The sequence below is a fragment of the Camelina sativa genome, chromosome 15 (genome assembly GCF_030686135.1).
Source record: "Camelina sativa cultivar CO46 ecotype springtype chromosome 15, ASM3068613v1".
In the NCBI taxonomy this organism is placed as follows: Eukaryota; Viridiplantae; Streptophyta; class Magnoliopsida; order Brassicales; family Brassicaceae; genus Camelina; species Camelina sativa.
The window spans coordinates 32,009,191-32,075,667 of NC_141894.1; the positions used below are offsets into that span (position 1 = coordinate 32,009,191).

General features: G+C 39.8%; 14 protein-coding genes and 1 pseudogene across 21 annotated transcripts in view; 6 read left to right on the top strand and 9 right to left on the bottom strand.

Moving 5' to 3' along the window:
• Positions 1-20,974: 20,974 nt before the first annotated feature.
• LOC104747816 (uncharacterized) lies at positions 20,975-22,893 on the bottom strand. The gene is made up of 4 exons (XM_010469514.3): positions 22,742-22,893; positions 22,206-22,420; positions 21,748-22,068; positions 20,975-21,654 (listed from the first exon to the last, which is right to left on the bottom strand). The coding sequence occupies exons 2-4, from the start codon at positions 22,416-22,418 to the stop codon at positions 21,241-21,243; spliced, it is 948 nt and encodes a 315-aa protein (XP_010467816.1). The 5' UTR covers positions 22,419-22,420; positions 22,742-22,893; the 3' UTR covers positions 20,975-21,240.
• A 71-nt stretch (positions 22,894-22,964) lies between these two features.
• LOC104747815 (uncharacterized) lies at positions 22,965-27,088 on the bottom strand. Of its 3 annotated transcripts, none has more exons than XR_015582487.1 (14): positions 26,784-26,923; positions 26,318-26,646; positions 26,047-26,221; positions 25,890-25,973; positions 25,548-25,789; positions 25,249-25,462; positions 25,091-25,170; positions 24,568-24,652; positions 24,340-24,454; positions 24,024-24,137; positions 23,853-23,900; positions 23,656-23,740; positions 23,512-23,565; positions 22,965-23,400 (listed from the first exon to the last, which is right to left on the bottom strand). XR_015582487.1 is itself a non-coding variant. In XM_087488976.1 (14 exons), the coding sequence occupies exons 2-14, from the start codon at positions 26,551-26,553 to the stop codon at positions 23,240-23,242; spliced, it is 1,710 nt and encodes a 569-aa protein (XP_087345102.1). In that variant the 5' UTR covers positions 26,554-26,646; positions 26,784-26,993; the 3' UTR covers positions 22,965-23,239. The 3 variants fall into 3 exon arrangements, 1 of the variants encoding a protein (XP_087345102.1); XM_087488976.1 differs by having other exon boundaries at positions 24,323-24,454; positions 26,784-26,993; XR_015582486.1 differs by having other exon boundaries at positions 26,318-27,088.
• A 325-nt stretch (positions 27,089-27,413) lies between these two features.
• Positions 27,414-32,229, top strand: LOC147927435 (uncharacterized). The gene is made up of 6 exons (XM_087487807.1): positions 27,414-27,879; positions 27,976-28,130; positions 28,231-28,913; positions 29,344-30,952; positions 31,054-31,694; positions 31,828-32,229. Exons 3-6 carry the CDS (start codon positions 28,897-28,899, stop codon positions 32,207-32,209), a joined length of 2,649 nt encoding a protein of 882 aa, XP_087343933.1. The 5' UTR covers positions 27,414-27,879; positions 27,976-28,130; positions 28,231-28,896; the 3' UTR covers positions 32,210-32,229.
• Positions 32,230-45,300: 13,071 nt separating this feature from the next.
• Positions 45,301-46,271, bottom strand: LOC104747814 (uncharacterized). Its single transcript, XM_010469512.3, has 2 exons — positions 46,136-46,271; positions 45,301-45,556 (listed from the first exon to the last, which is right to left on the bottom strand). The coding sequence occupies exons 1-2, from the start codon at positions 46,232-46,234 to the stop codon at positions 45,473-45,475; spliced, it is 183 nt and encodes a 60-aa protein (XP_010467814.1). The 5' UTR covers positions 46,235-46,271; the 3' UTR covers positions 45,301-45,472.
• Positions 46,272-46,308: 37 nt separating this feature from the next.
• On the top strand, positions 46,309-47,558 carry LOC104747813 (H/ACA ribonucleoprotein complex subunit 3-like protein). The gene is made up of 4 exons (XM_010469510.3): positions 46,309-46,545; positions 46,645-46,715; positions 47,173-47,215; positions 47,318-47,558. The coding sequence occupies exons 2-4, from the start codon at positions 46,662-46,664 to the stop codon at positions 47,413-47,415; spliced, it is 195 nt and encodes a 64-aa protein (XP_010467812.1). The 5' UTR covers positions 46,309-46,545; positions 46,645-46,661; the 3' UTR covers positions 47,416-47,558.
• A 261-nt stretch (positions 47,559-47,819) lies between these two features.
• LOC104747810 (uncharacterized) lies at positions 47,820-50,530 on the top strand. Of its 4 annotated transcripts, none has more exons than XM_010469506.3 (9): positions 47,846-48,004; positions 48,105-48,178; positions 48,354-48,434; positions 48,741-48,833; positions 49,080-49,199; positions 49,286-49,357; positions 49,444-49,521; positions 49,606-49,842; positions 49,982-50,530. In XM_010469506.3, exons 1-8 carry the CDS (start codon positions 47,869-47,871, stop codon positions 49,795-49,797), a joined length of 846 nt encoding a protein of 281 aa, XP_010467808.1. In that variant the 5' UTR covers positions 47,846-47,868; the 3' UTR covers positions 49,798-49,842; positions 49,982-50,530. The 4 variants fall into 4 exon arrangements, with proteins under 4 accessions (XP_010467807.1, XP_087345667.1, XP_010467808.1 ...); XM_010469507.3 differs by having other exon boundaries at positions 49,987-50,530; XM_010469505.3 differs by having other exon boundaries at positions 47,820-48,004; positions 49,606-50,032.
• LOC104747812 (uncharacterized) lies at positions 49,900-50,451 on the bottom strand. The gene has a single exon (XM_010469509.3). It carries the CDS (start codon positions 50,449-50,451, stop codon positions 50,071-50,073), a length of 381 nt encoding a protein of 126 aa, XP_010467811.1. The 3' UTR covers positions 49,900-50,070.
• Positions 50,531-50,770: 240 nt separating the features above from the next.
• Positions 50,771-53,698, bottom strand: LOC104747809 (mitochondrial import inner membrane translocase subunit TIM44-1-like). Of its 3 annotated transcripts, none has more exons than XM_010469504.3 (14): positions 53,624-53,698; positions 53,411-53,517; positions 53,182-53,265; positions 53,010-53,085; positions 52,697-52,741; positions 52,211-52,597; positions 52,058-52,126; positions 51,886-51,950; positions 51,718-51,786; positions 51,563-51,635; positions 51,375-51,479; positions 51,213-51,284; positions 51,079-51,141; positions 50,771-50,987 (listed from the first exon to the last, which is right to left on the bottom strand). In XM_010469504.3, exons 1-14 carry the CDS (start codon positions 53,696-53,698, stop codon positions 50,856-50,858), a joined length of 1,422 nt encoding a protein of 473 aa, XP_010467806.1. In that variant the 3' UTR covers positions 50,771-50,855. The 3 variants fall into 3 exon arrangements, with proteins under 3 accessions (XP_010467806.1, XP_019092557.1, XP_087345666.1); XM_019237012.2 differs by having other exon boundaries at positions 53,618-53,698; XM_087489540.1 differs by lacking the exon at positions 52,697-52,741 and having other exon boundaries at positions 53,411-53,496.
• Positions 53,699-54,091: 393 nt separating this feature from the next.
• Positions 54,092-54,905, bottom strand: LOC104747808 (uncharacterized). The gene is made up of 2 exons (XM_010469503.3): positions 54,693-54,905; positions 54,092-54,581 (listed from the first exon to the last, which is right to left on the bottom strand). Exons 1-2 carry the CDS (start codon positions 54,821-54,823, stop codon positions 54,254-54,256), a joined length of 459 nt encoding a protein of 152 aa, XP_010467805.1. The 5' UTR covers positions 54,824-54,905; the 3' UTR covers positions 54,092-54,253.
• Positions 54,906-55,703: 798 nt separating this feature from the next.
• Positions 55,704-56,629, top strand: LOC104747807 (fasciclin-like arabinogalactan protein 6 pseudogene; annotated as a pseudogene).
• Positions 56,630-56,713: 84 nt separating this feature from the next.
• Positions 56,714-58,699, top strand: LOC104747806 (prohibitin-6, mitochondrial). The gene is made up of 6 exons (XM_010469501.2): positions 56,714-56,874; positions 57,063-57,242; positions 57,495-57,611; positions 57,715-57,885; positions 57,981-58,193; positions 58,277-58,699. Exons 2-6 carry the CDS (start codon positions 57,078-57,080, stop codon positions 58,469-58,471), a joined length of 861 nt encoding a protein of 286 aa, XP_010467803.1. The 5' UTR covers positions 56,714-56,874; positions 57,063-57,077; the 3' UTR covers positions 58,472-58,699.
• A 158-nt stretch (positions 58,700-58,857) lies between these two features.
• Positions 58,858-62,385, top strand: MEF21 (mitochondrial editing factor 21). Its single transcript, XM_010469498.3, has 2 exons — positions 58,858-61,547; positions 61,659-62,385. Exon 1 carries the CDS (start codon positions 59,167-59,169, stop codon positions 60,769-60,771), a length of 1,605 nt encoding a protein of 534 aa, XP_010467800.1. The 5' UTR covers positions 58,858-59,166; the 3' UTR covers positions 60,772-61,547; positions 61,659-62,385.
• LOC104747805 (uncharacterized) lies at positions 60,783-62,044 on the bottom strand. The gene is made up of 2 exons (XM_010469500.3): positions 61,686-62,044; positions 60,783-61,486 (listed from the first exon to the last, which is right to left on the bottom strand). Exons 1-2 carry the CDS (start codon positions 62,042-62,044, stop codon positions 61,054-61,056), a joined length of 792 nt encoding a protein of 263 aa, XP_010467802.1. The 3' UTR covers positions 60,783-61,053.
• A 1,948-nt stretch (positions 62,386-64,333) lies between the features above and the next one.
• LOC104747803 (uncharacterized) lies at positions 64,334-66,093 on the bottom strand. The gene is made up of 3 exons (XM_010469497.3): positions 65,657-66,093; positions 65,132-65,550; positions 64,334-64,946 (listed from the first exon to the last, which is right to left on the bottom strand). Exons 1-3 carry the CDS (start codon positions 65,819-65,821, stop codon positions 64,511-64,513), a joined length of 1,020 nt encoding a protein of 339 aa, XP_010467799.1. The 5' UTR covers positions 65,822-66,093; the 3' UTR covers positions 64,334-64,510.
• Positions 66,094-66,287: 194 nt separating this feature from the next.
• The window catches only part of LOC109129339 (taximin), a 723-nt gene continuing 533 nt past the window's right edge, over positions 66,288-66,477 (bottom strand). Inside the window, exon 2 of the mRNA XM_019237409.2 lies at positions 66,288-66,477. This exon is cut by the window's right edge and continues 119 nt beyond it. Within this exon, the coding sequence (XP_019092954.1) occupies positions 66,473-66,477 (5 nt within the window). The 3' untranslated portion in view covers positions 66,288-66,472.

The following is a 66,477-nucleotide window of genomic DNA, read 5'->3' on the forward strand; positions in this document are numbered from 1 at the left end:
CTCACAAATCTCTCTCAAAAACCGATTTCTCCTTCTTCTCCCTATTTTTCTGTCAAAAACGGCCAAAAGGGAAGAGAAAAGTCGAGTTCTCCTTTTAAACTCGAGTTTAGGATTTTCCCTAAACCAACCACACAAACCGAACGATTAAAAATTGAACCGACTGAACCAACTACAACCAGTGTCGATCGACACCTCCTGTGGTGTCGATCGACACCCTCACCAAATTACCAAAAAAATGGTTTGCGGGTATTACAATTCTCCCCCACCAATCTAGATTCGTCCTCGAATCTCGAACGACCATCAGCCAAGGACTCCTGTGCAACCGTCTCCACAGCCCGCACTCCTCTGACCGATCTATAGAAGGTCACCTCTAGGCGATAGACTCACGCTCCAGGCGTCATTTGCTCTCGACTTTTTGGACTTTCCTTTACTCATAGGCCTAAACCTTGAGTTTTTATTGGCTCCTCATCAGACCTAAGTCTGCATGCCATAATATTGGCTCCTCATCGGGCCTAAACCCGCATGCCATAATATATAAGGAAAAGTCCAAACTCGTCTCTTGGGTTGCCACCCTACAGCGCGCCCCCGGATCGTCATCCGAAGTCGATATACCAACCATACTCCCAAGCCACAAAGTCTCTGAATATGGTAGTACTAGGAGAACCTAAGTCCTCCAAGAGCCGTGAGCAAACAATTCTGAACAAGTCTGAGTCCTATCCCTATCTAGGTTTCCTACCCGTGGCTCGCGTAAAACATCTCAATGTCCTACCAACCACATATTCCCTCACTGGAATACCTCATGACCACACAAGGATCATATACAAGCCACAAGGGCCGCCACAAAGGCCAAACAATATGTCCTAAACAGGACCGCCACCAAGGCCAAACAAATGTCCTAAACAGGACCACCACCAAGGCCAAACAAATGTCCTAAACAGGACCGCCACCAAGGCCATCATTCCGAAGGACCGTCACAAAGACCATCTATCCCGAAGGACCGCCTAAACATGCACTCTGGCTAAACAGCCCGCCACAAAGGCCACACAATTGGCTAGACAGCCCCCCCCACAAAGGCCACACAATGGCTAAACAGCCCACCACAAAGGCCACACACGGCTAAACAGCCCGCCACAAAGGCCACACAATGTCTAAAAAGACCGCCACACACGGGCACACTGACTCGAAAGTCCGCCACTAAGGCCACACAAGCCCCTCCAAGGCTCTCCACCGCTAAAATGGACAAATTCTAACTCCCGTAAAACTTTCCATATTTAGCACTTTCCATTTTTGGAAACTTCTATTTCAGGAAACTTTCCTCCAAAACCCCGGCTCACAGAAACTTTGTACCCCGAGCACCACCTCATCTTGTTACTGAGCCTTACAACCAACCACCCCAAGCGACCGAGTAATAAGAGAGATGGGCTGGAATACTCCATTCTCACTCCAACCACGGATTACAGATGGGACCAAGCTAGACAAGTTCAAGTCGCGGCTTGCTTCTCATACCACTTCTTAAACCTTGCATTCATCTTCGCCTCAGGCTCCCAAGTCTGCTCCTCAACACCATCACAGTCCCATAGGACTCTCATCAAAGGAATTTTCTTCTTCTGAAGTTCCTTGATCCTCCTCTCGAGAACCCTCACTGGTCTCGCCTCCAAAGTCATGTTAGACTGAAGATCCTCAGGAATCTTAGCCAACACCTGCTCTCCCTCACGGAGACACTTCCGCAACATAGAAATGTGGAACCCCTTGTGGAATGCATGCATAACCTCAGGCAAGTCCAGCCTATATGCTACCGATCACACTCGCTCAATCACTCTGAACGGACCCATGTACCTCGGACTCAACTTAGTCTCTGACAATCCCAGATTGACTAATGAAAGGATGGAGACAAGTTCAAGAATCTCTCTTGAGAAAAATTTCTATTTCATAAAAGTCTGATTTTTACAATAAGGGTTGATGCCTTTATATAGGAAGGCTTACAAATGGAGACTCTAAAACCCTAGAGGCGTGGCCATGATCTAAACCATACACATGGCCTAAAAGCAAAAGTAAAAAATAAATCAAGGCAATGACCAAACAATGGTCATAGAAGAATCTAGACTAAATTTAAAACAAGGAAGAGGGATAGGATCGCCACGTCATTGGTTGAGGCGTGGTGATAGAATATTCACTTCCTTGGCTCCTAAGCATGTCAATAAGTGTTTCCAAGTCATGAGCGAAGTGGGAACAAAGTGGAGATGCACTAGAGCTTGCTGCCTCGTTAAAACCTCTTTGGTAAACCCATTGGGAAAAACCCAAAGTAGGAAAAAGAGTACAGCTCCTTCTAATGGCTTAGGGGTGTCTTCACACTAGCGTGGTGGTGAAGACTCGCGAATATGGCTTCCCAAAGCTGGTCGCGACTCGATGCCCCTTAGTGGTGATGTTAACCTTGGGCTCTTGGTGTGTAGGATGGGAGCTTGGTATTGAGATACCCAATAGGTGACTTGGTCTTGCTCTCGGGAGGATTACTGGAACGTTGGCCGAACGTTGTCTCGTGCATGGTGCAAAGCATCGGTCCTACTCGGTCATGCACCTCGGAGCCGTCCGGGGCGTCTCGGTCGTATCGGTCAGGAGTCGAACCCATGATCACATCATTCCCTCCCTCTTGTAGAAGTTTTGACCTCAAAACTTTTCTTTTCACCTGGATCAACATACGAAAGCCCAAATCAGTAGCATCACAAGTTCATTTGCAGTTTAATCTTACCAGGATCAAAGGGAAATAGTAAAGCCTTAAGAGAAAAGGATAGAACTCCCCTGGTAAGGCTAGTGACGTTCATTGTGCCGTTTCCTTCAATGGCCGCGGTAGGTTGTTGACGTTCTCCAGGATGCCACACGAAAGTCTGTTCCGCGGCAAGGCTGGATAAATATATCGCCATATGATCTTGCGCGTTAACGTCCTTGGCGTCAAGAGTGGAGAGTAATGGCGTGGTATAGACGTCTCCCATATGGAGTGCACTTCTTGACGTTGTTATGATCGAGATCGAGTGGCTAACCCCTTTAATGGCCGTAGTCAATGCCTCAACTTGTTTAAAACCTCCTTTTAACAAGCATTTGTCGGTCATGGCGTTGAACACATGGCTTGACTCCTCTTTGGTCTCACCCAGAGAATTGTCACGCATTCTGAAAGAAGACTCTTGCTCCACGTCTTGCTCCGAGGGTGGTGGTTGAGCGTCATGTCGGTCTTGGTCGAAATTGGTGTTGACTTGGTCTTGGTCTGCATGATGATCGATGCTAGCTCCTCCGAAGGTATGAGATTGGTGATTGGGAGGTTCGGCTGGCGTCTTTACGAGTCCGCCTGCTCCAAAGGCGTGCTACTTATCATCCGACTCATGCTCAGATTGCTTCGTCGGTGAGGCGTCCTCAGCTAGCTTAGTGCACGACCTGATATTCGTTCTTGGCGCTTCCGGTTTTGGCTCGTCCCCGGCTCGAACTCCTCCTTTGGCCGGTTCCTTGCACAGTGTGGGCAGCTCACGGTGCTGAACTGGCGGCGCATGACTCCTTGATACTCCTGGACTTGATATGGTCGTGGTGCTGACTACTTTCCGGGATGGTTCCTTGTACCGTGCTGGCGGCTCACGGTACTTAACTAGGGGCGCATAAGTCCTTGACCTCTCGGCATAGGCCGAGTTACGACTTGTTCGCGGAGCTGGCATAGGAACTGGTTCACGGTACTGAGCTGAGCACGCATACGTCCTGCTTGGTCGATCAACGCAGATCGATTGGTGCCGTGGTTGCGGAGCTGGTGTAGGCAGTGGCTCATGGTACTGGCGCCGTGAAGTCGGTTTCCGTGTGGGCATACTAGTAGACCAGGTAGGGATGCCTCGGTTGTGGCCTTGGTAATCACGCGAGCTCCTCTCGACCTTTTGACGAGTTGTTGTCGATTCAATCTGGTCGAGCCTATTATTGAGGTCTCAAAGCGTGTGTTGGAGCGAGATCAGTGTGTCTACTGTACTGGGTGGCTTGTGGATAGGCTCCTTTCTTCTTACGGTTTGGTGCCGTGGCTTCTTGTAGTTCGACACCCAGTCATCACTATTGGCGTCATCGTAGAGACTCACCCTTGGCTCATCAACGCGAATAACTCGTGACATAGACGGCCAATAACAGTCTGGCGATCCACGTTCGAGTTCCTCTTGATCTGACTCCTCACCGTAGCCTTCTTCGAACCAATGTTCATCTCCGGTGGCCTCTTGCTTCGGTTCCAGGCCAAGATCTTCATCATACCATGATCCCGTCTCGGATTCGTTCTCATCAAACTCCATGCTAGATCAGCGAGTGATCAAGTGTTGCATGTTGTTCGTGTCTAGGAAACGGCTTTGGAACGAGCTGCGTTCGATGGTACGGACGGCTGTCGGAAGTCGTCAGCATTACGGTGGGCTTGGTCGAACGGCGGACAGTAGCAAGGCAGAGGGTTGAACGGACGACGGTGGTCGTAGGTTGATTCGCTGAAGCGGCTACAAGACCAATGGTTGATTCTCGGTTGTTGATGTGGCTTGGTCCGTACGGTCGTTGGTGACGTGTGACTCCTTCACGCGGTTTGGTTTGAAATTAAACCTCGCAAACAAAGACAAAATCACAAAACGCGTGAGAACCAGCGTTCAATAGGACCACAAAGATATTTATCTCGTCACTCAACAAGTCGCTGACAGCTATATCAATTCAAATCTAAGACTAAACAAAAAGCAAAAGTAAAAGCACAAAAAGACAAGAACTGCTTTATGACTAAAGAGACTAACACGTTTATGCAATAAGGTCCTATCTTTAGCGATCTAAAAGCAATAACTTTTGAAGACGAAAGAACAGCAAGAACAAACTAAACGAACAAGAAACTAACAACCTAAGCGAACGAAAGCAAACGATCCTAATAGCAACACAACTCAACACCAATTTAAACAGAAAGAACAAACTACACAAACGAACAAGACTAAGCCAACAAAACTAACACAAAAGCTCAAGATCCAAACTTTGACAAAAAGAAATGAGTTTCTGGGTTAGAAAGACACAACCTTTAACTCAGGAGCTTTTAGAGCTCTGATACCAAGCTAATGTGACCCGCGGACGCGGTTACGGATCGAGGGAGACTTGGGGCTTCGGTCAAGTTCAGATCGGTGGAAGTTTCCTCGGCCAAGCTTCAAGGATTCAAATCCAGAGAGGATTAAAACAACAGAAACGAGGATTGGTGAGATTCCAACGAACAGTTTGCGAGAGCGGACGTGAAGCCTTGTCGGATCGTACGGATGTGGCTGACGGTAGGATTCGGTGGGAGCGAGGGTGGAAGCGTCGTGAAATGGAAAGATGGAAGACTCGAGGACTGATGGCAAAGAACTCGAGGTGGCGTAGGTGAATCGTTGATAACTCGAGAGCTTGTGGAAGAGAACTCGAGGTTGTGAAAGGTGGAACGAAAGAGGATGGACGATGGATAGAGGTGGATTGAATGACGACACAAGAGGGCTTGCTCTTCTCTTGATATGGTCACTAACAAACCATGAACCCGGTTCAAGGCTTGCTAGGGTTCTTTCCCTTAGACAATCCCAGATTGACTAATGAAAGGATGGAGACAAGTTCAAGAATCTCTCTTGAGGAAAATTTCTATTTCATACAAGTCTGATTTTTACAATGAGGGTTGATGCTTTTATATAGGATGGCTTACAAATGGAGACTCTAAAACCCTAGAGGCGTGGCCATGATCTAAACCATACACATGGCCTAAAAGCAAAAGTAAAAAATAAATCAAGGCAATGACCAAACAATGGTCATAGAAGAATCTAGACTAAATTTAAAAGAAGGAAGGGGGATAGGATCACCACGTCATTGGTTGAGGCGTGGTGATAGAATCTTCACTTCCTTGGCTCCTAAGCATGTCAATAAGTGTTTCCAAGTCATGAGCCAAGTGGGAACGAAGTGGAGATGCACTAGAGCTTGCTGCCTCGTTTAACCTCTTTGGTAAACCCATTGGGAAAACCCCAAAGTAGGAAAAAGAGTACAGCTCCTTCTAATGGCTTAGGGGTGTCTTCACACTAGCGTGGTGGTGAAGACTCGCAAATATGGCTTCCCAAAGCTGGTCGCGACTCGATGCTCCTTAGTGGTGATGTTAACCTTGGGCTCTTGGTGTGTAGGATGGGAGCTTGGTATTGAGATACCCAATAGGTGACTTGGTCTTGCTCTCGGGATGATTACTGGAACGTTGGCCGAACGTTGTCTCGTGCACGGTGCAAAGCCTCGGTCCTACTCGGCGTGTCTCGGTCATGCGCCTCGGAGCCGTCCGAGGCATCTCGGTCGTCTCGGTCAGGAGTCGAACCCGTGATCACATCATTCCCTCCCTCTTGTAGAAGTTTTGACCTCAAAACTTTGCTTTTCACCTGGATCAACATACGAAAGCCCAAATCAGTAGCATCACAAGTTCATTTGCGGATTAATCTTACCAGGATCAAAGGGAAATAGTAAAGCCTTAAGAGCAAATGATAGAACTCCCCTGGTAAGGCTAGTGACGTTCATTGTGCCGTTTCCTTCAATGGCCTTGGTAGGTTGTTGACGTTCTCCAGGATGCTACACGAAAGTCTGTTCTGCGGCAAGACTGGATAAATATATCGCCATATGATCTTGCGCGTTAACGTCCTTGGCGTCAAGAGTGGAGAGTAATGGCGTGGTATAGACGTCTCCCATATGGAGTGCACTTCTTGACGTTGTCATGATCGAGATCGAGTGGCTAACCCCTTTAATGGTCGTAGTCAATGCCTCAACTTGTTTAAAACCTCCTTTTAACAAGCATTTGTCAGTCATGGCGTTGAACACACGGCTTGACTCCTCTTTGGTCTCGCCCAGAGAATTGTCACGCATTTCGAAAGAAGACTCTTGCTCCACGTCTTGCTCCGAGGGTGGTGGTTGAGCGTCATGGCGGTCTTGGTCGAAATCGGTGTCGACTTGGCCTTGGTCTGTGTGATGATCAATGCTAGCTCCTCCGAAGCTATGAGATTGGTGATCGGGAGGTTCGGCTGGCATCTTTACGAGTCCGCCTGCTCCAAAGGCGTGCTACTTATCATCCGACTCATGCTCAGATTGCTTCGTCGGTGAGGCGTCCTCAGCTAGCTTGGTGCACGACCTTATATTCGTTCTTGGTGCTTCCGGTTTTGGCTCGTCCTCGGCTCGAACTCCTCCTTTGGCCGGTTCCTTGCACGGTGTGGGCAGCTCACGGTGCTGAACTGGCGGCACATAACTCCATGATACTCCTGGACTTGATATGGTCGCGGTGCTGACTACTTTCCGGGATGGTTCCATGTATCGTGCTGGCGGCTCGCGGTACTGAACTAGGGGCGCATAAGTCCTTGACCTCTCGGCATAGGCCGATTTACGACTTGTTCGCGGAGCTGGCATAGGAACTGGTTCACGGTACTGAGCTGAGCGCGCATACGTCCTGCTTGGTCAATCAACGCAGATCGATTGGTGCCGTGGTCGCGGAGCTGGTGTAGGCAGTGGCTCATGGTACTGGCGCCGTGAAGTTGGTTTCCGCGTGGGCATACTAGTAGACCAGGTAGGGATGCCTCGGTTGCGGCCTTGGTAATCACGCGAGCTCCTGTCGACCTTTTGACGAGTTGTTGTCGATTCAATCCGGTCAAGCCTATTATTGAGGTCTCGAAGCGTGTGTTGGAGCGAGATCAGTGCGTCCACTATACTGGGTGGCTTGTGGATAGGCTCCTTTCTTCTTACGGTTTGGTGCCTTGGCTTCTTGTATTTCGACACCCAGTCATCACTATCGGCATCGTCGTAGAGACTCACCCTTGGCTCATCAACGCGAATAACTCGTGACATAGACGGCCAATAACAGTTTGGCGATCCACGTTCGAGTTCCTCTTGATCTGACTCCTCGTCGTAGCCTTCTTCGAACCAATGTTCATCTCCGGTGGCCTCTTGCTTCGGTTCCAGGCCAAGATCTTAATCACACCACGATCTCGTCTCGGATTCGTTCTCATCAAACTCCATGCTAGATAGGTGAGTGATCAAGTGTTGTGTGTTGTTCGTGTCTAGGAAACGGCTTTGGAACGAGCTGCGGGCGATGGTACGGACGGCTGTCGGAAGTCGTCGGCATTACGGTTGGCTTGGTCGGACGGCTGACGGTAGCAAGGCAGAGGGTTAAACGGACAGCGGTGGTTGTAGGTTGATTCGCTGAAGCGGCTACACGACCAATGGTTGATTCTCGGTTGTTGACACGGCTTGGTCCGTACGGTCGTTGGTGACGTGTGACTCCTTCACGCGGTTTGGTTTGAAATTAAACCTCGCAAACAAAGACAAAATCACAAAACGCGTGAGAACCAGCGTTCAATAGGACCACAAAGATATTTATCTCGTCACTCAACAAGTCGCTGACAGCTATATCAATTCAAATCTAAGACTAAACAAAAAGTAAAAGTAAAAGCACAAAAAGACAAGAAATGCATTATGACTAAAGAGACTAACATGTTTATGCAATAAGGTCCTATCTTTAGCGATCTAAAAGCAATAACTCAAGAACACGAAAGAACAGCCAGAACAAACTAAACGAACAAGAAACTAACAACCTAAGCGAACTAAAGCAAACGATCCTAATAGCAACATAACTCAACACCAATTTAAACCAAAAGAACAAACTACACAAACGAACAAGACTAAGCTAACAAAACTAACACAAAAGCTCAAGATCCAAACTTTGACAAAAAGAAATGAGTTTATGGGTTAGAAAGACACAACATTTAAGTCAGGAGCTTTTAGAGCTCTGATACCAAGCTGATGTGACCCGCGGACGCGGTTACGGATCGAAGGAGACTTGGGGCTTCGGTCAAGTTCAGATCGGTGGAAGTTTCCTCGGCCAAGCTTCAAGGATTCGAATCCAGAGAGGATTCAAACGACAGAAACGAGGATTGGTGAGATTCCAACGAACAGTTTGCGAGAGCGGACGTGAAGCCTTGTCGGATCATACGGATGCGGCTGACGGTAGGACTCGGTGGGAGCAAGGGTGGAAGCGTCGTGAGATGGAAAGATGGAAGACTCGAGGACTGATGGCAAAGAACTCGAGGTGGCGTAGGTGAATCGTTGATAACTCGAGAGCTTGTGGAAGAGAACTCGAGGTTGTGAAACGTGGAACGAAAGAGGATGGACGATGGATAGAGGTGGATTGAACGACAACACAAGAGGGCTGGCTCTTCTCTTGATACGGTCACTAACAAACCATGAACCCGGTTCAATGCTTGCTAGGGTTCTTTCCCTTAGACAATCCCAGATTGACTAATGAAAGGATGGAGACAAGTTCAAGAATCTCTCTTGAGGAAAATTTCTATTTCATACAAGTCTGATTTTTACAATGAGGGTTGATGCCTTTTATAGGATGGCTTACAAATGGAGACTCTAAAACCCTAGAGGCGTGGCCATGATCTAAACCATACACATGGCCTAAAAGCAAAAGTAAAAAATAAATCAAGGCAATGACCAAACAACGGTCATAGAAGAATCTAGACTAAATTTAAAAGAAGGAAGGGGGATAGGATCACCATGTCATTGGTTGAGGCGTGGTGATAGAATCTTCACTTCCTTGGCTCCTAAGCATGTCAATAAGTGTTTCCAAGTCATGAGCCAAGTGGGAACGAAGTGGAGATGCACTAGAGCTTTGTGTCTCGTTAAAACCTCTTTGGTAAACCCATTGGGAAAAACCCAAAGTAGGAAAAAGAGTACAGCTCCTTCTAATGGCTTAGGGGTGTCTTCACACTAGCGTGGTGGTGAAGACTTGCGAATATGGCTTCCCAAAGCTGGTCGCGACTCGATGCTCCTTAGTGGTGATGTTAACCTTGGGCTCTTGGTGTGTAGGGTGGGAGCTTGGTCTTGAGATACCCAATAGGTGACTTGGTCTTGCTCTCGGGAGGATTACTGGAACGTTGGCCGAATGTTGTGTCGTGCACGGTGCAAAGCCTCGGTCCTACTCGGTGCGTCTCGGTCATGCGCCTCGGAGCCGTCTGGGGCGTCTCGGTAAGGAGTCGAACCCGTGATCACATCACTGATGCTCAGCCTTCACTAGCTGACACACATCGCACCTCGAGACCCAACTAGCTACATCCTTCTTCATCCCGACCCAGTGATAGTACCTCTTGAGATCACGGTACATCTTAGTCGCTCCTAGATGAATAGAAAACCTGCTCGCATGAGCCTCTCTCAGGATCTCCTCATCCTTGGGCACACAAACCCGACCGTGCACCAAGATAGTACCATTATCTGAGACCTGATACTCTGAATCAACATCCTTTGAGGCATTCACCAGCCCCAAATCCTTCTCCTGAGCCAACCGCACCCTACTCAGAAGATCTGCTCTATCAACTGCTTCCAAACCCTACGGTTCCTGTGAAACAGCACACAAGCTCAAAGCACTGATCTCTCCTACCAGAGACTCCATCTCCTGCTCCTGAGCCGAAGCTACCCTCTTCCCACTCAGAGCATCTGCAACCGTGTTAGCCTTACCAGGGTGATAGGCTATCTCCAAATCATAATCCGCCACAAGCTCCATCCACCGCCTCTGTCTCAAATTCAGCTCAGGCTGAGTGAATATATACTTCAGGCTCTTATGATCTGTAAACACCTGAACCTTTGCACCATAAAGATAAGATCTCCAAATCTTAAGGGCAAAAACTACAGCAGCCATCTCCAAATCATGAGTAGGATAGTTGCCCTCATGCTTCCGCAACTGCCGCGAAGCATAGGCAATCACCTTCCCATGCTGCATCAACACACACCCCAAACCAACTCTAGATGCATCAGTATAAACCACATAGGGTTCTCCCTGCTCAGGCAAAGCCAACACTGGCGTAGTAGTCAACATCTCCTTAAGGCTTTCAAAGCCCTCCTCCCACTCCTGTGACCAAACAAAAGGAACATTCTTCCCTGTCAACTTAGTCATAGGGCGTGCTCTACTTGCAAAACCCTGCACAAACCTCCTGTAGTAACCTGCCAACCCAAGGAAACTCCTGATCTCTGTGGCATTCTGCGGTCTAGGCCAATCCCTGATAGCCTGAATCTTCTCCGGATCCATTGAAATCCCCTCTGCAGAAACAATATGACCCAGAAAACTCATCTCATGCTGCCAAAAACTACACTTGCTCAACTTGGCAAACAACTTCTGCTCCCGCAGCTTCTCCAGAACTGCCCTCAAATGAACTGTATGCTCCTCAGGAACCTTAGAATAAACCAGGATATCGTCGATGAAAATGATGACAGACACATCCAGAAACTCCTGAAACACGCTGTTCATCAATCTCATAAACGCTGCTGGCGCGTTAGTCAACCCAAAAGGCATCACCACAAACTCATAATGCCCATACCTCGTCCTGAAAGCAGTCTTCCTCACATCTGCCTCATCTATCGGTATCTGATGATAACCCGACGCCAAATCTACCTTAGAGAACTAAGTAGCACCCCTCAACTGATCCAACAACTCATCAATCCTGGGAAGAGGGTACTTGTTCTTCAAAGTAACCCGGTTCAAACCCCGATAATCAATGCACAAGCAGAAACTCCCATCCTTCTTCTTGACAAACAACACCGGCGCTCCCCACTGTGATACACTAGGACGGATGAATCCCTTACTCAACAAATCTTTTAGTTGCTTCTTCAGCTCTGCCATCTCTGCTGGAGCCATTCTGTAAGGAGCCTTGGATAACGGCATCGTCCCCAGTTCCAGTTCAATGGTAAAAGGATCAAACCGAGATGGTGGTAATCCCTGCAAAGACTGAAACACATCCTCAAACTCCTCCACTACCGTAATACCGCTAACCGTAGACTTACCCACTGACTCTGGCATAGATATAGTAACCAAATAAGCGTCACGGTCCTTCTCGATCATCTTCCCAGCCTAAATGGCTGAGATCACGAGACTCCCCGAAGTCGGTCTAATACCCTGAAAAACCAACTTCTCCACTGGACGCTCAAACTCCACTCTACCCTGATGGCAATCCAAATGCACCATATGCCGATGCAACCAATCCATCCCGAGAATAACATCATATAACTCCACTGGACTGATAAGCAAATCAGCTGGCCATGTCTCCCCCGCGATCTGAATATCAACTCCTCTAGCTCGTCCAATAACTCTCAAGAACTTGCCTCCCACAACTCTGACAACTCCTGTATGCTCTCCGGGATCCCCTCTGATTCCCGCACTCTCTGCACACTCCAGAGTAATGAAGCTATGAGAAGCTCCATAATCAAACATAACATGGGACTTAAACCCGCCCACCAACAAGGTCCCTACACAAACCTCATGTGTTGAGAACCTAACACTTTATCACAGGAAAACATAAAATCTGAACCTACTAAAAATTCACAAAGCTTAAGTACCATAGATTATACATGTGATCGCCCCGGCATTGGTTCCACCAGTCTCCGCTGTCGTGTAAACCCGTGGCGCCTGCTTAATCCGTGCCACCTGTTGTCCACCAGGCTGCACCTGCTGCAACGCTACCACTGCTACCGGCTGCAACTTGGGACAGATGGGCCTGATATGCCCTGGCTCCCTGTAATGATAGCATACACGAGCCGCTGCCGTCGAGGCATTCCTCTTGGGACAACTAGCAACCTTGTGATCCTTGCTCCCACAACTGAAGCAACTCGCACCACTCGGCCTTTGCATAGCCTCCCACCTCCTCTTGGTTCCTTGTGCAGGCCTACCGCCCCTGCTAGAACCACCCTGTTGCTGAGCCTTACTAGGCTAAACTGCTGGACTAGCCGCCACTGTCTGTGCCCGGATATCCTCCTTAATCTCTGCTGCAGTCTCAACCAGCTCTGCACGCGTACCATAACTCCGCCCTCTACAGTGAACTCTCAAATCATCACGTAGAGCTCTCAAAAACCTCCTGATCTGAGCCTCCTCAGACACCATAGCCCGACCCCCATAACATAGAAGTCGACTGAGCTCCAAGTCCAGCTCCCACACTGACCGCGTCCCCTAAGATAACTGAAGGAACTACACCTCCAACCGGTCCAATGCCTCCCTAAGGAAATACTTGCGGTTGAACTCCAAGATGAAGTCAGCCCAAGTCATCTCCCGCTGCACTCTCCTAGCAGCCACTGATCTCCACCACAACTTAGCATCACCACTCAAATGGTAGACCCCTATGTCCACCCAAACTCCTCAGGACATCTCAGAGTATGGAAGTTACGTTCCACACTCGTCCTCCACGCATCCGCAACAGTAGGGTCTGTACCACCCGAAAACTTCTCAGTGAAAAGACCCCTCATCTCCTTGAGCATAGACAAATAATGTCCATGAACTCCTGCATCTGCAGCCACTGGCTGCCGCTCCTCCGCCACCACTGGTGGCACTACCTAAGCCTGAGCCGGTACCACTGGTGGTAACCGCTCCAACACCTGTGCTAGCATAGCTGCAAAGTCAACACCAGGGACTCCACCCACTGGGACTCCCACACCCAGGACCCTAGCATCACCGGACACTGGAGCATCAACACCGCCCCCTCCGGCCACACTCACTGAATCCCCCGGAACACCCTGCGAGTCATGGATAACCAATAATCTAATAACCAATCATCAGAAAACATGAAACCAGCAACCTAACAATGTTTCTAATGACACAACTCTAGCAACCTAACAATGCCAAATAACATCCAATCGAGTCCCTAGAACATCCTCCTCTTCATTGCCTTGATTCCACGATCACACTTTGCCTTTACCTGCACCACAAACACATATTGAGATGCATGAGTATTTGATAAACACTCAGTGAGGCAATCCTCCCATCTACTGGGCTATACACACAAGCAACAGTGATTCCAATGTTCCAAACAAACAACAAACAAAACAAACAAAACAAACAAACCAGGAAATCAAACATCGTCTCGCTGGAAGGGAGGTGTCGACCGACACCAGCCAAGTGTTGACCGACACTGGCCTTGGTGTCGACCGACACTACTCCACAGTGTCGATCGATGCCCAATTTTCTGGTGTCGACCGACACCAAGTGGTGTCGATCGACACTCCCTCTGCAATCGCAATCCGCTCGAAGCCGAGAGTCGAATCTCGCTCCCAACCTCCTCCAAATCGCCCAATACTCATAACCCCAGCCAAATACGTCCATAGGAACTTGTAGAAACCAATCCCAGCAAGAAAAACACACAAAACAACAACAAGCAAGAACAAGGAAATCAAAGGCTTAGATTAGCCATGGTCATGCACTCACCTCTTTGCAGGAAGATTCAGACCAATAGCAACGAATCCAACCCTCCTAGCAAACCTCTAGATCCTTCCTAGCTCCAAATCTCACAAGAACAGCTAAGAAAACTCACAAATCTCTCTCAAAAACCGATTTCTCCTTCTTCTCCCTATTTCTCTGTCAAAAATGGCCAAAAGGGAAGAGAAAAGTCGAGTTCTCCTTTTAAACTCGAGTTTAGGGTTTTCCCTAAACCAACCACACAAACCGAACGATTAAAAATCGAACCGACTGAACCAACTACAACCAGTGCCGATCGACACCTCCTGTGGTGTCGATCGACACCTCCTGTGGTGTCGATCGACACCCTCACCAAATTACCAAAAAAAATGGTTTGCGGGTATTACAATTCTCCCCCATCAATCTAGATTCGTCCTCGAATCTCGAACGACCATCAGCCAAGGACTCCTGTGCAACCGTCTCCACGGCCCGCACTCCTCCGACCAATCTATAGAAGGTCACCTCTAGGCGATAGACTCACGCTCCAGGCGTCATTTGCTCTCGACTTTTTGGACTTTCCTTTACTCATAGGCCTAAACCTTGAGTTTTTATTGGCTCCTCATCAGACCTAAGTCTACATGCCATAATATTGGCTCCTCATCGGGCCTAAACCCGCATGCCATAATATATAAGGAAAAGTCCAAACTCGTCTCTCGGGTTGCCACCCTACAGCGCGCCCCCGGATCGTCATCCGAAGTCGATATAACAACCATACTCCCAAGCCACAAAGTCTCTGAATATGGTAGTACTAGGAGAACCTAAGTCCTCCAAGAGCCGCGAGCAAACAATTCTGAACACGTCTGAGTCCTAATCCTATCTAGGTTTCCTACCCGTGGCTCGCGTAAAACATCTCAATGTCCTACCAACCACATATTCCCTCACTGGAATACCTCATGACCACACAAGGATCATATACATGCCACAAGGGCCACCACAAAGGCCAAACAAAATGTCCTAAACAGGACCGCCACCAAGGCCAAACAAATGTCCTAAACAAGACCGCCACCAAGGCCAAACAAATGTCCTAAACAGGACCGCCACCAAGGCCATCATCCCGAAGGACCATCACAAAGACCATCTATCCCGAAGGACCGCCTAAACAGGCACTCTGGGTAAACAGCCCGCCACAAAGGCCACACAATTGGCTAAACAGCCTGCCACAAAGGCCACACAATGGCTAAACAGCCCACCACAAAGGCCACACACGGCTAAACAGCCCGCCACAAAGGCCACACAATGTCTAAAAAGACCGCCACACACGGGCACACTGACTCGAAAGTCCGCCAGTAAGGCCACACAAGCCCCTCCAAGGCTCTCCACCGCTAAAATGGACAAATTCTAACTCCCGTAAAACTTTCCATATTTAGCATTTTCTATTTTTGGAAACTTCTATTTCAGGAAACTTTCCTCCAAAACCCCGCCTCACAGAAACTTTTGTACCCCGAGCACCACCTCATCTTGTTACTGAGCCTTACAACGAACCACCCCAAGCGACCGAGTAATAAGAGAGATGGGCTGGAATACTCCATTCTCGCTCCAACCATGGATTACAGATGGGACCAAGCTAGACAAGTTCAAGTCGCAGCTTGCTTCTCATACCACTTCTTAAACCTTGCAATCATCTTCGGCTCAGGCTCCCAAGTCTGCTCCTCAACACCATCACAGTCCCATAGGACTCTCATCAAAGGAATCTTCTTCTTCTGAAGTTCCTTGATCCTCCTCTCGAGAACCATCACTGGTCTCGCCTCCAAAGTCATGTTAGGCTGAAGATCCTCATGAATCTTAGCCAACACCTGCTCTCCCTCACGGAGACACTTCTGCAACATAGAAATGTGGAACACCTTGTGGAACGCATGCATAACCTCAGGCAAGTCCAGCCTATATGCTACTGATCCCACCCGCTCAATCACTCTGAACGGACCCATGTACCTCGGACTCAACTTAGTCTCTGACAATCCCAGATTGACTAATGAAAGGATGGAGACAAGTTCAAGAATCTCTCTTGAGGAAAATTTCTATTTCATACAAGTCTGATTTTTACAATGAGGGTTGATGCCTTTATATAGAAAGGCTTACAAATGGAGACTCTAAAACCCTAGAAGCGTGGCCATGATCTAAACCATACACATGGCCTAAAAGCAAAAGTAAAAAATAAAACAAGGCAATGACCAAACAACGGTCATAGAAGAATCTAGACTAAATTTAAAAGAAGGAAGAGGGATAGGATCGCCACGTCATTGGTTGAGGCGTGGTGATAGAATCTTCACTTCCTTGGCTCCTAAGCATGTCAATAAGTGTTTCCAAGTCATGAGCCAAGTGGGAACGAGTGGAGATGCACTAGAGCTTGCTGCCTCGTTAAAACCTCTTTGGTAAACCCATTGGGACAAACCCAAAGTAGGAAAAAGAGTACAGCTCCTTCTAATGGCTTAGGGGTGTCTTCACACTAGCGTGGTGGTGAAGACTCGCGAATATGGCTTCCCAAAGCTGGTCGCGACTCGATGCTCCTTAGTGGTGATGTTCTACATACTAGTATTGTTCATGGCTTCATAATCATACATCATCGTTAAGAAAGATAGATGAAGCATCTCATTAGACGCTTTTATATATTATGAGTTTAAGCTTTTATTGTTGCTCTCTGAAATGTATATTTTGTTAAGCTTTTTGCTGAAAAAATTATTCTTGAACTTTTTGTTATCAATTAGCAAACTAGCATATTCTACATACTAGTATTGTTCATTGCTTCATAATCATACATCATCGTTAAGAAAGATGGATGAAGCATCTCGTTAGATGCTTTTATATATTATGAGTTTACGCTTTTATTGTTGCTCTTTGAAATGTATATTTTATTAAGCTTTTTGCTGAAAGAATTATTCTTGTTTTTTTTGTTATCAATTAGCAAACTAGCATATTATACATACTAGTATTGTTCATGGCTTCATAATCATACATCATCGTTAAGAAAGATGGATGAAGCATCTCGTTAGACGCTTTTATATATTATGAGTTTAAGCTTTTATTGTTGCTCTCTGAAATGTATACTTTGTTAAGCTTTTTGCTGAAAGAATTATTCTTGAACTTTTTGTTATTGAAAGGACGGACTTTTTTTTTTAATAATAAATAGTAAAATATAATCTAGTAAATAAACTACAACTAGTGGTCCCATACCCACTAGCCACCTAACCACAATCACAATCATCAGCGGAATAACCAATCTCAATATCCAATAAATAACCAATAATATAACCAATAATTATAACATAAGCAATATCCAATAACAAAATAACCAATAATCCAATAACCAATCATCAGAAAACATGAAACCAGCAACCTAGCAATGTTTCTAATGACTCAACTCTAGCAACCTAACAATGCCAAACAACATCCAATCGAGTCCCTAGAACATCCTCCTCTTCATTGCCTTGATTCCACGATCACACTTTGCCTTTACCTGCACCACAAACACATATTGAGATGCATGAGTATTTGATAAACACTCAATGAGGCAATCCACCCATCTACTGGGCTATACACACAAGCAACAGTGATTCCAATGTTCCAAACAAACAACAAATAAAACAAACAAACCAGGAAATCAAACATCGTCTCGCTGGAAGGGAGGTGTCGACCGACACCAGCCAAGTGTTGACCGACACTACCCCACAGTGTCGATCGATGCCCAATTTTCTAGTGTCGACCGACACCAAGTGGTGTCGATCGACACTCCCTCTGCAATCGCAATCCGCTCGAAGCCGAGAGTCGAATCTCGCTCCCAACCTCCTCCAAATCGCCCAATACTCATAACCCAAGCCAAATACGTCCATAGGAACCTGTAGCAACCAATCCCACCAAGAAAAACACACAAAACAACAACAAACAAGCAAGAACAAGGAAATCAAAGGCTTAGATTAGCCATGGTCATGCACTCATCTCTTTGCAGGAAGATTCAGACCGATAGCAACGAATCCAACCCTCCTAGCAAACCTCTAGATCCTTCCTAGCTCCAAATCTCACAAGAAAAGCTAAGAAAACTCACAAATCTCTCTCAAAAACCGATTCCTCCTTCTTCTCTCTATTTCTCTGTCAAAAACGGCCAAAAGGGAGGAGAAAAGTCGAGTTCTCCTTTTAAACTCGAGTTTAGGGTTTTCCCTAAACCAACCACACAAACCGAACGATTAAAAATCGAACCGATCGAACCAACTACAACCAGTGTCGATCGACACCTCCTGTTGTGTCGATCGACACCCTCACCAAATTACCAAAAAAATGGTTTGCGGATGTTACAATTATCAATTAGCAAACTAGCATATTCTACATACTAGTATTGTTCATGGCTTCATAATCATACATCATCGTTAAGAAAGAACGAGATGCTTTTATATATTATGAGTTTAAGCTTTTATTGTTGCTCTCTGAAATGTATATTTTGTTAAGCTTTTTACTGAAAGAATTATTCTTGAACTTTTTGTTATCAATTACCAAACTAGCATATTCTACATACTTGTATTGTTCATGGCTTCATAATCATACATCATCGTTAAGAAAGATGGATGAAGCATCTCGTTAGATGCTTTTATATATTATGAGTTAAAGCTTTTATTGTTGCTCTCTGAAATGTATATTTTGTTAAGCTTTTTGCTGAAAGAATTATTCTTGAACTTTTATGTTATCAATTAGCAAACTAGCATATTCTACATACTAGTATTGTTCATGGCTTCATAATCATACATCATCGTTAAGAAAGATGGATGAAGCATCTCGTTAGATGCTTTTATATATTATGAGTTTAAGTTTTTATTGTTGCTCTCTCAAATGTATATTTTGTTAAGCTTTTTGCTGAAAGAATTATACTTGAACTTTTTGTTATCAATTAGCAAACTAGCATATTCTACATACTAGTATTGTTCATGGCTTCATAATCATACATCATCGTTAAGAAAGATGGATGAAGCATCTCGTTAGATGCTTTTATATATTATGAGTTTAAGCTTTTATTGTTGCTCTCTGAAATGTATATTTTATTAAGCTTTTTGCTGAAAGAATTATTCTTGAACTTTTTGTTATCAATTAGCAAACTAGCATATTCTACATACTAGTATTGTTCATGGCTTCATAATCATACATCATTGTTAAGAAAGACGGATGAAGCATCTCGTTAGATGCTTTTATATATTATGAGTTTAAGCTTTTATTGTTGCTCTCTGAAATGTATATTTTGTTAAGCTTTTTGCTGAAAGAATTATTCTTGAACTTTTTGTTATCAATTGGCAAACTAGCATATTCTACATACTAGTATTGTTCATGGCTTCATAATCACACATCATCGTTAAGAAAGATGAATGAAGCATCTCGTTAGATGTTTTTATATATTATGAGTTAAAGTTGTTATTGTTGCTCTCTGAAATGTATATTTTGTTAAGCTTTTTGCTGAAAGAATTATTCTTGAACTTTTATGTTATCAATTAGCAAACTAGCATATTCTACATACTAGTATTGTTCATGGCTTCATAATCATACATCATCGTTAAGAAAGATGGATGAAGCATCTCGTTAGATGCTTTTATATATTATGAGTTTAAGTTTTATTGTTGCTCTCTCAAATGTATATTTTGTTAAGCTTTTTGCTGAAAGAATTATACTTGAACTTTTTGTTATCAATTAGCAAACTAGCATATTCTACATACTAGTATTGTTCATGGCTTCATAATCATACATCATCGTTAAGAAAGATGGATGAAGCATCTCGTTAGATGCTTTTATATATTATGAGTTTAAGCTTTTATTGTTGCTCTCTGAAATGTATATTTTATTAAGCTTTTTGCTGAAAGAATTATTCTTGAACTTTTTGTTATCAATTAGCAAACTAGCATATTCTACATACTAGTATTGTTCATAGCTTCATAATCATACATCATTGTTAAGAAAGATGGATGAAGCATCTCGTTAGATGCTTTTATATATTATGAGTTTAAGTTTTATTGTTGCTCTCTCAAATGTATATTTTGTTAAGCTTTTTGCTGAAAGAATTATACTTGAACTTTTTGTTATCAATTAGCAAACTAGCATATTCTACATACTAGTATTGTTCATGGCTTCATAATCATACATCATCGTTAAGAAAGATGGATGAAGCATCTCGTTAGATGCTTTTATATATTATGAGTTTAAGCTTTTATTGTTGCTCTCTGAAATGTATATTTTATTAAGCTTTTTGCTGAAAGAATTATTCTTGAACTTTTTGTTATCAATTAGCAAACTAGCATATTCTACATACTAGTATTGTTCATAGCTTCATAATCATACATCATTGTTAAGAAAGACGGATGAAGCATCTCGTTAGATGCTTTTATATATTATGAGTTTAAGCTTTTATTGTTGCTCTCTGAAATGTATATTTTGTTAAGCTTTTTGCTGAAAGAATTATTCTTGAACTTTTTGTTATCAATTAGCAAACTAGCATATTCTACATACTAGTATTATTCATGGCTTCATAATCATACATCATCGTTAAGAAAGATGGATGAAGCATCTCGTTAGATGTTTTTATATATTATGAGTTTAAGCTTTTATTGTTGTTCTCTGAAATGTATATTTTGTTAAGCTTTTTGCAGAAAGAATTATTCTTGAACTTTTTGTTATCAATTAGCAAACTAACATATTCTACATACTAATATTGTTCATGTCTTCATAATCATACAGGTGTTTGACAGAAAAAAAAAGTAAAATGACTTGCAGGTATCCATACATTCAAAATAAACTAATACGGGGAGAGAATGTTATATGAAGAAGCTAAAGCTACACACATTTACTGTTTTAAGCAATAAGGAAAAGATAGACGGTACGTCAACATTTGACATTTGACATCACAAGTAAGAGCTAGTAGTAATTTGATTAGTCTAAGGAAGACAGACAGTACTGATCCATCCTTCCACCATTTTACCACTCAAATAACATCATCCTGCACCATTTTACCACTCAATATCATCAGCTTCTTCTTCCGCTGAGATGTCCCTGCCGTCGAAGCCATCGTGTGTGACCCTATAAATCAAAGTATCACTGTCTTCCACAACATGTTGGATTTCCGTGAGAGCATCCATAGTACTAGCGGACTCTTTGCGTACTGTAACAAAAGGAGCGAAAGCTTCCACAAAAGGATTAAAAGTCTTCTCGCTAAAGAACTTGAGGAGAGTATGAGCATTTAAGCGAAGTTGATCACAACTTAACTCCTCTGAGTCATCAGATGAAGGAAGCACCATTCGATGTCTCAAACTGATCAATTCCTGATCACGGCCACTACGAAACTGCTCCCAAACATTGTTAAAATTATCTATCAACGTCTTGAAACATCTGATGGAGGCCCGGATCTGATCTTTTGTGATCGTCTACAAGAAAAAAGAATTAAATAATAAAAACAAATATCACAACCCTTGATAAAATTGGTTTCTGGCTAATATGATATCTAATTAATTACTTACGGTGTCCTGGATGAAACGTTTAGCACCAATGAGGTGCTCGCGGAAGCATTTCAATTCTGTAGAAACGGTCTCCTTCAAGTTCAGATATCGAACTTCGCTCTCTTGGGAATCGGGAACAACGGTATCGTCGTCGTCTCCTAATCTATCCTCACCTAGAGGCAACCCATCAAATGACATAGCTTTCATTTGGTTAGACCTTTCCGTAATCCTAGCCATGGAAACTCTTTTATGCATCTCCACCATAAGCTCAGGACGACCTCTCACAAAATTCTTATCACCAAATTCCCACAGCCCAGAAGACCTCTTCATTTGTTTAAAGCCCTAACATAATAATAATGTACAACAGCAACAACAACATTACATTACATAACATAACATATTATAGCAAGGCATTCAAAATCTTGTAGTGATCAAATCTTTTATTTCAGCAAAATAGAAAAACGAATTAATTAACTTACAGAAAACTTAAGCTTTGAGATAAACTCGGTAAGCTTTCTGCAAAAGAATCTGGAAAGCATCTTTCTGCGAATGAGCTCTTCCTGGTTCCGAATAACGAAACTCTTGTTGCTTTTGCTCCATGAGATGGTTGAATCCGATGAAGGATCATCCACCAGTTCATATAGACCTTCGTAGAATCTAAGGCCACTCTTTGGATAACCGTCGTATGCCATCCCTAAAACAAATCCCCAAAAATTATGGCCAAAACGAAGAACACAAATACATGAGATTTCTCTCTCTCTGTCTCTCTCTGTCTCTGTCTCTGATCCGATCCTTTTTTTTTATGCATACGTACACGAGTAAAACAACAAAGCAAACCTCAAAAAAATCGACAGTGCGCAAATCAAGCAATGCATTTTTATTTACCTATCGACTCAGTCAAAGATTAAACTCTAAAACAAAAAATCCAGTGACTAGACGACTAAAAGGAAGGACCGATCAGATCTTACGATATATCAGAAATGAAGCGAAAAGCTGAAGAAAATTCAATACTCACCGATTTTGCTCGAACAACAACAGATTTCACCAGGTTCGACGAAAATCAACGAGATTGATTGATTTAGGGTTCTTCTTTTTTTTTTTTTTTTTTTTTAAGAACGAAATTTTGACAAGGTAAAGAATAGTGAATGAGTGAGTGAGTGCGTGGTTGGTTAATATTTAATAATGGCCGCCTTATACTTCCACTATATTGCATTTTGCCCCCCGTATATTTCTCACTATTTCCAAACTTCAATATATTTTTATAAATTTAATGGTATTTTAACATATTTGTACATTGCACCTTACGAATTTTATTATTGGCAGGCAAAATTGTCAACAAGATTACCTAAATAGTCTAATACCGTACTTATCATCATGTCAACAAAATAAGAATCAAACTGCGTCTTGTCGTCCAAAAGATCACAGGAGTGGTCGGTCGGTTTGTATTTTTGCTACCGCCTAAAACATTTGGGACACAACTCAACTCAACTCAACTCCAACCTTGACAAATGTTTTAGCAAGCTTCAGATTCTTCTTGCTTTGGCCTCACTTCGAGTTCTGGTGGTAGAAGCTTCAGAAAGCTTCCCTGAACAACCGGAGGAGCAGGAGGAGGTCGATCACAAGGTCGTCTCGACGTTGTTTCTGATGAATCCGGGGTGTCCGATGATCCATTATCTAACATGGGAACAGTTCAAACACACACACAACCAATTAATATACACGTTCAAGATTCACATGGAAATAGCCAAATGCTCTGAACCAGCAAAAGGGGTTGTTGTTGTGTACCGAAGAGTGCCTTGACCATTGGTCGCGTCGACTTTTTCTTCTTCTTTAACTCCGCTACAAAACAACATTGAAGCATTTACTAACATATTCAAACTAAATTGCAATCAAATACAAGAACCATTGATCTAAGTATAAGTGGTCTACCCATTCCAGGAACTTGGTAATCATTAACAATCTCAAAGTTCTTGTATGTATACCCTACGAAGTTTATGTCTTTTGACGACAACATCTGCACAAGTTAAAAGCGGAAACCATTATACATAAAGGAATTCACGAAGAAAGCAGTTTTGAATCTCTGCAAGCAATTGTGTTTAGACAGAACAGGGAATATGGTTTTTTGCCTTCCTCCATGGGCCAGACTTGGATGATGTCTGAGTTTGCGATTCTGACTGCATTTTCAAATAACACAAAGAATTAATCAATCTGCAACTCTTTTACGTGTAGGAATCGATCTTGTTATGCCTCCATCAAATCCAAAAGAATGAAGTATGATGGGATAAAAGATGTGTTACCTCGTCAAACTTCTCAAAATTCTGAGTGTCTAAATCGTCATTGACCTCTGGAACAAAAGCTGCATCCATATCGAATATTGTATCCCAATCAACAGTTTCAAACCATGGATGAGCCTGCAATATTGCAGAAAACAAATCATGCATTTTAATCTCACAGGCTCTGGATTACATAGTATTGAACTCTGCTATCCATAATCAAACTACATTCAAAGACACAGTTGCTTAGTGTTGAATATGAGAAACTATTCATGCATCCAAAAAAAGAAAAGCTTTCAAAGAAATCATCAGTACAAGGACACCTTTATTTCATCAGCACCTTTGGAACCAAGCCTACGTCTAACACTGCACAACAGACTGTTAATAAGATCCTTTGCTTCCTTTGACAATATTGCTTCCTCAGGAAACTTCAAATGACTTTTCCAGTTTACTATCTGCAACCAAAATCAGGAACAAGATTTTGATGTGATGTCAGTGTCACTGGAAAGTAAAAAAGAATCTCATTCTTTTGATTGTTTTCCTTGACAGTATTTTTCCGAAAATTTACCTTTCTACAGGTTGACATAGGATCATCTGAATAAAATGGTGGATATCCTACTAGCATTTCGTACATGATTGCTCCAAGAGACCACCTATAGAGCATTTCAAACTACATTAGCGTCCTATGCAAAGCACAAATGTAAACAGTGTCACAAAATACTGCTTCAAGATGGTCCCTTTAACTAAGTAATGCATCAAAAGTAGAAACTGAAACCCATCAAGATGTATACTCATTCAAAAAATGTGAGTACGGGCTTGAGTCCAGTGGTAGATAAGAGACAAAAGCAGCTAGAGATAATAAACAAGGATTGGTTAGCATTTCCTAACAAGATTCCAGTTCAGGATCACCAAACAAACACATTCTTGCCTGCGTTTGTGTCTGAAACTCATGCAAATGCGTAGAGGTGCACAACACCTAGACAATGTACTAACTTTATTCTTTTTACAAATTGGTTTAAACACAACAGAATATGATGGAGTATGTAAGCCCATACAGACTCTGACAAACAAAGAGATTCTCAACTGCTTACCAGTCACACTCCATTCCATAGCCTTTCTTCAACAGAACTTCTGGAGCTATGTAATCCGGTGTTCCGACTGTGGAATAAGCCTGTCATTTCATGTGGAATCAGACACATACAGAGAAAGAACTCTATCAAAAATCTTAAAGGTGAATTTGAAGCCTTACTAGCGTTCTCCTGTTCCTCTGCCAATGTTCAAGTTGTTCCTGCTGTGTGCGTTTTGGAGCAGTTGATCCGGCCTCTTGCTCCGTAGATCCATTGGCATTGTTTGAAAAATCGTTTTCTCCAATGGCACTGCAGTCCAAAGGTTTACACAATCCAAAATCGGACAGTCTTAGATGCCCATATCTGTCAAGCAGCAAGTTGTCTGGCTTGATATCCCTACAAAATCAAAAAGAAGAAGATAAGCTCACCCAAAATAAAAGAGAAGAAAAAAATAAAGGTGTTTGGTTTACTCTCACAGAACCTGTGGATGTAATTGTGCCTGTGGATGGACTCGATAGCGAGAACTGTCTCAGCGACATAGAACTTGGCCTCCTCTTCTGTCAAAGTATCTTTGCGCATCAGAAGAGTCATCATATCACCACCAGGCAAATACTCCATCACAAGGTAAAGATGGTCATCATCTTGAAATGAACAGTAAAGCTTCACTATGTAGTTACTGTCCACTTCCGCAAGTAAATTCCTCTCTGCTCTTACATGTTCAACCTTGAGATAAAAAAAAAAAAAGAGTTATGGAGTCAAAGGATGTTGGATTGATTCACAGACAATACCATCAAGTGGCAATAGATAGATAGGGAAGTCTCGCCTGTCCTCTGCGAAGCATCTCCGCCTTCTTGAGCTTTTTCATTGCATAAACTTGATTTGTCGTCTTCTCTCTACAAACTCTAACCTAGAGAAACAACATATCCTTTTAACAGCCTCAAAACTTGTATTCCCACGCGGATGAACTCAGGAAAACATACCTCCCCAAATGCACCTTTCCCAATCATTGTAAGCAAATCAAAATCAGCAACGCCTAACTTATGGCGTTGGAGGCGCATGTACTCTGTCTCCTTCTTCTCCAGAAACTTGAGAAGATTATTTTGATCTTCTTCAGACACATCAGCATCCGCCAGCTTCTGCTCTAGCATGCTTCGCCTGTTAAATTTATGAAAGAGCAAAATTTAATTACGCAAGAAAGTTTCATTTACAAATAAGAAGAATTTACATTTCGGTTGAGACACAAGATAACACCTTTCTTTCCTCTCTTGTAGAATCTTCATCTGCTCTTTATAATGATTCTCAATGTATTGTTTAGCTGCTGCAACTTTCTGTTTGGTAGAGTTTGAGACTGCTTCTTCGTCAGTTTCGATGTTGGGCTCATCGGCAGAGCCATTACTTCCACCTCCACCACCACCACCTGAAGCACCTTTATATCTCGATCCTCCACGCATCTGCCGCTTCTGAAACCAACCCTTTGCAGAATCCATAATTACTCTTTAACACACCCCCACACAGATTAAAGAAAAAAAAACTCAAATTTCACTTATGAGGATTCATCATCTTCTCATCAACAAATCGCTCTGTACAATATACAAAAATTTAGAAATCAACACACATCAGTATAATAATCAAGAAACATCACCTCACCAATTGGAATCATCTGAGAAACTGAGGATCAAAAACACAAGAAAGCTAGACAAAAATATGGGATTATAACCTTTAACGTGACAGATTCATTAAATCGAAACAAATCTCTAATCAGGAAGGAAAACAAAAACAAAAACAAAACAAAACAAAAAGAAGAAGAAGAAAGAGAAGAAAAGAGAGAGGAATTGAATGAGCGTGAAACTCTCTAGAGCCAAGCACCTATTTCGCATGAATCTTATGGTATATACCCATTAAATCAGAAGAAAGAAGATGTATGTACGTGTTTGCGTAAACATACAATAGATTATATATACATATGTAGATTGTTGCATATACAGGTTTGATGAATGAAGAAAGGATCAATCATCAATGTCTGCCTCGTTCTCAGCGTAATTTTCTCTTTTATGCTTTCATGCAGACTTTTTCTCTCTTTCCTATTTTTATTTTATTTTTTTGGCAGTCAATAACCAAACCAAGTTTACAATACTATCTCCTATGAAATTTATACTTTATTCAAGGGAAAATTCCATATAAATTCCCCAACTAAATTACGATAAGCTTTTTAATACCTCAATTAATTTTGTACCCAAATAAATACTTTAACTAAACTTTATGCCCATTTTAAATCACCAACTATGATCCCTATACTTATTTAACATTGTATACGAGACGGAGGTTAACGAAATCATAACGGTGTTAGTACTCTGTCTTCTAATTAACTAGAGTTAAATATTAACTAGACATCGCTTAAGAACTTAAAACCCAAACCCCGTTATCTAGAAAAACACCCTAAATCGAAATCAGAGAGGAACCCTATAATTCAATATGTTCAAGTGAAATCCAGAAAAATCAAGAAATATGAGGTACGATTTGTAACATCCTAACCAATTTTTAAGGTTTTGGTGTGGGTGTCGATCGACACCCTTGGTGTATCGATCGACACCATGTTTTCTGGTTTGGTCCGGTTCGTTTTAATTGCTGTTTGGTTCAAGGAAAATCCCTAAATCGTGTTATAAGTGGAGAAGCGACAAATTAAGGTTTTTAGGGTTTCAGAGATAGAGAGAGAGGAGAGAGCCTATTGTAGTGTGAAGGAGATTAAAGGAGAAACATCAGAATCGTTAGGGTTTGGGAGGAAACAGTTTCGGCATATCAAATCGTTCTCAAAGGTAATGAAATTTGGTAGGTTTATTCCCAAGTCTTTCATCGTCATTCGGCTTTTTACAGAAGTATATTTGGATTTAAACTCGATGAGTTATTGGCAGTTTCGTGAGACACGTTTTCTCAGACGCGAGTTGGGACCATCGGAGATTGTAACTGAGATCGTGGTCTCGTGTGGTGCCTGATCGTGCTGAATTTTTGTGGGAAGCTTCGTGACGTTTAGGGGTAGCTCTTCACCGGAGCGATTTGATAGTTAACGGTTGGTTTTTATTTTAGGATTTCGTCTTTGAGACTGTTCTTTTCTGATGTTTCTCTCCAGTTTTGTTATAAGTCGTTTTTGGTTGTGTGGCTTGTTGTAGGGCGTTTCTGGGCTGTTTTAGACGTTAGGAGGGTCTCAACTGGTTGTATTGGTTGTTATAATCAGTTGATAAGGTGAGTGCATGACCATGGCTTATCTAAGCCTGAGAATCCTTTGTTGTTCTTGCTTGATTGGTGGTGCTTTGTGGTGTTGTTCTTGCTTGATTGGTTGTGTTAGTGGTGTTGTTCTTGCTTGTGGTGGTTGTGTTATGGTTCTTATAGGTTCCTGAAGGTTTTGGGTGAGGTTGGAAGGATTGGAGATGATTGGAAACAGAGGTTTGTCGTTCGGATTCGTGCAAATCGCGTCTGCGAAGGGAGTGTCGATCGACACCAGTTAGGTGTCGGTCGACACCATGTTTGGTTAGTGTCGATCGACACCGTGTTTGGTTAGTGTCGATCGACACCTCTCTGGTGTCGGTCGACACCAAGTTGCTTGTTTCGTAATTTTTCCTGGTTTGTTGTGTTTGGTTGTCATTTGTTAAGCATTGGAATCTCAGTTGCTTGTGTGTATAGCCCAGTAGATGGGAGGATTGCCTCACTAAGTATTTGTGATAATACTTACGCATCTCAATTGTTGTTTGTGGTGTGCAGGTTTGTGACGTGGAATCATGGCAATGAGGAGGAGGATGATCTAGGGTCTCGTTTGTGTGTTATTGGATTTGTTGGTTATGTTGTTGGAACCTTGGTTAGTGTTATGTTAGGTTGCTGGATAGAATGGTTAGGAATGTTATTGTATTGATGATGTTGTTGGTTTTGTATTATTGGTATGTTTTCGCTGTGCTTAATGTTATTGCTGGTTTAATATTGAGTTGTGGTTTGGGTTGGTTAATTAAGTAGTATGAGATGCTTAATTATACATTGTATTTAATTGTTAAAAAAAAAAAAGGGGTCGGGTTGTTTCACGATTCAAGGCAGATAATTTGTTTTTGTGGTTATTTTGGTCGCTTATTAAGGTGTAATAGATCTAATGCTCCGATCTTGACATTGTTTGTTTATGATTTTCACATGGATTCATTTTCTTTTTCTTATCATCTGCGAATCATGTATTTTTTGGGTTTATCTCTGTTTTTATTGTTCATATGGGTTCTGAAAGTTACTTTTGGTTTTATGTGTAGTTACAATGACGAGAAAATCACCTTGTACATTCACTACGGAGGTTTATTGTCGAAGAAAGGGAAGAATATATGCTATAAAGGTGGTTCAACTGCACCAAATATGCTGGTAGATCCAGATTTGCTTACATTCTCAATTTTTGAAGATTTCACAAATAATCCAGAAACTGTTAGCAATGTGGAGAAGGTATGGTATAGACTACCTAATGAGGATATGTCAGCGTTAAGATCGATATGGCAGGATAAGGATAACGAGATTATGAAGATGGCTGCAGAGGCAAAAGATTGTGGAGAGATTTACATCTACGTTGAACATAGTGTTTCTCCACCAAATGTTATTAATGATGCGAATTTGGTGACTGGAGCATGTTTGGATGATGATGAAAAGGCTGATGATGAAGTCGATAGTGAGGAAGAGGACATAGATGAAGAAGAAAGTGATGGTGAAAACAGAGAGGAAGAAAGTGATGAAGAAGAGAGAGATGAGGAATGTCAAAAAGAAGCCCAAGAGGAAGAAGTAGCTGAGGATGAGAATCAGATATTACCTGAAGGAGCTGCTGATCCACGGTTTGCAGATTTGTTTGCAGAAGCTGAACAACAGACTACTACAGTTCATGGTGCGGCTACTCAGCCTAATGTAGATGATGAAAATGGATATGATAGTGAAATTGAGGCTGAGGTACACCTTCCTCCTGGTGAGTATCCAGATTCTGGGGAAGACATTGATGAAGAATGGACAAATTGGCATAAGAAGGATGACTATGGAAGGTCATTGAAAGGAAAGAGTAAAGCAGATTATGGAAAACCTCCATACTTATGGCTGATGCAGACGTTTAGCAATGGGGATGAGTTCAAAGATCAGCTATTGATGTATGTTTTGAAAACACAGTTTGATGTGAAGTTGAATAAGTGGCATCCTGAGAGGCTTGCAGCCATATGCACACACGAGAAATGTAAATGGAGGATCTATTGCTCCATAGAGAAACCTATACGGAAGTGGATGGTCAAAGTTTATGAAGAGAAACACAATCATTTGCCCACAGGAAGAGCTAGGATGCTAAAACAGGGAACTATTGCAAGGTTGTTCAAAGAGGAAGTAAGAAGACGACCTGACATAAAGAGCTCTGATATTAAGGATGAGTTGATGTACAGGTATAACATCTCAGTTTCAATATATAAATGCAGAAAAGCAAGAAGGATTGCATTAGATATGGTGTTAGATACTCAGAAACAACAATTTGCTAAATTATGGGACTATGAGAATGAGTTGAGGAGTACTAACAAAGATGTTACAACAGAGATTTTGACTGTTGAAAAGGATGGAAGACAAGTCTTTGAAAGCTTCTATGTTTGCTTTGAACCTATAAGGAAAACTTGGAAGCAGTATTGTAGGCCTTTGATAGGCCTTGATGGTGCTTTCTTAAAGTGGGAGTTGAAAGGAGAGATATTAGCAGCAGTTGGTAGGGATGCAGAAAATAGGATTTATCCTATTGCTTGGGCTGTTGTAAGAGGTGAGAACAAGGATTCTTGGACTTGGTTTGTTAAAAAATTGATGGATGACTTAAACTTGGGTGTAGGAGATGGAGTTACCTTTATATCTGACAAACAGAAGGTATGTTTAAGTATTTGATTAGTCTCTTTTGTTTTAAGCACTGTTATTTGATCATTCTCTTTTATTTTAAACACTAATATTACATCATTGTCTTTATGCAGGGTTTAAAAGTAGCTCTAGCAACTGTTCTCCCAAATGCTGAGCATAGAAATTGTGCAAAGCATGTATATGGTAACTGGTCAAAGAAATATGGAGATCTTGACTACAAACCCTTTTTCTGGAATGTGGCCTATAACAAAACAGTTGGAGAATATGGTTTGCGTATGGAAGAGCTGCGTGTATACGACATAGATGCACATGATGCTTTGTTGGCTGCTGAACCAAAGACTTGGTGTCTAGCTTTCTTCTCTAACAATGCCAGATCTGCTAATGTCTGTAACAGTTTGTCAGAGAGCTTCAATAGGACTATCAGAAGAGCTAGGGAATTGCCTTTGATTAACATGCTGGAAACAATTAGGAGGCAGGCTATGATGCGTATTTCTCGCAGATATAAGAAAGCAATTGGGTGCATATTGCCTTTCCCTAAGAAGATTGCAGATGTATTGGAAGTAAATAGAGAAGAGAGCCGAGAGTGTTATGTTCTTACAAGTTCAGATAACTTGTTTGAAGTGCTTCTACACGGTTGTGGCTATGAGGTTAGTCTTCGGCTGCGTCATTGTGTTTGTAGGGGATGGGACCTAACTGGCATTCCTTGCTCACATGCAATCAAAGTTATCAATGAAAACCACCAAAAACCAGAAAAGTAAGCTTTTTGTTCTTCTAATGAGATAACTAGTTTTTTAAAAATCTTGAGTTAAGTAGCTTTTTTCTGCAATCAAAGCCTGCTTTTTTTTCTTGAGTTAAGTAGTTTTTTTGTTTTTATCTTTTGATTGCAGCCATGTCGATCATTATTACAAGACTGAAGTTTGGATAGAAAACTATAGGAACAACATCAAACCAGTTAATGGAGAAAAGTTTTGGGAAAAAACTGGTAAACCACCAATTGGAATTCCAGGTTTTAGAAAAATGCCAGGAAGACCTAAGAAAAACAGGATAAAGGCAGCACATGAGTGTTCTTCTAATCCAAAAAAAGTGACTAGAGATGGCAGGATAGTAACATGTGGTAATTGTAAGAAGGTAGGACATAATCGTACCACTTCCAAAAATGAAGCTTTTGTTAAACAAGGTCCATCACGCAAACGTGGAAGGCCTCGTAAGGGCATCTTTAAAGGGGCAACTATTTTTTGTATTCTTAGAGTAAATATATTAGGAAAATAATGTAAGATCAGTAGTTAAGATCTTTTGTTAAAAAGTTAGTTATTGGGAAAACATGTTTAAGATCATAAGATTTAATAATATAATATTCTTAAATATATTACAATTATAAAATCTTATAAATTTGGTATATAATATTACAATTAAACTTATTACAATTATATAATATTCTTAAACATATTCTTAAACTTATAAACTTATAAACTTATAAATTATAAAAATTATAAAAAAAAACATTTAAATTTCAAACTTATAAAACTTTTACTAAAATAAGAAGTGAAAATAAACTAGTTTGACACAAATCTGGCAATTAATTGCTAGATTAACACTCCAACCTATCCAATAACTAGAATGACACAATTTGGAGGTAAAAAGACTAAAAACCAAGGAATTTTATTTTTTTTTTTTTTAAAAACGAAAATACAATATAGCATTTAATATTTAGATTTAAAATATGATTAATGAAAAATATAAATTGATTAAAAATAGACTAAAAACCCAGAAATTTTGTTTATTTAATTATTTATTTAAAAAAAACGAAAATACAATATAGCATTTAATATTTTGATTTAAAAATATGATTAAGGAAAATATAAAATGATTAAAAATAGAATTTCTATTTTTTAATAAATTTTTTAAAAATAAAGTATGTTTTAAAATATTATGTATAAATATAATATTCAAAAAATTGTTTATAAAAATATTTTGTATAAAGATATGATTTAAATATATGAAGTTTAACATATATAGTTTAAATAATTTTTATTTAAAATTTAATGTATGAAATTATAACTAAAAAATAATGTATATAAAAAGTATTAAAATAAGATTTATGAAAATATAATATAATATATAAAAATATGATTTTAAAATATGAGGTTAATTTTTAAATATGATTTAGGAAAATTAAAATGTATAAAATATGCTTTAAATATAAGAGTTTAAAAATATGATTAATAATATGATTAATATTAAATAGAATTAATAAAAATATGACAGAAAAAATATAATTTAAAACAAATCTGTTGTCACTATATTTACATTTTACATCTAACAAATCTGTTATCAAACACAAGATTTTTGGAAGCAAATAAAAAACTGTCATAGCGTAAAAAAAACCTGCCATAACATATAGTATTCACATAGGTCATTTTAGCAATTTTTTAAAAATGTTATAAATCTGTTATCAAACAACAGATTTTTAGTTAAATTAAAAAATCTGTTGTAACTTAAAACAAATCTGTTATCACTAGAGGTTAACCTAGTAATTATTTTTTATAGAAAAATATGTCATGTTACGACAGACTTTTAATTAAGAAAATAAATCTGAAATAACTATGGAAAATAAATCTGTCAGACATGTTACAAATCTGTCATATATTGTGAAAATCTGTTATGTCTTTATAAATAAATCTGTCGTGAAAAATAAATCTGTCATCAATTATAAATCTATCATAACTGTGTTAAAAAAATCTGTCGTCCAAAATAAGTCTGTCATAAAAAATCTGTCATACAAAAATAAATCGGTTGTGCAAAAACAAATCTGTCGTACACAAATAAATCTGTCACAACTAGTCCAGCAGACTTTTGAAAATATTTAGATTTTAAAAAAAAAATTCTGGGAGGATAAATTTGACTTTATTTTTTTTTTCCTAATAAAGCAAAAAGGGTATTTTAGGCAAAAAAATAACTCATCTAACCCTCACATTTTATGAGTTAGTTTAGTAATTAAACTCTTAATTTGGGTCAATCTAGTTTTTCTCCCAAATAAGAACAAACCCAACAACAGTTCTACAATAAGATCTGTTCAACTGATCTAAGACCACTTTTTCATTTTTTCCAATTTAAATAAACCCAAGAACACCCTAAGTGTTACACCAATAAAGATGGCCTAAGATACTTGTAAGTGTTCTTACTCTTTTATAACATGTTGTTGAGAACTTTTCTTATGAGATTTTTTACATGTAAGTTTCTTTTAATATGACAGGATGCTGGAGACATCAACCCATATCGACCAAGAAAGCGCATTACTAGTCAATCACAACCTTCCATTCCACCAGCTACCCCTAATCAATCTCAATCTTCCGTTGTCTCGGTTTCATGTACTGCTCCTCCACCTTTTGTTGCAATGTCGTCATCTAGTATATCTTCTGGACGTGGTCGTGGCCGTCGTGGACGCCAGGACAAGCTCGTAAGAAGGTGACAGTGCCAAGAGGTCAAGGCGTGTATATGTGTCCTTGTAGTGATCGTGTATTTGAATGTTGGGGGCCTAAGTCAAGAGAGATAGGAGGTGGCTCTCAACCCAAGTAGTGTTTTTTTATTTTGTTCTTAAACGTAGTATCAGTGATTTTGTTGTGATTGTTTCAACTCCCCAAATATTGTTTTTGTTTGATTTTCAATTTCAAATTCATATTATTTCTTATTATAAATGATATTGACTGCTTTGAATGTTGTGTTTTCAATTCCTCTTTCTCTCAAATTATTTAAAGATTTAGTGTTTTTGTCAAAAAAATATAAATTAAAAATTTGGACATAACCGTGGTTAGATACTAAACTGAAAGTTAACTTCTGTTACAGATCGTTTAAGTGTCGTTAACGTTGGTTAGAGATGCATAGTAATATTAGTATTTGGATCATAGTTGGTGATTTAAAATGGGCATAAAAAATAGTTAAAGTATTTATTTGGGTACAAAATTAATTGAGGTATTAAAAAGCTTATCGTAATTTAGTTGGGGAATTTATATGGAATTTTCCCTTTATTCAAAAGTCCCCAAAATCTATAACATTGATTTATTATTAACTAGAGGTTATTCCGTGCGTAGCACAGATTTATTTTTAATTTTATTTTACAATCAAATCCCATATATTAAATTATTGAAAAATACTCTTTCTCTCTTCAAAAGAGAGTTACCCACAAGCTTAACTGAGAAAAATAGAAATCTCCTGTTCTTGTAAATTTCACTTGGTACATATATAAGAGATATGTCTAATACTAAATTCAACAAATCAATTTCTAAAAACCTAAAATCATTAAATTCTGATAAAAAGATTGGCTAATTGGCGATATTTGACATCACCATCACAAGGAGATTTGAACAATACATAGCATAAATAATTATTTATCCATACCCAACCGACACTCCATTACTAAAAAAAACCTCTATATATAATTTTAATTTATTAGTCTTGTTTAATTTATTAAATAACAAAATGTATAAAATATTAAAATATCTCTCTGTTTTACAATTAGAATGTGTTGTTTTGGGATTATACCAATTTGTAATACATGTACGGTGAAATTTGAAATTTGTATTGTTTTCTTTTTATGTGGCTGGTATTTGTCATTACTTTGCAGATGAAACGACAAATGATTTTATTCCTTTTTCCTGCTGATTTCTCCCAACATCAGAAGTTGTTATACTTTTGTTGTTGTATTTCCTGTCAACAATAGACCAGTAATGTTAAAACCTCAATCAATGCCTTTATCCCTTGCAAATCTTGGAGAGACTTCAACCTAAGTTTTAAACTTTGGTTTATATCATCAGTAATTATCTGTTAATATAACTAAGGGAAAAATGTAAAATTGAAAATGTTAAAATTCTAGCGTAAATGGTTTATGATTCTTTGTTGAAATTTTTTCCACATGTGTGTCTCAAGTTCTAAGGGTAAGTGGGGTTGATCATCTTTGATAGATGTGACAGACTGACAGTAAAACTTTGGTACATAGAGCCGTGAACTTGTATGTAGACTCTTTAGAATTGAATGTCTTCCCTATTAAGTCTTTGATGAGCTAAGCCACCTCGTCGTCCAATTCATAAGTTGGCCTAGAAATAAAAAAGTGACTTGGGTTGGCAATTTTAGTTTGAATAAAACCTTCAAATAGTTAGTACACAAAATAAAATAAAAAAACATATGAAAATAACTATGAAACAACGGATTGCCACACTCCGGACTCATTGAAAACAATACACCGTAGTATTCCCACAGCTTCGGATGGAGAGAAAGTGTGACGTGTCAAGGTCAAACCAGAGTTTTTCATTTTCAAATTACAGCTAGTGCATGAAATGTAGTGCCACCTATTGTGCAATACACAACTTCAACCACTTTCGCTTTACACCAAAAACAAATGTTCCTTAAAAATATTACAAATATTTTAGTTTACATGCTACGCACGGCGATGAAATAAAATATTTAATATAAATATTAGTAATTAAAATATTTATATACAAACTGTAACTTATAAAATATTAAATACAAATTAAATTTTATTTTAATTTTGTCTTTAAGACAAAATATATGGTGATTAAATACAATATAATTTTCAAAAATATATTAGAACATAAATTAATTAGTCTATCATAAATTAATTTGGTTTCAATTTTTACTTTGAAAGTATGAAAACATTTTTTCTATAATTGGTTTGATCAGTAGTTTTTATTTTTTTGGTAATATGGTATATGATTTCATTAGGAAATATATTACATGTTGAAACAAAAAGTTGGAAGAAATATATTTTGTCACAATGTTAAAAAAAGAATTAAAGTCCCACCATATAAGATACAAATAAAATGAAGTATTAAAAAATGTTTAATTTAAGATTAGTGAGAAAGACATGTGTCGCAAATATAGTGAACCCATGCAGTTAGACAATATTTAATATTTTGCGCAAGACGATGTTTTAAGTATTAGTAGTAAAAATAAAATATAAATTGGTCATATTACCTGGACTCCATCCTTGTTGTTTGACGTAAGTCTCTATTTGTTCAATCATGTAAAATCTTTTGGGTCTTAATAAATTTTGCCAACTAAAATTGACGGGACATTACTTGCCTTGAAATAGTTACTGGGGAAAGTATTAAAGACTATAAGATTGTTGTTCATCTTAAAGATTATTGTATGAATATTGGGAACAAATGATGTGAAAAGTATGACATAAACTGATTTAATTGTAAGCAATATATATTACATGTTGGAGAATGGGGAAAAAAAATATACAGAATTAACCAGAAATATATATGAAATATAATATCTTTTGTGGAATTGTTGGAGTTCAAAAAACATTGGGTTGACAATGTTGCATTCAAATATATATAGTCTGCCCAGAGTATTAGAAGTTTGGCATGTGTTTCAATGGCAATTTTGAAACGACCGACCTTTTTTTTTTTTTTTTTAAAAAATAATAAATAATGATATTAATAGTAATAAGCTACAGCTAGTGGTCCCATACCCACTAGCCACCTAACCACATGCACAAACAACAGCGGAATACTCAATACCAATATCCAATAATAAACCAATAATATAACCAATATCATAGCATAAGCAATATCCAATAATCAATCATCAGAAAACATGGAACCAGCAACCTAACAATGTTTCTAATGACTCAACTCTAGCAGCCTAACAATGCCAGACAACACCCAATCAAGTCCCTAGAACATCCTCCTCTTCATTGCCTGGATTCCACGATCACACTTTGCCTTTACCTGCACACCACAAACAACAATTGAGATGCGTAAGTATTATCACAAATACTTAGTTAGGCAATCCTCCCATCTACTGGGCTATACACACAAGCAATAAGATCTCTACATGCCACAAACAACAATCAATAAAACAAACCAGGCAATATACATTGCATGCAACATCCATCGTAACTGAACAAGGGGTGTCGACCGACACCAGATGGTGTCGATCGACACTGACTCTCTGGTGTCGATCGACACTGACTCTCTGGTGTCGATCGACACTGACTCTCTGGTGTCGACCGACACCAAACTGGTGTCGACCGACACCCTGCCCGACACTCCCGAAAACCCTAGTTTGTGTCGACCGACACCTCCACATGGCATCGATCAACACTCGCCAAAGTCCCAAGCCGTCCTCGCGTTGGTGTCGACCGACACCCCAACTGGTGTCGACCGACACCGATGCCGAGCAGCGATTTCCCTCGATCAGAAACTCCGAATCTCGCCTCCAATCTTCTCCAATCCGCTCCATGCACTCCCAGAAGCCAAACCCAGCCAAAACAGCGACGAAATACCATAGAGAACTCCAAGAAACAACCACATAAGCACCAAATCACATAAAATCTAGAGATCTTAGCTTAGATAAGCCATGGTCATGCACTCACCTCTTTGCAGGAAGTTTCTGACCAATAAGAACGAATCCCTCACTCCTAGCAAGCTTCTAGCACCTTCCCAGCCTCCAATCTCTCAAGAACAGCCAAGAAATCTCTCAATCTCCCTCACAATCTCAAGAACACTTTTCTCTCTTTCTTTTTCTCTAAAAGCGGCCAAATAACCCAAAAACACGACCCTAGGTCGTTTCCCCTCTTTTACACTCGATTTAGGGATTCCCTAAACCAACCACGCAAATCGGACAATTAAAATTGAACCGACCAAACCGGCCATAACTGGTGTCGATCGATGCCTCACGAGAAGGTGTCGATCGACACCCTTACCAAAATACCACAAATTTGGTTTGCGGGTGTTACAAATTTTTTCCCAAAGAGAGGCACTGCTTTTCCCGAATCAACAGATCTTCAAACTTAGATAGGCGAGTTGCATGTCTGAAAGCAAGTAAAAAATTAGTTAGAGAGGAAGTTTTTAATATATAGTAGGTGAGATAGGTGTGGTGTGGATTAGGTAGTTGATTTACATTTTCGTCTAGAAAGAGACATTTAAAGCTGAGTAAGAGATTGTTTCTTCTAAAGTATGGAGCTTCCCAAAAACAATCATATTTTTACCGGTGGTCATCGTTAGAGAGTAACTCTAGAGTAGAGTAGAGAGCAATTTTTTTAGGTTGTAACAATTTTAAAAGCATAGTTAGTGTGTGGGATGGGGGTGTTGATTCCGAATAGATTGAGGGAGAGAGATTATAATAATAATAAAAGTAATCAGAAATTGAATTATATTGGATTATAATTATATGGAAAACAGATTACTTATATTTAATTGGAAATAAATAAGATAGCAATTATCAAATGACTTAATTTACTTTGATGGCAAGACGTTACGTTTTCAAAAGCAGAATGCAAAACGAAAACTAAATTTGAATTTCAATTTAAATACTGTATGGGAGGAAAAGAAACACAAGGGCTGCATGTTCAGATCCCATATGTTTGTTTGTTAAGGCAAATTTTTTAATTACCAAGGGATTAAGGTGACAATTGTGGCTATATTTAATTAGCAATGGACAAGTGTCAACTATATAAAGTGCCAGATGTGTAATGCATGACTACTTAACAGGGGGATTCACTGCAAATACTAGTTTGGCTCATTCGAGATAATGGCCGTTGAGAGCGTCTATTATCTTTGTAGAGGAACAGTACGATCTTGGACTGGCCCCCTTCGCATGACCTAGAAATCATCACCTCAAACAAAGTTTAGAAGAAACTTCTCTTATTATATAAGATATAGATAAAAGCAGAAGACCATTTTAGCCCTGAGTCGTTGCAACTAAAACTCCCATGTGAGGAGAAATGTATTGAACAGACAAAACAGTCTACCGCAGTCAGAAGTTACAGCAGCAGAACACAAGTCATATAGTAGAACGGTGGTTCTCTTTTGTTTATTAAGCTGAAACAATACTAACAACGACAGTCGCATCAAAACTATTGAAAACAAAGAAAAAGAAAACAACAAACTCTAATACGAGACAATGAATGCTTTGAGACTTCAATTGAAATTTACTGTGGGTGTGTCTACAGATATGTATATGCTGCCTCTAATACTGAATCATTTTTCTGATCTTAAAGCTGTGTCTACATTTATTAAATATATATCTGGGATTGTTGATTTTTTCAACTACAGAAAACGCAGCGTTTTGCTCTGGTGGCAAAAAAAAAAGCGATCTAGGGTTTTTTGCTTCACGCCCACGTTCCGATGCTGCCAGAGGATACTCCGCCGGTGCTGCCGGATCTAACGGACCAAGGTGAGTTGAGGATGATGGAGGACAATGTTGCGGGAGGGGTAGTGGTTCCTAATGTGGTTAACAGTGTAGAGAAGGTTACGGACCAGAGGGTTTTGCAGACGGTTTACAACGTTGATGGACTAGTGGGTACACAAGCTGTGAGTGCTCCGGGACCTACTCGGGTGATGCACAAAACAGCCCCTACCATCACCGAGAAACGTTCATGGGTTTCGATGGTTAAAAACACAGAGGAGATGGAGAAGGTGCCTCTGGATATCGAAGATGTGGATGGTATGCCGACTGTAAGGATACCGGATAGTGTTTTCCAGGATGCTCACCCCTTATGGGAAGACTTTCTTGTGGGCAAATTTCTTGCAAAGGCACCTTTTGTGGGTGGTATTCATGCTCTGGTAAATAAGATTTGGACTTTGGGGGACAAGTCTTTGAAGATCGATGTTATTGCTGTTGACAACACGACAGTAAGGTTTCGTATTCCTGATGAACGTACACGGCTGCGTGTTTTAAACAGGGGTATGTGGAATCTGTGTGGCGTTCATGTGGTGTTAACCAAGTGGACCCCCATTGCAGAAGCTGAGCAGGAAGACATGACAACTGTCCCTTTATGGGTCATAGTGAAGAATGTTCCGGCAAAGTATTTCTCATGGAAGGTCCTGAGTGCTATCACTAGCCCTTTAGGGACACCAAAGAAACTACATTCTGATACTGTGGCGTGTAAGTCTTTTGATGAGGCAAAAGTGTTTGTTGAAGTGGATTTAACAAAGCCTCTGCCAAAACGTTTTTCTTTCAAGTCTGGAGATACGGTTGTGGAATTTGTCTACCCTTGGTTACCCCCACGGTGCTCGACATGTTCCAAGTGGGGTCATTTGGCTGCCGATTGTATGCAGAGCCTAAAAGTGGTAATAAGGAAAAACAGAGTCCAGGGGACGTTACGCCAACTGCACAGGCGACCAATGAGACAACTCATGGGAAGCCGCAGGAGGAAACCAGGACTACAGTAGAGGATGATGTTGTCTGGGAGCATGTGGAACCTGGCTGGTGTACTCCAACAAAGAGCATCCGCAGTCCTGCAAAAGCTCAAGATTTGCGTTTTGGGGAGGTGTTCATTATGAGTAACTCCTTTTCTTGTCTTAGTGATAAAGGGGAGAAGGGTGAGAAAGTGTTGGAGGATAAAACGGAGGGAGTTACAGACAATGGGGAAGCTACAGACAATGGGGAAGTTACAGACAATGGGGAAGTTCTTACAGAGAAACAGAATCATAAACCCATAGAGGAGGAACCAAAGACTGACACAGTGGGAACGGGAGTGTTGAGACCCTCTCTGCCTCGGGCTTCAAAAGAGGGTCATCGATTTCTCTCCAAAGATGCACAACAGAATTCTAGGATCCAGATCCCTAGAACAATGACAACACGTCAAACCTCAAAAAATCTCTGATGTCTGGTTTCTTCTGGAATATCAGGGGTTTTAATAAACAAGAAAAGCATAAAGTAGTCCGAGATTGGACATCACAAGGGCATTTTGACTTTGGATGTTTAATCGAAACGAAAGTGAAGGCGCGTAGAATGGATAAAGTAGTACGTTCGGTGTTTGCAGACTGGTCCACACTCTCAAACTATGAAGAGCATCGGCTTGGTAGACTTTGGGTGGTTTGGAGAAATAACGTGAGGGTTACACCAATCTATAAAACATCACAGCTGATTACCGTTTCGATCCTTATTGATGGGAGGCAGGATGAGGTTTTTGTCTCTTTTATCTATGCTGCAAACCTTGCTGCAGACAGGAAATCTCTTTGGGAGGACTTACAACACCATAATGACTCTCCTCTGTTGAAGGATAAACCATGGCTCCTTTGTGGTGATTTCAACGAGATACTTGAGGGTGATGACCACTCTCTATACGGCTCCAATCCATCTATTTCTCCTGGTATGCGAGATTTTCAGAATTTAGTAAGATTATGTGAGCTCACGGATATGAGCTACCAAGGTCCGAGGTTTACCTAGAGCAACAAAAGACACGATGGGGTTATTTGCAAGAAGTTGGATAGGGTCTTGGTCAGTAAACAATGGATCCATCAGTACAATCAATCATACTTAGTCTTTGAACCAGGTGGTGTTTCGGATCATATGAGATGCAGATTTTACATTTCGGGAGAAGAAAAAAAGGGTAAAGCGACCTTTTAAGTTTGTCAATGCAATCACCTCCCATCCGGATTTCCATACCGAGCTTGCACAAAGATGGAGTCAGTCTTCTCCTCTGTTCCACTCAACTTCGGCAATGCATCGTTTATCAAAGAAGTTAAAGAGCTTAAACCCGTACTTGAGATTACTGGGGAAGCAGACGGTAGGACATATCTCCACACGTACTAAGGATGCTTTTAAACGAATTTGCGACCTGCAGACACAGACTATGTCACACCCTTCATCGCATACGGTTGCTCTTGAGGCTGATGCATGTGAATCCTGGCAACGACTCGCTGAAATTGAGGAAAGTTTTTTGAAACAGAGGGCAAAACTTCACTGGCTCAAGGTTGGTGATCAAAACAACAAGGCTTTTCACGCAGCTGCTACTCTAAGAGAAATCCGAAACAATATCAAGGAAATCAAATGTGACGATGGTAGCATCGCCCGTACTCATGACCAAATCAAGCTTGAAGCAGAACGATATTTCAAAGCTTTTCTCACTCACACGCCTGCAGACTATGTTGGTTGGTCTTGTGAGGAGTTGGAGGGTATTTTAGATTTGAAATGTGATGAAAGTGATAAAAACCTACTTATTCATGAGGTCACTGAGGAGGAGGTTCGACGGGTTCTCTTTGCAATGCCGAACAATAAATCTCCGGGTCCAGACGGGTTTAATGTTGAATTTTTTAAACACTCATGGCCTACTGTGGGAGCAGATTTTCTCGTGGCAATACAATCTTTCTTTAAAACTGGCTTCTTACCAAAATGAGTCAATTCCACCATCTTAGCCCTTATTCCCAAAAAGAAGAAGGCTACGGTGATGAGAGATTACCGACCAATTTCATGCTGCAACGTTCTCTACAAGGTCATCTCAAAGATCCTTGCCAATAGGTTAAAGATTGTGCTCCCAAAGTTCATATCTCCAAACCAATCTGCTTTCATCAAAGATAGATTGCTCATGGAAAAAATTCTTCTTGCCACAGAGGTCATCAAAGATTATCATAAGGAAACAGCTCACCAAGATGTGCCATGCAAATTGACATATCAAAAGCTTTTGACTCGGTTCAGTGGATTTTCCTCCTTAACACTCTGCGAGCCCTTGATTTCCCTGAGCAATACGTAAACTGGATCCAGACATGTGTTACAACTGTATCCTTTTCTGTACAAGTCAGTGGCGAGTTAGCAGGCTATTTTGGTAGCTTGCGCGGCCTCCGTCAAGGTTGTTCTCTCAGCCCCTACCTCTTTGTAATTTGCATGAACGTCCTCTCTCGTAAACTAGACCATGCAGCTGGAAATAAGGAATTTGGCTACCACCCGAAATGTATACTTCTGAAGTTAACCCATTTATGCTTTGCTGATGATCTGATGGTCTTTGTTGAGGGGGAAAAAGCATCGATCACAGGGGTTTTAAAGGTTTTTGAGGATTTTGCAGTGCACACTGGTCTCCACATTAGTCTGGAAAAATCTACAATCTATATGGCAGGTGTCTCATAGGAACAGAGAGAAGCAATCCTTGATCAATTTCCTTTCGCCAATGGCACTCTCCCGGTAAGGTATTTGGGTTTACCTCTACTCCCTAAGAGAATGTCTGCTGCTGGCTATTCACCCTTATTGGAGAAGATCCGGCTGCAAATAAGTTCGTGGACAGCAAGGACGTTGTCTTTCGCGGGACGTCTGCAACTATTACGGTCCGTGATATTCAGTGTCACAAACTTTTGGATCTCTGCTTTTAGACTTCCCAAAGCCTGTATACGCGAGATAGATAAATTGTGCTCAGCTTTCTTATGGTCTGGTCCATCTTTAAACACAAACAAAACGAAAGTCGCATGGTCAGAGGTCTGTCGACCAAAGAGTGAAGGGGGTTTAGGCCTGAGATCGATCGAAGAAGCAAATCAGGTGAGTGTTCTGAAACTGCTATGGTGGATTCTATCTGCTAATGGCCCACTTTGGGTGGACTGGGTGAAGAAATATTTGATTCGAAGTGGTTCCATATGGACTGAAAGGGATAACACCACCAATGGATCATGGATTTGGAAGAAACTACTAAAATACAGAGAGAGAGCAAAATATTTTCATCGAGTTCAGGTTAAAAATGGTGAATCCACGTCTTTTTGGTTTGACTACTGGTGTCCTCTCGGTTGTCTAATAGAGAAAGTTGGAGAACGAGGTTTTCTTGATCTTGGAATCCCGAAATCGAGCTCTCTAGCTGCAGTGATGAACATGACACGACGAAGAACACACCGAAACTCTCTCTTCACCGCAATTGAGGAAGAAATCCGCCTCACCACTCTCCATCGATCCCCAGAAGATGATGTAGCTTGGTGGAAAGGAAGGAACGATATTTACCAAAAGCAGTTCAACACAAAGAATACCTGGTTAAACATTTGCACTACTCATCCGCAGATGGCAGGCTACAAAGCTATTTGGTTTCCCCATGCCACTCCAAAGTATGCTTTCATAACATGGTTGATGGTAAAGAACAGAATCTCAACAGGAGATAGAATGCTTCTTTGGAACACAAACGCAAACATAGGTTGTGTTCTCTACAGTTGCATGATGGAGACAAGAGAACACTTATTTTTTTAATGTCCCTACTCACAGCAAGTATGGGAGGCTCTGGTGAGAGGTCTATTATCAACCAAGTTCACGGCTATATGGACAGAGGTCATGGCTTTACTTGAGGACACGGCACTGGACACAACACAAAAATTTCTCTTGGGGTATACTTTTCAAAACACTATACATGCTCTCTGGCAAGAACGCAATAACATACGCCATGGGGAAACACTGTCGACACCGGCAAAGCTCGTGAAGATGATTGACAAGAATGTACGCAACCGTATGAGCACACTTGGGGATGGAGGCGATACCCGCATTCAATTTTGGTTTGCAGCCAGATTTTATCCTCCTTGATACTATGTCAAGATCTTTAAACAAACAGTTTTAAATACGTTTTTGGCTTTAAACAATGTAACAATAAGTTTATTTTTCTTTTGAATATAATTTAACATTAGATTCAAAAAAAAAAATCTGGGATTGTTAGTTACAACTTATCAAGCAGGCATCAACAACCCCATTCACAATCACCAACAAAACTCAAAATGTCAAAACAGTCAACAAATGAGATAAAAAAGACCTAGTTAATCCGAGCAGCTACGATTCAGATGGCCTGATCACTGGGAAAGGAGGCAATCTCAGCACAGCTTCTTCTGTCTCCATTGGATCGGATCTCAGAATCTAAGGAGAAGAAACAAATACAAACTGCATTAAGATCCACAAAATCATTCAACATAACAGAAGACAAATAAAAACCCAAAGAAACCCCATTGGCCTCCAGAATCAGTCTAACCTTAGATGGATGATAGAAATAGATGTTGTTACATGTACACTTGAACAATTAGCACAAAATGATGTAGTACACTTTAGGATCAGACCAATCTCTACATAGCGAAAACGATGCTCTTTGTAACTAGAATATGTATTCATCCATTCAAATGGAAGTTGTTAAAAGGAGTGTGAACTTTCACTATTTGGCTCTTATTGCTGATGAGTGATGATCTCTTTTCCTAATTCCATCTACATTCTTCAATCAATCAATTAAATTTCACATTCCAAACTAACCCATAGGAAGTTTTAGACAAAAAGAAAAAAAAAAAAAAAAGGGAGATTGATCTTATCAAATCATATATCGAAAAATCCAAAACTCGGTTAAAGTAACAAAACCCGAGAGTAAAGAAGTGATCTTTAGCTCAAGTAGCATCGTTAAGGACATCGAAACACACGATGTCGAAATCAAAAAGGAATAGAGATACTTACGGGGTCCTGAAGAACAGGTTTGGTGTCATCTACGGCAGGTCTGAATGGAGGTTTCTGAGATTTACCAGCTTCGTTCGATCTCGCCGGGGTCTTCTTCATCGATTCCTCTTTTTCTTTTTCTTTTTTCTTTCGCCGGAGAATCGTATATCGGAAAAATTACCTTTAGAGACTCGCCGTAGCGTTTTCTCTCACACGTGTAACTAAATGGGCTCTTTAATAGAAGTAGGCTCATATTGGGCTTATAAGTTTTTTATTCAAAGCCCATTTTAGTTTTTTTCTTTCGAGAACTTTATATATACACATTGACGAGTGTCGCCGTAAAACCTCTGCTACTGTCTGCTCCAGCAAAACCCTAATCAGCTTCTCCGTCTCCAAAAAAAAAATTCAGAACCAAGAAACATCTCTCTGAGGTACGATCTCTGTTTAAAGGAGTAATCTTTCTTAATTCAGGTTTTCTTACTTTTGTATTTTTCGTTTTCGTCAGTTCTTAACTTTAATTATCTCCACAGGGATTTGAAAGACGACGATGTATCTTCAGTGCTATATCAACGAGAAGGGTGAGAAGGTTTACACCACTAAGGTACCTTCACTTTATTATACTCATCTCTTCTCTTTTATATGCTTAATTTGTGTTTTGTATTTTGTTCTTGTGTGTTTTAGGATTCAAAAACAAATCTCTGTTTTGTTAGGGTTTAAAAAAATTAAAGTACACACTAGAAACTTTTGTTTTGTCTGCGTAATTTTATTAAAAATTGATAGAAGTTCTTCTCAACACATTGGGTTCAGTTTTGCTTTTGTCATGTCTGCTTTTAGTCTTAACATTTGCTGTTTGTTTTGTCTAAACCTAGGAAGATAGAAGTTCTTTCGGACATTGAGTTCTTATAGTATATATAGAAGCATTTTGATAGACAATGAGCTTGGTTTCTTCTATCTTTATAGAGTTTCAAAAAGAACCACATGCTTGTTACTACTTGTTCTATGAGTTTTGTTATTTGAGTTTAATTTGAGCTTACAAATGATTAAAACTAATTGTGCAGAAGGAATCACCGCTAGGGCTAGCTACTGAATCTGCTCATCCAGGTGAGAGTCCTTGCATTTGAGACCATTTTGTGTTATTTTTTACTACATTGTTTGATTCATAAAAAAAGTACACCATTATTAAATCATTTGAGCAAATTGCAGCCCGGTTCTCCCCTGACGATAAATACTCAAAGCAGAGAGTCGCGTTGAAGAAGCGATTTGGTCTCCTACCGACCCAGAATGCACCTGTCAAGTACTGATGAAGAGCATGCTTGTGTTGGTTTTTATCGTTGCTTTTAATTGCTGCTATGGTTGTCTCTTAATGAAATGTTGACTTGAACCGTGTGTCTTTCTTTGTAATGTCTTCAAATACACATAGTGAGTTAAGAGATCAATTTACTTATCCTCCTCGTTAACCTTTATTTACATTGAGAATCTGATAGTGCCCAATTTTGATTAAAACCAATATACCGGAGTGAATTTGTTCTTTTCTTGTCAACTAAAAACTTCATTAATGGCTAAAGCAAGGAACCAAAAACACAGAATCGCCATCACAGCTCACCAGAGATCAGCAACACAGTAAAAAATGATTACTCTCGAAAAATTAAGTTGCGGCCCATTTGTTCAAGGCCCATTAAAAAGTGTCCCTTCCCTCGTTGGTAAAAAACAGTTTGGTCTTTTTCTGCAAGAAAAACAAAAAAAGTAAAAAACCAATGAAGAGAACAAATCCGGAACCGTCCGCCTCCGGAGCAAAGAAACGCCGGGGAGAGGAAGATGACGAAGAAGTGGGTTGTAGTCACGCTGCAGTTGAAGATGGTGCAGTGTCTGAGGATCAATGTCTTCCTCTCGGTGAGTTTCAAAATCTTTTTGACTTTTTTTTTGGGTGGTAATGCGGAGAGATTGTAAACTCTACTAATTCATGATTGGTTGTTGCTCTGTTCGTAATCAGAGGATGAACTCACCTTTAGCGACACATCTGTTGCACTAAGAATGATGCGAGCTCAGTTTCCTCGTATTGACCAGGTTCGATTCCATATCACTAAAAATATTGTTATTGAAAGTCGCATTCACTTGAATTGGACATTCTCTTACTCTGAAACCATATGAAGATTAGTTAAAAGTGTCTCCTTTTTTTCTTGTCAATCTCTTTGTACATTGATGGTGATTCTCATTCCTGCCTCTGTTCATCTGTTTTCAGGCTTCGGTTCCACCCTTCATTTTACAGTCGCAGTTATACAGTAGCGTCAATGATAGAACCCAAGTCGATAGAGAATTAGAGGTATGCTCTTTCTACTCTAATGCATCATTTTGTACTTATAAAGGTTTGAAGAATGAAACCTTTATTAAAATGACATGTGCCATTGAACAATTGAAATTATAACCTCTGTATGTAAGGTGTGTCCTGGTAAGTTTAGAACCATCGCCATTTGCGTTTGTATCGTTGTTTTTCATCTTTGTGGTTTAATTTGGTGAACTAATTTGCTATTGGTATCTTTGCCTGTCCAATGTTCGTATCAATCTTTTATCATCTCTGTTGGGTTTGCTAGAGTTCTTTGGGATGATCACTTTTTGAACTTTGGTGCAGTGTTTACGAAGGGAGAAAGTTGTTCGTGTTTTCAAACTCAACACTGGACAAGATGATCATGCAGTTATCTTTTTGGATGACTATCTTAACCAGGTTGGTATTTTGCTGCATATCATTAGGTTCATGTGTAGTTTACATTAGCTTTAGTTAATTGGTACCTGTGTTTTAAATGGCGATAGGCGAGGTAAGGCTACGGTCTCAAATAGTTTTGATTTCTTACTATTGGTAATTCGTTGTAGAGAGTGGATGGTCTTTCCAATTTTTAGCTAATCAATATCTATGGACAACAACATTGAAAAGCAATAATCCTTTATCATTTTCTTGTAATCCATATGTTAGGTAGATCGAATAGTGAAGAGGATGGAAGAGAAGAAACAAAGTGATCTTGAAATTTTCAAGTGGTTCAAAGGCCATGTCCTTGATTCAAAACTTGAACCTAGTATTGGACATCATGAGCTAGTAAGTCAATTTTATTCATTTTACCTGTTTTTGTCTACATACAGTAGATGCCCAAAGTTTTCAGTTTTCACACGCTATCATTGCAGTTTTCACTGTTGTCATTGGGCGGAAATGTGAAGGATGCACACATCACTCTCTTAATTAACGCAGGTCTTCTCGTAAGTAAAGAGTTATACTCCTACTTATATCTGCTCCTCCATGTATCTATTTCCCTCTTTTAACTATAAATACCAATTTATCTCAGACACGCCAACTTATCGATCCGGACATGTACTGGTTTGCGATTCCAAGTATCGGTAAACTGTGGAAGGGTCTATTGCAGGTACCTTTGAAAATACTTTTATCAGTTTCTTCCTTCCAATTGATTGCCTCAGAACCTTTTAAGTACTCTCAATATAACAACCAGGGAAGGAACGAACTCCTCTCATTGATAAAGCGCAAGCGACATAAAGAGATGTTCTTGGCCGAGCTTGAAAAGAAACGGCTCCGGTTCTCTCCTCTCGATGTGAGATTTCACATACGTGATCTCATTGGCTCAGGTCACCTGAAAACTGTTCAGACAACTTCTGGCCTGATTGTTCGGATTCCAAAGGACTAAAATGCTGGTGCTGGTTTCTCATTAAACGGGCAATCTCAGAATCAGGTGACACTTTTCAGAAATACTTGCACAACCATTACTCATTGGTTTAGCTTTTTACTATTGTTAAAGGAATATCTATAGGATTTATAAGAATAATAATTACAGACTCGAGCTAAAAGCCAAAGATAATAATTTTGTACAGAACAGTTGGAGTTGGTCTATTTATTATACACAGAAGTATTATTATACACAATGTATCAAGTCTTGATACATTGTGTTTGATGATTGATACTACAAGTTGCGTGAAGCGAGAATCTCTGCTTTCACTCTAGTGATGAACTCTTCAGCTCTTTCGTCTATTCCCTTCTCCGGAAACAATTCTTCCTTTGGCTTCCACTGCTTTGCTGGAATCCAACTGGATACTGCCATAGGTTCTCTGAAGAGCTTATCAACGTATACAACAGCTTTGCGTTTCTTCTTGAACAAACAACCTCTCTTTAGACAGATGAAAAAAATACGGGAATCTCTGTCCCGACGTTTCTTTCCGGATCCTTGGCTTGAACGGTAGAAATGTTTGTGCTTGGTTTTGGATCTCCGAAATTTGTGGAAGTTGGCAGTGAAGCTCTTCCAAGCTCTTTTGGCGGGGAGAAGCCTAATTCTCAGGCAAGACATGACTTGGGATAGTTGAGAATGAGAGGGAGAGTGAAGAAGAGAGATGAGAGATTAGCTCAAAAACTTGGTGGATAAAGGCAAAGGTGGATAAGTAGAGATAGGATTATATAGAAAGTTTGTGTTTAGCTTAGCTCGGACGCAAGACAAGACAAAATATTCCACTTCTTTGCTTAATCTCTACGCTGCTTCCTTAACCTAATCTCCACTATAATATTTTTATTTTGTCTTTTAAGATTTTGTTGTTTAGCAAATTCTAGATTCTGACGATCTACAATTTCTACATCTGCAATTATGGTTTTGAGTATAAGAAGTTGGATCATTAAAAATCTACTAAGAAAGTGTTTGAGTATATATAATGGTACTTTGCTTTTAGTAGGTTAATGAATTATTTTCTAATTGTAAAGTTAAATGAGAGCTTGTACACCATTTCTCTGCATCTCTCTGAGCCTCCAAATGGGATAAATAGCATCTTCCCCCAACTCTGCTGCCTCCACTTGTTGCCTTGCCCAATCGTAGTGCACCGTGTGTATGGTGTCCTAAATCCAACAACAAACTCTTAAAATGACTGTGGCATTGGTCATATGCATTGCGATTGAATTATGATTTTTGATTCACAGTTTTTTTTACCTGGCCTCCTTCTATGATTTCTCCATTCTTGTCGCGAGCGCAGTAGATTTCTTGCGTTTGGAACTGGCATCAAAGAGAATAAATTAGTCCATCATATCCAATTCTTAGCTCAGAAGAAAATGAAGATCATTTACCCTGACTATTATTACGGGGGAAGTTCCCATCATCTTCGTCTCTTGAATGGCAACGTCAGATATGTACAGCAGCTGATCAAAATGAAGCACCTTAATTACTCTGCATGGCTTCATGAGAAGAAATATTCCGTAGGGTAACACCAAGAACAAAGAAACCCTTACCTTGTTATCGAAAAAGACACCATGACTTTGGTAAGTTGTGAGCTCTGCTTTGCATCTTTCAATCACTTCCTTGCTGCAATACTTCTTCAAGGTCTCAACATCTCCCTGCAAAGATATTGAAATTAATTACAAAGCAACATAAACGAGGATGACACGAGACATTATCTATTTCAAAACCCGAGATTCACCTCACTATATGCTTTCAAGACAGGTCTAATGGCTTCCTCAACCTCTGCAGCAAAGTCTGGCAAGGAGAACGATCTACACATGAAAGAGAGGTAAGAATTATTATTACCGGAGGCACATCTTCAAACCAATAATAATCAGCCACTATATAACTTACGGATCTCGCCCGTGTATTTCTTTGTAAGTTGATGCAGAATCTGTTTCATGCAAGAACATGTCATGCATGCTGCCAAAACAAAGAATAATTAATGCACATGTAAGGGAGAAGGAGTATGTTAAAAACAAAAAATTGGGAAGATAGTAAGGGAGCAATTAGAGAGTATACTCTTGAATCTTGTGAACAATCGGATTATCACTAGTTTCCCATACTTCCCTCACATCTTCTGCAATCTGCACAGTCCAAATGCATTGCCAATTTACAATATAACAAATCAGTATCAGCAAAGAGATTGGATAATTGAACAAGACGAGTAATAAAGACAAGTTGTTTTCATTACCTCTTGGCTCTTGTTTACAACAGGCACACTCATCCCGCTTATACGTTTAAATACAGGAAGACTTTGCATCTAAAGCCAAATTTGAGGAAAGCATTCAACAAGGGCCTTCAAACACATGGAATAAAATGGACAACCACAAAGAGGGCCACTCACCTTTTCTCTAAAGGATTCCCATTTTGTTTGCCACTTGAACTGTTTTGTTGGCATAACCACCATCTCGGTTCTTGTACTTCTCTCACCTGTGAATGGCGGGGGAGGTGTATATTCCAGGAACTTCCTTCTAGATGTGTTTCCACGCAGTTCATCCTTTACAATGTCAAGTACCTTCTTTACAACTTCAAATGGTTTCGCTTCCTTCAGCTTATAAAACGCCTCGGATACTTTTGGCGAAGAGATACTTGACTTTAATTTTTCAAAAAATGTATGTAATTCCTCCGTAGAACCTGATTGCTGCTGTTTTTCTCCTCCAGAGGTTCCTGTGCCTGATGAACTTGCTGACTCTGCATTCTCCACCTTTCCGAGCTTGAATGACTCCTTCACCTGAACATTAAAAATACACAACCTAGTTAACAAAAACAAAAAAATGCCACAAATGACCACTGAAAGGACAACAATACAAGAGCAGGATTCCAGCAAGACCTCTTCTGTGGCCGCTGAAAACTTGTCTTTCACACTTGAAGAGACCTGCAGTACCGTCAAAGCTGTTTTGTAAGGGACGACTGTTAATTAGCCTTATACAATGTACATTTTTGGCTATTCATACATACATATAATAAGTGAGTTATCATGTTTTTATCTAAGATCCAAACTAGAAAAAGAGCAAACAACCCATCTTAGAAACTCTTTGCATCTTTTAACACAATATCAGCTTCCAAACATTCTCCAACCAGGGTGGAGGAAAAAAAAAACACAGACATGGTACCAATTCAAGGCTCGTGTACCAGAACCATACCTTTTTAGCCGCAGCTTCAGTCTCAGTCCACACACCATCAACTTTATTGTACAGCTGCTCAGTCGTTTGTTTCGTTCTGCATTAGCCATATCTTTCATAATTTCCTTTAACACACAATGTATATATATTATCTCCCAAGTAAAGATCAATTACAAATGTGTTTATAACTTACCTAACTTTCAGGTCCTCTTTTACACCTTTCAACTCTTCAGCTCTTTCCTTCAACTCCTTCACTGTTCTTTTAAATTCAGGATTGCTGCAACCACATGAAAAAATCAACAATGTTTAACCAAAAAGAAATTGAACTAAAGAAACATCATCCAATAATAGAAAGATTATATGTTCTTTCACTTATTATAGATATTCGTATGCCTCACGTTACATAACAAATCACAATATACCTCTCAGCTTCCCCTCTAATATTCTTGGAGAACTCGCTTAGCACGCTGAACCTGCGATGACTCGCATATCCAATAGTAGGAAGATACTCTGATCTTGCGTTTGCTCTCTAAAAGCAAAAACACAAAGTCACCACCAAATCAATCAAAAACCATTTAGTGCGATTTTGATCAGAAACATTACAAACAAAAAAATACAAAGTATCTCACCAGAACCCGTTGCTGCATCAGTTGCCGTAAAAAAGGCTGCTTTGTGATCAGTAAATCTCGAATTAGCTTTCTAGTCGCCATTAGAAACAAACCCACCAAGCAAAAACCCTATACCGAGCGCCTCTCGAGAAAGAATCACAGAGGTTGGATTTGAGACTAATGATATACATATCTCTGTTATATTGTTTACAAGAAAAAAGGAAAAGTTCAAAAATATTTACTTGAGCAACAAACCAAGAACACTTAAAGGCCTACAGAGAGAGATACAGAGGTTTCCATTTTAGATACTTGTTCGGAAACACGGATATGTATATTCCATATCTGGTTAATAAATAAATGAGAGTTAAAAACAGAGTATATAAGAAGAGCCGTTTCCAAACACTACTAAACAACGCTCGTCCCTGTTTATTAGGTCCGTTGGGCTTTTGTAAATTGTAAGAAGCCTAAATTCAATTTGATTTTGATTCAGTTTGGTTTGTTCAATCCGGTTAAGCTGCAAATATAAGTTGAACCAGAAATCAGAATACTGGTGTCGTTGTTTTGAGACAGAAATCAGAATCAAACTTAAGACACGACAAGAAGCGTAGATTCGAATCTAAAGAAGACAAAAGTACAACTAGATCCTCATTGTCTTTTTTAGTCACAGGCCACGTTAGCGGCGGCGAAGTGTTGGGCTTGCCGGCGAGCCGCCGGCTCCGAGACCATGGCTTGAATGAGCATGGTCTTCACTTCCCATGGCGCATAAGAGAAACTTTTTCTAGCGTAAGAGTTGACAAGAGCTGCGATCCCCTGTTTCAGCAGCGCACCGTACGCGTTACCTTCTTCGTCGTTCCTAGCCGTTGATTCCAATAGCGTCAGATCAGATCTCCACCGTTCTTTCGCAACCATCACTCCGAACATTTTCTCGACCGTTGATCTCTCCGGTACCATCCTCGGCCATGCTTCCCTCTCGCTGCTCCAATACCTGAAACCAAACTCAAAATAAATAAATAAAAACAACACCACCATCGAGTTAGATCTGACTCAGCTATTAACGTAATAAAAATTTTAAAAATCAAATTCAAAGTTGGATTACTGCGGCGTGCATCGTCCTCTGTGTCTGGTGTATAAGAAACCAGGCCTCGTCGCCGATGAATCTCCGGCGAAGAAGCAGAGGACCAAGAAGGTGACCAGAACGAGTCGACTCAGAGAACAGTGAGAGTCCATTAATCAATCAGTCCTTCCTTCGTCTTCGGTCTTCGTTAAATCGCCATCAGAGAATCTGAGTTTGCTTGAGTTATGGTCTCTCTCCTACTCAATTTGTCTATTTGTTACCTCGGAAACAGAGATACACTTTTGACGCATTTACCCTTAGAATTCAAATTATTTTTGTTAAAGTGGATAAAGTGACTATTTTATTAGAGGGATATAAGCGTCATTGTATAGACGCACATGAGTTTGTCTGAATGTATTTTTCAATTGTTTTGCATATCGTAGTCAGTCCTCACGTGACAATGCAAGCTTCGCACCAAGATCCCAACGTTTTCAATTCTGTAGAACGGTAATTTGTTTACGGGACTTTTCCACGTTGTTTGATTTTTTTTTTTTATCAGAGCTACTCGCGTTTATTGATCGAGACCAAGTCCAATCTAGTATTCAAAAATTACCATTTTTTTTTTTTGTTCCCAACCAAATGTCATGTAGAGCAGTTTCGGATATGACCCTCACGTTGCCCCGTCAATGCCAGACTATATCTTTAAAGATTCATATATACACACCTAGCTAGCCACTCAAAATATAATTAAGAAATTTTCAAAACGTAACGATATTCATGAACCATGACCGCCTACCATTTTTAAGTTTTTCTTTTATTGTTGTAAATTTGTAATGTAACTGGCAAACCATGAGCTTTGTAAATATAAATATAGAACTATTTTTGTCAACGTTAGTGTTTTGCATTTCTTAATAATAAACATTATCATATAATTGTTGATCAAGTTAATTGTTATAAAAAAAAATAACAATGAATCAAAGTACATACTTTCGCAAGTCACACACACATATACAGACATGTCACCTTAAATGCCCATAAACTATTTTCTATATATACCTCACAAGACTTAAATCTAGCACACGCACTGAAACACACAAATAAAGAAAGACAAGAAAACAACATATTAGTATATAGCCATGTCCTCATCCATATACTCCTATGTTGTCCTCTTCTTCTTATTTTCCATCGTCCCATACATCCAAAGCCAACCTATTGCTCCAGCTCCGACCACTGAAACAAGTCCCATCAATTTCACAGCGGTTCTTGAAACTGGTCACCAATTTACTACATTCATGCGACTCCTCAACACAACTCAAGTCGGATTTCAGGTAAGCGTTCAACTCAATAGCTCTGATCAAGGGATGACTATATTTGCTCTAACAGATAACGCATTCAACAACCTTAAACCCGGAACCCTAAACGGACTCACATACCAACAACAAATCCAGCTAATGCTCTACCATATCATTCCAAAATACTACTCTCTAAGTGATCTTCTCTTAGCAAGTAATCCCGTTAGAACTCAGGCTACGGGACAAGAAGGAGGAGTCTTTGGGTTAAATTTCACAGGGCAAGCACAAAGCAACCAAGTGAATGTTTCAACCGGCGTTGTTGAGACTCGGATCAATAATGCATTACGACAACAGTTTCCTCTAGCCATTTACGTGGTGGACAAAGTGTTGTTGCCGGAAGAGTTGTTCGGAACAAAGACCACACCCACAGGAGCTCCGGCCCCGAAATCCATAACTTCATCGCCCGATGCCGATTCTCCGGCTGTTGATAAAGAGCACAAATCCTCCGGATCAAACGTGAAGAGGACAAGTCTAGGGGTTGTTCTTGGCTTTATATGGTTTTGTTATTCGTTTATATATATATATATATATCTTTTGAAGCATTAACTAAAAGCTGAGAAACATTCCCAAGTAACAACTATTTTATTTGCATGATTGATTTGATTCACTTATATATGTGTTGGAGTATCTGCTTTGTAATTTTCTTAATCTTTTTATGTTTGTCAACAAATGAGAATTGTTTTTAACTAAAAAAAGGAGTAACTGTGAATTGACTAATGGGCTTGAATAAAAAAACTTGGGCCCAAAGATCTCTCAGCAAAATAGAAATTGCGTGATCGACCCCTACTTTAAACCCTAACCTAACCCCCTCTCTCTCTCTCTCTCTCTGTTTCTCTCTTCTCCATTTTAGATCGGATTCGGAGTTTAAGCAAGTAAGCCTTCTGATTCTTTGGCTCCAATTTTTTTTTTTGGTTTCATTTCAGCTAATTTCGCAGATCATTTTTGTTTACTTTATCGTCGATCCAAGTTTTCTTTAGGTCTGCTCTGTATAAGAATTTCAAATATCCATGATCAGTCTCTCTGCCTTGGATTTTGATTCTAGTGTTCCTAAAATTGGCAGGTGTTGGTGAAAACGATGAATTTCAAGAATATAAAAGCTCCCAAGGGTCCTGGTGGTGGTGTTATAGCTGCGGTGGTTATTGGTGGTCTCGGTCTTTACGGCGCTACGCACTCTCTCTACAATGTCGATGGAGGTCATCGAGCTATTGTCTTCAACCGCCTTGTCGGTATCAAAGACAAGGTTAGTCCCTGCCAAAAAAAAAAATTGGTTTCTTCTGAATCTGTGAATTGAATATTCGCATTAGTATTAACAATTGAGTCTTGTGTTTGTGACATCTAGCTGAAGTTTGGTTAGGCTTAGCGTTAGATAGTGAATCTTGTGTTTGTGGCATCTAGGTTAAGTTTACAAGGTTGATTTGTTAGTCTAGATTTGATTGTTGTTTGTAACAGTCATCTTGATGCACTATATATCTTTGCTTGCTTGACTATGTAGGTGTACCCTGAGGGCACTCACCTTATGATTCCGTGGTTCGAGAGGCCAGTCATCTATGACGTTCGTGCAAAACCTTACCTAGTTGAGAGTACTTCCGGGAGCCGTGATCTCCAGATGGTACTTCGCTTCCTTCCCTTTTAATGGTTTCTATCAGGTTGTGTGGTTTTGGTCTGTGAACTACATGATAAGCTTGTGTTGTGTGTGGGATCGAAACATTCAGGTCAAAATTGGACTTAGGGTTCTCACCCGTCCTATGGCTGACCGACTACCTGAGGTATACAGAGCTCTTGGTGAGAATTACCGAGAGAGAGTTTTGCCTTCTATTATCCACGAGACCTTGAAAGCTGTGGTTGCTCAGTACAATGCGAGCCAGCTTATTACTCAGAGAGAGGTTAGCTAACTGGCTGTAAATACATGTTTTTGATTCCTTCTTTAATGGTAAATTAATGGATGAGTTTTTTTTTTTGTTCTTTGGTGTTTTTTAAGTCGGTGAGTAGAGAAATCAGGAAAATCTTAACTGCACGAGCTGCATATTTCCACATTGCGCTGGATGATGTGTCCATCACAGGCTTGACGTTTGGAAAGGAGTTCACTGCAGCCATAGAAGGAAAGCAGGTGGCAGCTCAGGAGGCTGAGCGGGCTAAGTTCATTGTGGAAAAAGCTGAACAGGACAAGAGAAGTGCCGTTATTCGTGCTGAGGTGCGGATAATTCTTTTCCCTTTTCAAATAACCCTATATTGGTAAAATCTTGCTAAGCGATGTTTCTGTGGGAGTGTCTGTAGGGAGAAGCCAAGAGTGCTCAGCTCATAGGTCAAGCCATCGCAAACAACCAAGCGTTCTTAACACTGAGGAAGATCGAAGCAGCTAGAGAGATCGCACAAACCATCTCAAAATCGGCAAACAAGGTCTACTTGAGCTCTGACGACCTCTTGCTTAACCTGCAGGCGATGGACCTTGATGTAAAGGCCAAGAAGTAGAAGATGATATGAGTAAACCACACCTCTCTCTTCCATGATTGTCTTTCGGATTCCTCGACCAAAAGACAGTACGGATTCTTCAGAGTAACTATTTCTGTATTGTGTGTTTGCAATTTCTTTTCAGAGATCAAGACAAAATGATCGAATTATTGACAAGTTCTTTTTCTGTTTTTGTATGTGAGCAAAATTTACAAGTTCTTTAAATAATAATGTGTGCACATTACACAATGCTGAAAATCTTATAGTCTGTGAACCAAGAAGATGATGAGGCCAAGAAGTAGAAGATGATATGAGCTCTCTCTTCCATGATTGTCTTTCGGATCCTTCGACCACACCGGATTCTTTAGAGTAACTATTTCTGTATTGTGCGTTTGCAATTTCTTTTCAGAGATCAAGACAAGAAGATCGAATTATTGACAAGTTCTTTTTTTTGTTTCTGTATGTGAGCAAAATTTACAAGTTCTTTAAATTTGGAAATAATAATGTGTGCACATTACACAATGCCGAAATGTTATAATAGCTTGTGAAAAGATTAATAATGGGCCTGGAAATGAAACTGGGCTTGTGGCTTACGTATAGTGAATCCAGACAACACATCTGTGTTTAACGGCGTTTGGTCGGAGCCAATTTTGACTACGTACACCACCGCGAGCCTCTTCTTCTCGTGGCGTCGGTGCTTTCAAAAGCTAGCTTTAATGGCCTTTCATGGAATTAGAGAAGTTGAGAACTATTTTGTAACTCTTCTACAGCGATTCAAAAGCCGGAATGAATGGAAGAAGATTCATGCCTGCATCATCATACATGGATTGTCACAAAGCAGCTTCATGGTCACTAAAATGGTGGATTCTTGTGATAAGATTGGAGATATGGAGTATGCTACACGTCTTTTTAATCAAGTATCGAATCCTAATGTCTTCTTATATAACTCCATCATTCGCGCGTATACACACCATTCCTTGTACTGCGAGGTGATTCGTACATATAGGCAACTGCTCCGGAAGAGCATCGAGTTACCAGATCGGTTCACGTTTCCTTTTATGTTTAAATCTTGTGCGAGTCTTGGATCATGTTATTTAGGGAAGCAAGTTCATGGTCATCTCTGCAAAATCGGGCCTAAGTTCAATGTTGTGACTGAGAATGCGCTCATAGATATGTACATGAAGTTTGATGATCTAGCTGATGCACATAAAGTGTTTGATGATATGTCTGAGAGAGATGTTATATCTTGGAATAGTTTGCTTTCTGGATACGCACGGATTGGGCAGATGAAGAAAGCAAAAGGTTTGTTTCATTTGATGACTGATAAAACGATTGTGTCTTGGACTGCGATGATCTCTGGGTATACAGGGATTGGTTGTTATGTAGAGGCCATGGATTTTTTCCGTGAAATGCAGTTAGCTGGTATTGAGCCTGATGAGATCAGTCTCATTTCTGTTTTACCGTCGTGTGCTCATCTTGGATCTCTGGAGCTTGGGAAATGGATCCATATGTATGCAGAGAGAAGAGGGTTCCTGAAACAGACTGGTGTTTGCAATGCTCTTATCGAAATGTACTCGAAATGTGGTATGATTAGTCAAGCTATTCAGTTGTTCGACCAAATGAAAAGGAAAGATGTTATATCATGGAGTACAATGATCTCAGGGTATGCACATCACGGGAATGCTCATGGGGCAATTGAAACATTCAATGGAATGCAGAGAGCCAAAGTGAAGCCTAATGGGATCACGTTTATTGGTCTTTTATCAGCTTGTTCACACGTTGGTCTGTGGCAAGAAGGGTTGACGTATTTTGATATGATGAGACAAGATTATCAAATTGAACCCAAGATTGAACACTATGGTTGTTTGATTGATGTTTTGGCAAGAGCCGGAAAACTGGAACGAGCTGTTGAAATAACAAAGACAATGCCAGTGAAACCCGACTCAAAGATATGGGGTTCATTGTTGAGCTCTTGCAAAACACAGGGCAATCTTGATGTTGCATTGGTTGCAATGGATCATCTTGTGGAGCTAGAGCCGGAGGATATGGGGAATTATGTTTTGCTTGCCAATATTTACGCAGATTTGGGAAAATGGGAGGATGTGTCGAGATTGAGAAAGATTATAAGGGACGGAAATATGAAGAAAACGCCAGGTTGTAGTTTGATAGAAGTGAACAACATTGTTCAGGAATTCGTTGCAGGAGATAACAGTAAACCGTTTTGGACTGAGATATTTATAGTGCTGCAATTGTTTACTTCACATCAGGATCAGGATGTGATCAAAAGGAACAATGCTCTTGCATTTATAGGTATGGTTTAATAGCGTTTGAATTGTGGAAAAGTAGCAAACTTATTAGGCATATTATACAGATCAGAAAGGTCACAACAGTATTTTTTGATCATACATATGTTACAAATCGATCAGAAAAGGTCACAAGAGTACTCACTCAATCATACATATGTTACAAATTGATCAGAAAGGTCCCAACAGTATTTATTCGGAATCTCAGCCATCTCCAACAAGATATATAGAAGCTTCGATCTTCTTGTTCCTCTCGTATTCTACATTATTTTGTCTGGAATGGGCTGGTTTTAACCCAATTCATCCGAGAAGTTTCTTCAACCCTATCTTCTGCTCTGAGGTAAAGCTTGTAGGGAACTTGATGTTAAATTTGATCCTCAAGTTACCTTTCTTAGTCTGGTCTTTCTGCAACGGCATTCCTTCCATTGGAACCACTTCCTCGTACTCGGGATGGATCACACAGTTGACTGGGATTGTCAGTCTCCGACCATCTAGTGTAGTCAGGTTGATGGTGTAGCCGGTAAAGGCCTCGAGAACTGAGATCTTCAGAGTGACTACGAGGTCGTTACCCTCTCGAGTGAAAACCGGATGAGGCTTTTCATCGATGATGAAGACTAAATCCGCTGGAATCACACCAGGTTGCTTATTTCCTTTCTGGAATGTGATCTTTGTGCCTTTCTTCCACCCCGGTTTCACATCAACAGTCAAAATCTCTTCTACCTGCATCGTCTTGCTGCAAGTTTTTTCCAAAAGACAACACTGGTCAGCCTATGCTTTTTATGCCACTCAACAAGGTTATGAACTATGATAAGGCTCTGTTTTCACTATGTATCAACAGACAAATGCCCTATTAACGCTGTCTTAAGTGAGTGGCTAACCTAAAGAGTTCCACTTTTTGTTCACAGATAAGACATCGAATGATCATGACTTACCCAATGACATCAACAATCTCCCTGGAGATCTTCATCTTCTTGGTGGTTCCTTTGTAAAGATGTTCAAGGCTACAAGGCAACTTTTTTTCAATAGGATCTGCCTTCCTATCTCCACCGTGATGCAATGAGCCGCCACCACCATCTCCTCCTTTGCTGCTATCACCAGCAGCAGCAGCAGCAGAAGGGCTAGAGACCCCAAAAAACTCAGTAAATATATCAGCCTCACGTCGGGGAGCAGAAGGGCTAGAGGCCCCAAAGTAGTCAGCAAATATACCATCCGCATTTCTCGGACCAGAAGGGATAGAGGAGGCCCCAAAGAACTCGGCAAATATATCATCCTCACTTCTCGGGTGACTCATGTTTCTTCTCAGACACAGTGTGGAGATTTATGTGGAATGTTCCTGAAATCGTTCTGAGAATTATGAGATTAGTACAATCCGTTCAAGAGACTTACCGTGAGCTGAGGAAAGAAGAAATCGCAACCAGAAAAGTGAGTTGTGCAGAGAATTATCACCTCTGATAATGATGATGACAAAGGATGAATCGCTCTAAGAGTAAAGTAGGAAAGGAGAGAGCATAGCATACTGTTTAAATTTGACCCAAAAAAAAAAAAAGCATACTGTTTAATCTGATGATAGTACTTGTACATAAAGAGTACTCTTGCATTATTAAACCAACTTACTTTATTGACCGGCACAAACCGGACTTGGTTTAATTTAAAAAAAGAGATGAGTGAATGAAACTTAACAAACAACTAGGATTTCACCCGCGGACTAAGTTATAAATTATTGTATTTTAAATAATACTTTTTAATTTATTTAGTTTTCAAATTTTCAATTAATTAACTTTTTATCTAATTAATTTAGATTTTTGTTTAGATTTTTTTTTCTTCCTACGTTTTATAAAGTTTAGAATCTAATTACATTAAATTTGTTATTAGATAGAATATAAATTAAACAGAGGTATATGCCTATATAGTATATTAGTGTATATATTTTTTTTTTGGAATATTAAGAATGTGTTATAGTATGTGTAATATTTTGTAGTTCATATACTAAATAATTTAGAAGTTAATTTTCAAAACTATGATTACAAATCTATAGTATATATGAGATAAACTAATAGTTTTAGTGTTGGTTCTATATTTCAAACCTGCCATGTCAGACAACATATTCAAAGATTTTTAATCAGCAAAAACTCATCATATGAAACCGTGAAAGTAAAAAATTATTTTTAAATACGTAGTACAAAATAAAAATAAATCTGTGAGCAAGCAATATCTTTTATATTTTATTATTATTCTTTGAATAAGATATCAAATTGAATGGTAAATATGTTTGTTACCTTTTAAAATCATACCGTTAGTTTTTTTGAATAATATATTTTATATTTGATTTTGAACATATATTTTAGGAGGAAACCAATGTGTTGAGATCAAAAATCTCGACCAAGGATCCTCCTCCAAGATCGAAAATCAATTTATTTCTTGGTAAGACCGATTGTTTAGGAAATTTGTGTATGGAGAAAATATTGTTTTGTTAAATTGGAAACTTAGTATTAATTAAATCAATTATAAATTTAATACTTAATATTAAAGGGAGTGATTCTAATTGTTTTGGAAAGTTATTTAGGAGTAAAAATTTTGTTTTCAAAAATAGAAACTTAATATTAATTAATGGAAAACAAATTAATAATTAATATCAATGCAGTCTTGTAAATAGGTGGTAACTTCAAGATTTATTTGCTAAATGTACTTGGAAAATGTATATATAGATACTTAATGTTAAAGGGAGTGATTCTAATTGTTTTGGAAAGTTATTTAGGAGTAAAAATTTTGTTTTCAAAAATAGAAACTTAATATTAATTAATGGAAAACAAATTAATAATTAATATCAATGGCAGTCTTGTAAATAGGTGGTAACTTCAAGATTTATTTGCTATTTCAAGATTTATTTGCTAAATGTATTTGGAAAATGTATATATAGATATACAGGGATTGGGTGTTATGTAGAGAGGCTAGCTATGGGATTTTTCCGGCAAAATGCAATTTACTGGCATTGAGCCTGATGAGATCAGAGACTCATTTCTGTTTCACCGCCCTGTTCCCATCTTGGATCTCTATCGCTTGGGAGATGGATCCATATGTAGGCAGAGAGAAGAAGATTTCTGAAACAAACTAGTGTTTGCAAATGCTTTTATTGAAATGTATACTCGCGTTGACCAAAAAAAAAAAAGAAAAGAAATGTACTCGAAATGTAGTATGGTCAGTCAAGCTATCCGATGATCAAACTAACGGGAAAGATGTAATATCAGGGACTACAATGATCTCAGGGTATGCACACATCACGGGAATGCTCATCAAGCTATTGGGACATTCGATGAAATGCAGAGAGAGAAGGAAGCCTATTTGGATCACGTTACACATGGTGATGAGACAAGATCAATCAAATATACGGCTGTTTGATTGATGTTCTGGCAAGAGCGGGAAAACTGGAACGAGCTGTTGAAAATAACAAAGACAATGCCGCTGAAACCTGTCTCGAAGATATGGTTTCATGGTTGAGCACCTGCTGAACAAGAGGGAATCTTGGTGTCACAAATGCTCTCGTGTTTATTGGTATGGTTTAATTAATAGCGTTTGGGTTATATAGGAGAAGCAACAAAATTTATTGAAGGTATTCAATCGTAGTACATATGGTACAAATCGATCAAAAAGCAACAGTATATTTAATCACAATCTCTGTGATTTACAACAGTACATCTAGAAGCTTTGACCCTCTGGTTCTCTCCTCTGTTCTCTGTAACGTGGGTGAGTATACTCAAACTCAGCCGAGGAGTTTCTTCACTCCTGTCTTCTGCTCTGAGTTTAATCTTGTTGGAAACTTGATGTTGAACTTGATCCTCAAGTTGCCTTTCTTAGTCTGGTCTTTCTGCAACGGCATTCCTTCCTTTGGAACCACTTCCTCGTACTCGGGACTGATGACGTTGGTGACAGGGATTGTCAACCTCCGACCATCAAGTGTAGTCAGGCTCACTGTGTAGCCCGTCAAGGCCTCGACAAGTGAGATCTTCTGCGTGACTACAAGGTCGTTACCCTCTCGAGTGAAGACCGGGTGAGGCTTCTCGTCAATGATGAAGACTAAATCCGCTGGAATCACACCGGGTTGCTCATTGCCTTTCTCAGGGAACGTGATCTTTGTGCCTTTCTTCCACCCTGGTTTCACATCAATGGTCAATATCTCTTCCACCTGCATAGTCTTGCTGCAAACCAAACCAAAAAAAAACACACAAACCGTTCAGCCTAAATCACTTTAACAATTTTATGAACTACGACCAATGCTCTGCTTTCACTATGAACTACACAGGAGAAACGCTCTAAGCGAATTAGCCTATTTCTACATACAAGCTAACCTAAAGGGTTCCATTTGGGTTTGATCATGACTTACCCGCTGACATCAGCAATCTCCCTGGAGATCCTCATCTTCTTGGTGGTTCCTTTGTAAAGATCTTCAAGACTACAAGGCAGCTTGTTCTCGATAGGAGCAGCCTTCCTAGGTCCACCGTGATGGATGGAGCCACCACCGCCTCCTCCTTCGCCGAAAGAGGCAAACATATCATCACCAAACATACTGCTAGAGAACCGTGTAGCTCTTCCTCCACCACCACCGCCACCAAACGGGCTAGAGAAGCCAAAGAACTCTGCAAATATGTCATCCGCACTTCTAGGGTTGAACCTGAAGGACGTAGGACCATCACCGGTAGAGAAATAAGTGGCTCCACCAGCGTCAGGAGGTGGCACATTCCCTTTCAAACCTTCCTCCCCATATTGATCATATACAGCTTTCTTCTGAGGATCGCTTAGAACCTAGTAAGCATCAATAAAATCAAGTCATCATTAGCAAACACGCCTATTCATTATGACAAGAATTGAATTAATTAAATACATAATTTACATAGTATAGATAAGATACCTCGTAAGCTTCGGAGATCTGCTTAAACTTAGCCTCGGCGTCCTTTTTGTTGTTGGGGTTTTTGTCGGGGTGCCACTTCATGGCGAGTTTTCGATAAGCTTTCTTAAGATCATCGTCGCTGGCGCTGCGATCAACTTGGAGGACTTTGTAATAATCCACTCCCATCCGACCTTCTTCCTCTTCTCTCTTTCGCTTCTTCACTTTTCCTGATTTTTCTTAGTAATTGTTCTGTAAAAGAATGATGAATCGTGCTCTGTTTGAATTGGTATAATCGTGCTCTGTTTTGGTTGAAGAAGATAAGACTAGTTTGTTGTTTGGTCTTAAAAACAAACAAACACACGGACTCGTGTACTTTTTTTCTTCTCAGAGTGTTGAGAACCCTGTCGAATGTTCCAGAACTTGTCTGGTCTTTAAAACTGATTTTTTTTTTTTTTTTTGGTTTGGGTGACGGGCCGGTGACGCGTGCTCTCTCTTATCATCTTCGTAACGCATTCCAAAGTGTGTTTACGTTATCGTATCTATAGGCCCGTTAAACTGTATTGGACTTAAAGTGGGCTTTTAATAATAATTAGTTATAGATTAATAATTTAATTATTGGGATAATTGTTTTCGTGATTACAATAATTGTCTCTTAGGAAAATAAGCAGTTAACTAATTTTTTTTAATCTTTTTAACAAAAGAGAAAATTACACATAATCGCAAGAAGAAGGAAAGAAAGAAATAATAATTAGTAAATCAAAAAAAAATAAATAACAAATAAGAAGAACATTAATAAAAAATATTAAAATAAGATCAAAGTGTTCTTGTTTCTGGCTGTTAAC

Bases quoted from the DNA above. Each gene is read 5' to 3' on its own strand.
- LOC104747816 (XM_010469514.3), bottom strand. From the start codon at position 22,418: ATGGCATACGACGGTTATCCAAAGAGTGGCCTTAGATTCTACGAAGGT. The intron at 22,069-22,205 runs GTAAGTTAATTA...TTATTATGTTAG, and splicing joins TCTCAAAGCTTAAGTTTTCT to GGCTTTAAACAAATGAAGAG. The intron at 21,655-21,747 runs GTAAGTAATTAA...TTTTTCTTGTAG, and splicing joins AACGTTTCATCCAGGACACC to ACGATCACAAAAGATCAGAT.
- LOC104747815 (XM_087488976.1), bottom strand. From the start codon at position 26,553: ATGGATTCTGCAAAGGGTTGGTTTCAGAAGCGGCAGATGCGTGGAGGA. The intron at 24,653-25,090 runs GTAAGCAGTTGA...AATGCTCTATAG, and splicing joins TATGGAATGGAGTGTGACTG to GTGGTCTCTTGGAGCAATCA. The intron at 23,566-23,655 runs GTAGACCACTTA...GTTGTTTTGTAG, and splicing joins TTACCAAGTTCCTGGAATGG to CGGAGTTAAAGAAGAAGAAA.
- LOC147927435 (XM_087487807.1), top strand. The intron at 30,953-31,053 runs GTATGTTTAAGT...GTCTTTATGCAG, and splicing joins TTATATCTGACAAACAGAAG to GGTTTAAAAGTAGCTCTAGC. The intron at 31,695-31,827 runs GTAAGCTTTTTG...TTTTGATTGCAG, and splicing joins AACCACCAAAAACCAGAAAA to CCATGTCGATCATTATTACA.
- LOC104747814 (XM_010469512.3), bottom strand. From the start codon at position 46,234: ATGAAGAAGACCCCGGCGAGATCGAACGAAGCTGGTAAATCTCAGAAA. The intron at 45,557-46,135 runs GTAAGTATCTCT...TCTTCTCCTTAG, and splicing joins AACCTGTTCTTCAGGACCCC to ATTCTGAGATCCGATCCAAT.
- LOC104747813 (XM_010469510.3), top strand. From the start codon at position 46,662: ATGTATCTTCAGTGCTATATCAACGAGAAGGGTGAGAAGGTTTACACC. The intron at 46,716-47,172 runs GTACCTTCACTT...CTAATTGTGCAG, and splicing joins AGAAGGTTTACACCACTAAG to AAGGAATCACCGCTAGGGCT. The intron at 47,216-47,317 runs GTGAGAGTCCTT...AGCAAATTGCAG, and splicing joins TACTGAATCTGCTCATCCAG to CCCGGTTCTCCCCTGACGAT.
- LOC104747810 (XM_010469505.3), top strand. From the start codon at position 47,869: ATGAAGAGAACAAATCCGGAACCGTCCGCCTCCGGAGCAAAGAAACGC. The intron at 48,005-48,104 runs GTGAGTTTCAAA...GTTCGTAATCAG, and splicing joins GGATCAATGTCTTCCTCTCG to AGGATGAACTCACCTTTAGC. The intron at 48,179-48,353 runs GTTCGATTCCAT...ATCTGTTTTCAG, and splicing joins AGTTTCCTCGTATTGACCAG to GCTTCGGTTCCACCCTTCAT.
- LOC104747812 (XM_010469509.3), bottom strand. From the start codon at position 50,451: ATGTCTTGCCTGAGAATTAGGCTTCTCCCCGCCAAAAGAGCTTGGAAG.
- LOC104747809 (XM_019237012.2), bottom strand. From the start codon at position 53,698: ATGGCGACTAGAAAGCTAATTCGAGATTTACTGATCACAAAGCAGCCT. The intron at 51,951-52,057 runs GTAATGAAAACA...TGGACTGTGCAG, and splicing joins TTGTAAACAAGAGCCAAGAG to ATTGCAGAAGATGTGAGGGA. The intron at 51,142-51,212 runs GTAAATGATCTT...CTTTGATGCCAG, and splicing joins CCCCCGTAATAATAGTCAGG to TTCCAAACGCAAGAAATCTA.
- LOC104747808 (XM_010469503.3), bottom strand. From the start codon at position 54,823: ATGGACTCTCACTGTTCTCTGAGTCGACTCGTTCTGGTCACCTTCTTG. The intron at 54,582-54,692 runs GTAATCCAACTT...GTTTGGTTTCAG, and splicing joins AGAGGACGATGCACGCCGCA to GTATTGGAGCAGCGAGAGGG.
- LOC104747806 (XM_010469501.2), top strand. From the start codon at position 57,078: ATGAATTTCAAGAATATAAAAGCTCCCAAGGGTCCTGGTGGTGGTGTT. The intron at 57,243-57,494 runs GTTAGTCCCTGC...TTGACTATGTAG, and splicing joins TTGTCGGTATCAAAGACAAG to GTGTACCCTGAGGGCACTCA. The intron at 58,194-58,276 runs GTGCGGATAATT...GAGTGTCTGTAG, and splicing joins GTGCCGTTATTCGTGCTGAG to GGAGAAGCCAAGAGTGCTCA.
- MEF21 (XM_010469498.3), top strand. From the start codon at position 59,167: ATGGCCTTTCATGGAATTAGAGAAGTTGAGAACTATTTTGTAACTCTT.
- LOC104747805 (XM_010469500.3), bottom strand. From the start codon at position 62,044: ATGAGTCACCCGAGAAGTGAGGATGATATATTTGCCGAGTTCTTTGGG. The intron at 61,487-61,685 runs GTAAGTCATGAT...AAAAACTTGCAG, and splicing joins GAGATTGTTGATGTCATTGG to CAAGACGATGCAGGTAGAAG.
- LOC104747803 (XM_010469497.3), bottom strand. From the start codon at position 65,821: ATGGGAGTGGATTATTACAAAGTCCTCCAAGTTGATCGCAGCGCCAGC. The intron at 65,551-65,656 runs GTATCTTATCTA...GATGCTTACTAG, and splicing joins AGATCTCCGAAGCTTACGAG to GTTCTAAGCGATCCTCAGAA. The intron at 64,947-65,131 runs GTAAGTCATGAT...TTTGGTTTGCAG, and splicing joins GAGATTGCTGATGTCAGCGG to CAAGACTATGCAGGTGGAAG.